The 72,089-nt window shown below is 38.3% G+C and overlaps 1 protein-coding gene across 1 annotated transcript; it reads right to left on the bottom strand.

Annotated features, from left to right (window-relative positions):
* Nucleotides 1-5,564: 5,564 nt before the first annotated feature.
* On the bottom strand, nucleotides 5,565-57,934 carry ANO6 (anoctamin 6). Its single transcript, XM_085310667.1, has 20 exons — nucleotides 57,850-57,934; nucleotides 55,853-55,929; nucleotides 46,609-46,737; nucleotides 35,528-35,593; nucleotides 33,578-33,856; nucleotides 33,099-33,212; nucleotides 31,085-31,200; nucleotides 30,515-30,649; nucleotides 29,086-29,191; nucleotides 27,784-27,844; nucleotides 24,243-24,388; nucleotides 22,812-22,889; nucleotides 21,101-21,326; nucleotides 20,049-20,218; nucleotides 19,353-19,450; nucleotides 17,640-17,770; nucleotides 16,567-16,772; nucleotides 11,018-11,217; nucleotides 10,435-10,540; nucleotides 5,565-9,481 (listed from the first exon to the last, which is right to left on the bottom strand). The coding sequence occupies exons 1-20, from the start codon at nucleotides 57,932-57,934 to the stop codon at nucleotides 9,266-9,268; spliced, it is 2,745 nt and encodes a 914-aa protein (XP_085166793.1). The 3' UTR covers nucleotides 5,565-9,265.
* Nucleotides 57,935-72,089: the final 14,155 nt, after the last annotated feature.

Here is a 72,089-nt window from a genome sequence, read left to right on the forward strand (position 1 = left end):
TGCTTTGGCTTCCACGTGCATCGAGATACGCATCAGTCTTGAAGAGAAATTTGTTTTCCCAGACATTAGTTTAAGACATTTAGTACCATAATTTTTACAATAAAAGTTAAAAAAAAAGTGTACTGCATATTTCTGCGTTGCTTTAGAGAGAAGGTCCTTAATGACCAAAGGCCAAGGCATACAACTGTTCACCGGTCACCAGGTCATTGGTGTGTTTTGTTGTGAAACAACTGTTTTTCTTTAGTTATGATTAGTTTAGAAATGCATGTAAATGGTGCTTTGTTTATATTTTTAAGATATCCTCAGACTATTAATAATTGTGATTATTTTCTTTGTTTAAAAGGGTTGAGTGCACTTTTTCTTTCATGAAAATAAAAATCCATGCCAATGTCCTGTTCCACCACAGCTTAATAGAGCTGCTAGCTTTTGACCTAGAGGGCAGCACAGCCCTGCATTCTTCACGTCCCTCGAATTCAAAACCATCCACGGCATTAACTGGCACTTGGAGAAGATGGAAGCAAAGATAGCTTTTTGGCTGCTCTGCAAAATATATTTCCAGAGTCTCTTGGAGAACTTTGCTCTTCATGGAAATGACCAGTTGATTAGGAAGATGGAAATGGAGAGTGCCAGAAACTGCAGTGTTTCTGCTAGAAAAAAGGTGTGTGGGGGTTCATGACACTTGGCTGCACTGAACATGAGMTATCCTCTTTGGAAAGCAGTTTGTCTGCATCAAGAAAGCAGTGATGTACCTTAGGCTGCTGCAGYTGGTCTTGTTGAATAGATTTGATTAGTCTTATCTTGTCTTTAACAGTTTTACAAACTGACCAAATATAATGTTTCCACTGGAAAATCAGGTAAATGGCTCAGGATAAATTATTAGGCAACTTGGTTTTAAGGAGTCCTATGAACTGAATGCTTGAGATTCTTGAGAAGTAAATTTCTTCTTCAAACTATGTAGTTGCAGCTTTCTAACCCTTCCAGTACTGGATAATCAAAAAAWTTTATGTACAGGACACCCTGACCTTGCAAGTCAAAATCCTGTTTAAGGTCAGACAACAGTAATAAGTGAAAAAAAGTGCATTGAATGATGCCTCAATTTGTGGGATTTTGTACTTGTTGAACTATGAGATTAATTTGTGAAATGAAAGCAAGCTAATGGTGGTTAATTATGGATGGACCAAATGAGGATGTTTGTATTTAGAGAGCTGAAATTCCTGTCACAGTGGAAAGATAAAGCAAACAAGGGTCATGAGATAAAAAGCAGTGTGTGTCTAGGCTTACGGTTAGGGCTGATGCGGGCCAGATTTGGGACTTAGATTTGATGGTGCAGGATTTTTACGTGTGCTGCTGCTGCTTTGGGATGTCCAGCTCGTGCGAGCCCATCAGCGTGGGCCAGARGAGTAGAGCTGCCCTCGTGCTGTTACGACTCTCAACTGCAAGCTGCAAATGCAGGTGGCCTCTTCCTTTGCAAGACCCAGTGAAAACTAGAAACACCGGGAGCAAGTAAATACTTAGGAATTGTTGCCATTCTGGGATTTAGAAGTGRGTGAAATATGTGGTCCTGATTTTTTTAAAAAAACAGGCAAAATAAAATATGTTTATTAGGTCATGTGCACAACCCTGAATCTGAAGAGGGGGAAAAAAAATCCACTTTAGGGTCAAAGTGAGCTTTCGGTTGTGCTTATCCAGCTTTCCTGGGTGGAGACGATGGATGCAGGAGAGCCCATCGCCTGTCGTGCTGACGKCTCTCTCTCGTCTGGGTCCACACACCATCCCTTGCCCTCCGGCACAGGAATCATCCTTTAGGAGCAGCCGCTGACCTCCATGGCTGGGAACTACCGTAACAAAAACGGAAAGAGAACCACGGGGAATGCCCTGCCTAGTTATTGCAAGATTTTCTTTCTTTACTAAAAAAAGTCTATTTAAATTTTTAGYGAACTTGTCTCTTCTGGAGAATTTAGCTCGGACTGTAAAGGGAAACCTGAAAAAAGGGAGCGCTGTGCCTGGGCTGGCTGCTTGCAGGGGGGAAGGAGGACAACCTTGTGAGCACTGCTAACGTGGCTCGGCTCCAGCTCTCGCTCAACGATAAACGTAGTGTTTAATCTAAGCTCCATTAAATCCAATACTGATAAATTGACCGCTTTAATAATTTCACAGGCAAAGCAGGGGCCACGCGGGGGGTCCCGYGGGAGGGTGGCGATGGCTCGGCCGGGCCCCCACCACACTGTGCTGCAGAGGGAACGGCCTGGCCGGTGAGGAGCCGGCTGGGCTCAGTGATCCTGGATAAAACTGAGGAGGTTAAAAAAAGCGCGTGGTTTCCCGCTTGCTTCCCGCCGGGCCTGATGGAGGGGGTGCGCGGGGGCTCAGCTCGCTTTAAACTCTGGGCTGCAGCTCTACGGCACGTCTGCGCCTGCGTCGCCCCCGTTGCTTGGAAGAATTTGAGAGGTGGGTTGCACTTTACGTGCCACTGATTTTCAGCTGCGCAACATCCTAAACGTACAGCAGTGTGAAGTCTGGTATCTGGTTTGCTGCGRTATCGCCTTATCCAATAATTTGGCAATTCGTTTAAGGCTGAAACGGGACGTAAGGGTGATCCTSCAGCGAGCGGCGCGCAGCTTCGGTGGCTCTGGGGCTGCTGAGGGCCGTCGCGGAGCCAGCTCAGCCCTTGTCCTCCGCTCGGGAGCAAAACCTGTTTCCATTGCTTGGTCTCAAGCCCCAAGGAGAGCCCAAGTCCTGCAGCACTGAGGGTCTTCGACAAGGTGTTTGCTCTGCTGGGCCGTCATTGCTTTGGCTGCGCGGTAAGAAAGGATTTCTGAATGGCTCTTCTTGGGGGGGCTGCAAAACCTTTTTCCTCTTGTAGACCACTGGGGAAAAAATATGGGAGCAGACCGGCATGGAAGGAGATCTGTTCAGGTTCTTTTTTAGATTTATGCCCCCCGGTTAAAGCTTTAATTTAATTAAATTTATTTATTTATTTGTGGTGGCGTGTGGAAGCAGYGGTACGTTATGCAACGTGCTTCACCGCGTGCCCGCGCCGAGGGGTCGCTAAAGGAGAACTGCTGCGAGCTGCAACAGGTGGACYGGCCGGCGCGGAAGAAGCCCCGCGCCCCGCGAGGGGCGAAGCGGCGGTCGCCTCGCCCAGCCCTCCGTGAGTCGATGCTAATTAACAGCAGACGCGGTAGGAAGGTTTCAGCGCCATTACGCGAAGGGAGCCGCTGTCCCCTGGCTTGTCCCTGGCTTTCCAGCTTCTGGTGGAGAAYGGGGTAAAAGCAAACAAAGATCTTGCAGTGTCTTGGTTGTGGGCGCTTAAGAGTAATTCTGTTCGCTCGGAGCAGCCGGACTGGTTTCAAAAACGACTGTGTGAAGGAGCAGACGGCGGCTGTAACAGGAGCTGAACCGGGCGCCGGAGAACGGGGAGGCAGCGTGGGAGTCGGGGGTGGCCAAGGCAGCAGTGGCGCCTGTTCGCGGTGGCCGCGTCCACCCAGGAGCCACGAAGCGAGAGGCTTACAAGGGTGCTGACTGGGCACGCTGAAAATAAAATACTGTATTCACAGTTATCACAGCTGATTGCAAGTTCCTTCAGCTTGTACAGTTTAGGAATCTGAGTTTGGTTTCCTTTTCAGTATTTTTTTTTCCTCTGAACTCTCGCTTTTCTGGCGGCCTGGYCCACGCTTGCTGCACTGTGGACTCGGGGAGATACTGTCCAGGGTCTGCGTGTTGTTTGCTTTYTCTTGCATTTAGGAGATTCCCATATCCTGTCTTTATATAGAGAAATGCATCTTGATACAACTGGATGGAAGACTTTCTTCTTTACTGGAAAAGAGCAYCTTGCGTTGTGAGACGCGCGTGTGTGTGTGCATGTGCTTTTRAAGGATGGTAACGATATGTGTTCACCCATACGCTTGTGTAACCCTATATTGTTACAGAGCTAGGACTGCTTGGAATAATWAGAAAATTAATGAATAGGTTCAAAAAACAAGATAAGTGATTTAATTTCTTTGCATCATTGCYGACTGATAAAATTCAATGTTAATAYTGGAGATCAGCATTGCTTTTAAAGGATAATTGTGTCAGATAATGTAATAAATGTTGCAGAAAAACTTTAAAAGACTCTTGTTGTGATACACTTCCAGCTTGTAAATAAAATCCTATTTCTTCAACTTTCCTGGAAAGACCGCAGTACAATTAGCAGGCTATTAAGATATATTATTTTCTCATGAGTCAAATATTGCCCCTAAGCATGTGGAAGTTAAGGTTATCTGGGACTGACTGCATACCTATCTTTTCAATGCTTTGTATACCTGTTACTTATCCATGGTTGAGGTCCATACAAATGCAAATAAAAGTAAAGCTTGCAGCCCCCAGCCCTGCTTCCCTGTGTTGGAAATGCCAGCTTATTTACTGGATTGGAACCAATACCTGGGCAGAGAAAAAGCCAGACCTGGGATAAATGGTGAAACTCTCTTAGGGGACACCTTTGCTGAACAAGCAGAGTGAAATGAATGGGTAGGATGTACCAGAGGCAACACAATATAGCTTGTTTGATGTGGCACATAAAGAAGAGCAATTCTTCCACTTTGGCAGAAAGAATAAAAAATAAGCAGGCAACAACAAAATAAGAAATATGCTACTTTGGTTATTTGTATATTAAGTAGCAAAATATTAAAACTTGTTCTATGAGAGGTTTTAGAGATATCAGTAGGGATTTAAAACTACACCCTTCTTGATGGAGATATGGCCTGTGATAGTACTATATCCTCCTACTTGGATGGGAGGAAAACAGCTCCCATCATCATCATGAAGTTGCAGTTGTCCTCACTCCAGCTAAAGCCAAATCAATGYGTGTGTGCCACTGTGGGAAGTGCCTCTGCAAAAGCAGTAGTATAGATTAGATATGGGCACTTTTATGACACATAGACCTAGGTCAGCGGAAAACATCATAGAGGAAGTGGTAACATTATCTGTCTTCTGGTAAAACTACCAGAGTTACGCTTAAAACAAGTCTTGGGAATCCCAAAGGAATAAAGCCAACACAAAGAAGGCCTCTGTTTAAAATTGCTTTCAAACCTCACTGTTCTCTAAGCCTTGGAAAGGGGATTCCTCAAAGTAGAAAGGAAGAGTGAGAGTAAGAGTAGGAGAGAATTGATGACTGGATGGATGGATAATAGGACAAGACAGACAGAGTGATTTGAAAATAAGATTTAGTTGCATTCTGCCAGTCACTTCTGTTAAGTCAAAGTGAAGCTCTTAACCTCCCCAGTGGGGGACAAGCATACTGTGCTGCAATACGTGCTTGCTGCTTGGGCTGCATCCCTTGAGAAAGAACACAAAAGCTGGACTGCCAGGAGGTGGGAGTATCTTTCAGACTGGATCCAGATGAAGAAACAGATCACAACTGAAACATAATGCATGCCTTATCACGATAGGTGTGGAAGGGTATAAAAAACTAAACTGTTTATTTGTAGGAGAAYGTAATGGTCCCTCCTGCCTTTGTCATTAATTTGATGTTGAAAGGAATGACTTCCATCTAGAGGATGCAGAAAAAAAACAGAAGAGGAGATAAATTGAGTAGCAATAATACAGTTTAATGGCAAAAAATTGAAAAAGAATATGGAAATTAGTACTGATGTTACAAGAATTTAAATGTGGCATTTGGCAGCAGCAGTATTGTTCATCTAAAAACAAACAATGCTAATCAACATCAAATGTATTATTATTTTAAAATAAACTTTATTTAATGGCAATAAATATAAAAAATTTAATTTGAAATTAATAGCAAACATTCTTAGAAGAAAATACGAACTATACATTCTTACACTCTGATTTTTATCAACATACATAGAATTTAAAACAGGGGCAATGTTGTGCAATTTACGTTGCTCTTATTTTACTCTAAGGCAGTGAAACAGTCACTAGCTKACTTCAACAGACAAATACACATACATGTTTGGCCCACATGTAAAGTCTAAAACATGTAAAACTGACTCATAGTTTCAAGCAAATGTTAATTTTCCCTTCAGGCAGATCTTCAAATTTTCTTAAAGTGACCYAGTTTCCAAAAAAAGTTACAAATACTCTTATGCTGGCTTCTGCCCCAAAGCATTTTATCGTGATGAACCTGAGGAGAACTCACTGTGTACAGGCAGCTCACATCTTAGCAGCTGGAGGTAGAGCTACATAAATTGCACAGCTTAAGACATCAAACCGCTAAAATTGCAGTCACTAGGCACTCTGGTAGTTTTGCTCTTTTCTCTYTCATTCAGAACCGTGCTGTGTGATATAATGCTTTCTGAAATTAAAGGTTACAGCTACATTAGCAAGTAGCATTGCACATTAGAATCAAATCACTAGAGCAAGAAGTCGATGGAGCTGATGCCCACCCAGTACTCACTGCTCTCTTCAGACTAGCTCTGGTTTAGACCTGTGGACTAAATGCCTGTTGGCTGTTGAAGACAATTACGTGCACATCTAAAATATAGCTTCTGGTTTAGTTTCAGCTAAAACGAATGTGTTTTTGTGCTCTGAGACCAGGCTGTGATAGTGGAAGACTATTTTAAAAACACACTCTCGATCTGAACAAAAATGCTAATGTAGACATAAACCTAAAGGTGATTGGGATTTTATTACAGGAGGATCCCAGTTCAGACAAATTCATGCTTTAGTGATGTAATGATTTTTTTTAAAAAACAATCTTTTAAAGCTAAGAATATGTTTTCTGATGACCAACACCCTCTTCAGGACATGCTGTCAACTGACATAGAAAGAGACAGAGAGGCTGCAGGAACCAAAAAGGTACAGAAAATCAGACACTCCTTAAAATCAGTCTTAAGCTTTGTTACTGTTCACAGMGTGACCCCAAGCAAGGCACTTAATTCCTTTGTTTCCCAGTCTCTTTATTTGCCAAAGAGGGCACTTAGTCTTTCTTTAAGACCAAAGAATTACCTGAGATGGTCCATTCCGTGCTGTTGCTGGTTTTGGTGGGTTTTTTTTGCCTTTATCACAATACACCTCCTTGCCTGCCCCAGCCTTTTAACACTGCACCTGAAAGGATGTGTAAGGCACTTTGGCATTGTGATCACTGATAGGAAAATGAAATCTCCTAGCTGAGTACTACTGCAACAGGAGAAGTGGCAGTACAATGCTAAAATCAAAAGCCCCAAGTTTGCATGGAGCTGATTGGAGTTTCTAATAGAACTCATTTTGCACAAGAAAATCTTGACTACTTAAATTAATTGTTCCATGAGATGGTCTTTTGGACAAGATTTTGTTTTAAAAAGAAGTTTGGTATTTTGTTCTGAAAAGGTCAAGTCAGTACTGAGGTGATATATTTGATAAGAAATTATGTCTTGTTTAGAAAGCTAGGAGTGTTTGTCTAACTATCTGCCAAATTTATATTTGATTCTTGGGAATTTTAAAGACTTGTTATGATTCTGACTGGAAACCGAAACAAATGGCAGAGAGTAGAATTTCCTGTGAAAAGAAGTGCTGGTTCTGGCACTGCTCTAGTTGACAATCACTTATAGTTACAGTCTATCCCGCTTTTCATTCTGTCTCTAATGCAAGTGTTCTCCTGAGCCTTTGAGTCTCCTTTTTTTTTCCATCTTCCAGCTTTAGCTTCATTTTTGTACCTCTCATGTTATTCCATGTAATCATTTTGTGAAGTTTTGCTGAATGAAAGCTGGTGTATCATGAATACAAAGAGAACTCATGCCATATGCTACCTATTCAGGCTTGAACGTCATTTCAAAGGACAGGCTTGTGGTACACAGCATTATTTTGAACTTTTTTAAAAAAGTCAAATGTTTGATTCTTTCTGATTACTAATGGAAAAAAAGTACATCTTATCAATGCTACTTAGTTTCTACAAACTTCATAATACGTAAATAGCTGCATGAATAATCTGCCTAACAATTCTGTATATGAATTAAGAGTACAAAATTACAAAACCAACAGTAATCACCAGGTTTACAGAATACAGACATACTTTTGCTTTTTTTAACACGATTTTTGTTTTCAGGATTTGTAGGAATTGGTCCATTATAACCATTGAAAGACAAAGCAAGTTAATAATCTGGAAGATCATTGATGCAGACTCAAAGTAGAGCTCTACATACATACTCACTTTGTAATGAACAAAATCATCAAGGAGATGACTGATGGCTCTAGTAAATTTATCCACGTCTCTAACATCCTCTCAGTTATTTACAGTTTCATGACACAGTTAAGGCATGTTAAGTAATTTGTTTATTCCAATCTGAAGTTTCAATAGATTTGTGGTCATGCCCAAATTCAATTCAGCGTACACCACTGTATCACAACAGGTCCAGCTGCACATTCTTTGCACATTGAAAATCTACCTGGGAAGTGAACAGTGCTTCTGGTGTGGGAGAAATGCAAAAGAGAGCCCTCTACAAATATTGATTTAGTACATGGAAAGAATTTTAACACTTACCACTGTTACAGATCAGAGACCTTCAAGACTACATTCGTTCGGAACAGAATGGTCACGTGAACTAATGAAAGTACATTGACTAGGGAAAGACAAAATACTTGATTTTCTGCTTGCTCAGAGTGCTATGAAGTCAGTTTGTATGYATTGATTTCAGAGGCAATTCTCCTGTTTATATAGAGATTGATGAACAGGATGGGCTTCCAGTCTTGCTGCTTCTTAGGATCCAAGTCCATGATTAATTGAAATATCTTATTTAAGTTCCAGTCTGCATATCTAATTCAGTGCAGCACACAACAGCGCTTAGCATATCAATTGTAATAGCTTAGCAACATGGTTTTGAGTTGTATTTTCCTTCATATTATGGCTTTTCCTCTTCATTTTATACTTGAGGTGTTTGCTTTATCGTGTGATCAAAACTCCTTCACAGGAAGTGATGTTAGTCTTACAGAAAACGATTCTGGTTCTTAAAGTTTTAGTCAAGTTCTACAACAGATCAAATGGCCAATCCTTAATTGACGTGGAAAGTACTCTATGTGTATCAGAATTAATCTGCATCTTCTCAAGATGATAAATAATATTTATCCTCACATGTTAGAAAAGGATGTCATATTAAAGCTGTTTTTTCAAAAAAAGAAAATTCTTCACTGAGTCTCAGTGGCTGCATTTGCCAATGGAAATAGGGAAATGTGCAGGGGATAGTTGCAAGAAATAGTGTTTAGTAATGGATATTAATCCAAAGTGTTTGATTAGCTGTTGGTAATGTGTGGATAGGTATAAGCTGGCTAAATACTGTTATTTCATATAAAAAAGTACTTATTCAGCTTTAGGTCGGAAAGGGCTATCTATTTGAAATTTTCCTTTGAAAATTTTGTCAGCTATTTTCCCCATGGTTTTTTTCACAACTTTGAGATCATTTTCATGCAAGAGTTTCTGCGTTAGGTATTTCTCTCGTTTGACCTTGCTCTTGGTCTTTTGTGATATATCCGGTATTGCATATGAAATTATAAACTTCACAAAGTATATGACATGCTGGGGAAGGTGAAAATGAAAAAATGTCAGTCAGGCTGAATAGTCCATTATTATTATTATTATCATTATAGATGAAATGTCACATTATCTCTTAAGACTCTAAGTCCAGTACCAGTATCTAGCTACTAAAAAGCAGAAATGACTAATGAATAGAAAAATCACAAGAATTAATAGTGCAGAATAGACCAATATGCAAAAATTTCTGATTTTCTAATCCTGATTTTAACATTGTTTTCTCTGCTTGCTTTGGGGGAACCCTAGTACTCAGTGTTTTCCTTTTCCCTCATATTATGGAAATACATGACGACAGCTTCTTTTAAAACCTTTTCAGGTTTGTTCAAATGACTCTGGGACTATAAGCATTCTTTACTATCAGAATTCTGCTCTAAAAATTTACGTGTTTCTGATGACTTTGGTAGCCTCTGGAYAAGGCCCTGAATATATTTTATAATTCAGTATTTTACCTAGTATTCTTTTCCCTTGATCTTGAACTGACTCCCATCTTTCTATAAGCTCAGATTCCAGCTGCACAGAAGGGAGCAATTGCTTTTTAACCAGAGCTGGCTCATCTAAAGACTCACCTCTCTTGGTGACTGTCTTTACACAGTTCACTCTGTCATTGCACATGCATTATGTATGTGTATTCATGAGCATGTGCAAAAACTTCCTCTAAGAATATATAAAAATATTTTTGGTACTCAAAATCATTTTACAGTTCTTGAGAAAAAAATTGCAAATGTGAGGCAACCCTCAGCTGATGTCATGACTTTACATAGACTTCTTTTTTTTTTCTAATAATGTTACACTTAACTTACACCTCCTAAGATCCTATCTATGCTAGCTGATATTGCCAACTAAAAGCTCTGATAGGTCTCCTGGACAGAATGTCTTTGAAGGAGTTTCTGAATGAAGAGGAATCTAATTAACTAAAGCTGAAAACTCCATGCACTTACCTCCATGACAATGATGAAAGCCAGCTTGGCTGCAATGACATGCCAGTAATATATGTTATGCTCATACTGATGCTGGTGACCAGGAGGGTAGCGGAAATCACGGTAYCTGAAGACAATGTAGGAAAGTCAGGAACTACTTTTGGGAATCTCTGCAGTAATGCACTATGACCAGAGGATGGAGCAAGATATGTCCCTGCTTAACGCATCTTGGAACACTTAGCTGCATATAACTACAGCTAAAGGGTAAGGGTAAGGTAAGGGTAAACTTTCTATCTGCAGAATGAGCTATATTTGGCTGAAATGCCTTTTATTGCCACTGTGTTAATAATGGATTAAATCACTTTTAGAGAGTTTTTTTGAAAACTGTATCAATTACAGTGAAAATAAAATGACATAAATATTTTCTGACTAACATAGATTTATGGTACAGACTGCTATTCAATTCTACTATTCAAATTATTCTGCCTTTTACTGTGTTTTAACATTTCTTAMCGGATATTTTAACAGAATTGGGTTATTTAGATAGTACTGAATGGTATTTACCGCTCTTGTCATTGGAAAAGAATGGTTATTTGACACTTGCCTGCATGTTGTTTGGTTCCCCAACCAAGGAGGAGATGGCTTGCTTTCATTTTTGAAGTCTGATATATTGAAGACAGAGAGTGTATTGTTTATATAGCCTTTCATTGTGTAAGTGCTGTGATTCCCATAAGGAGGGACTGAAAAGGACCAGTAATAAACCAGACGAGGAATCATGTCAGATGTAAAAGCAATTATCATGGCCTGCATTTCAGAAAAAGAAGACAAAAGCAGAGTAGCATTTAAGAGGTAAGCCTTAATATGCATAGCTTTWCCACGTTTAATATTTCAAAATTAGCCACACTGAGCTAAAAAAAGAAAATACATGCTTTTCTAGTCAGTGAATCTGTCTGTAAATGAGCATGCAGTCACAGGCATAAAACAATCTTTTTGAAATGTGCACTTTGTATAGTTTTTAAATTACACTAGCTATACTGCATGCTTTAAAAAGTTCTACTATAATACACTTTTTTCCTCATGAACATTCCATGCAGGTCAGTAACCAACTCACCTGACACTCCTGTAAGGTAACCTTCAGCAAACATGTTGCCTATTAGATGTGCTGTGGTATACTTAGGGAAATCCTGTCTGATGAATCTTACAGAAAATGACAGAAGAGTAATAGTGAACTAAATCTTACCCAGAATCCTAAAGTTTGAGCAAATGAATAAGATAAATTATTTAAATAGTTGATCCATCTCTGACCCTAGAAACATCTCACTCTTTCTGAAGTGATAGCCAGCCCAAATTTGTCTTAGCAGGTGCTGCCTCATAAGTTTCCGTATCAGTATATGTAGAAACTGTTCTTGATGCCAATAAAAATTTTCTATCTCAGTAATAGGTGCATAGTCCTGTTTTACATATGACATGACCACTTGTTATTATCTTGCTCCCAAGAGAGTCCCTGTCCTATTCAGTCTGCCTGTCACAAACTAGTTGGGAAATCTGGTCTGTGAGTTTACCCTAAGAACTCTTTTTTAAACTCATGAACTGCCCAAAACATCCTATTCTAGAAGACAGGTTAATTATGTTTAATCCAATACACTCCTTAACCAAGGCAGAGAAATGGAAGAGTGTGAAGTTGGAAGCTAATGGGATTACAGGGAAGAAAGCAGAAGCCATAGGAAAGGTGTGTGACAGAGGAAGAGGCAAAGTTAAGAATCAGTAATCAKCAACGGGAATTAGAAGAACTTAAGAGCTCGTGTGTATCTGTATTTTATTCCCATTCATGCCAGTCTGCACTTGCTGCAGGCTATATTTCTCTATTTTTACGGGATGAGGCAAAAATCATTCACATTGGTGCAGGATTTCTAGAAGGAAAGCCCCAACTTGAAGAGGTATTTGTAATGGCTATAAAAAAGGGGAGAGAAGGCAGGATAAAGGGGGAAGAAATCTGCAGACATCTCTTGATTGTTCCCCAAAAAACACTTTGGTGGCAGTGCCAGCTTAAACAGCCACCATCCCTCCTGTCTTCTTCCCCTAGTAGAACACTTATGCCCCGTGCTGGCTCAAGTGTTCAGGTAGCTGTGTAGGGGATCAGATCACAGCACTGATCTGGCTGGGAAACTCAGCTGGATCCCTCTCCTGTCTGGTTCACCACGTGCTTGTAAAAGCGCTTGTGCCAGTACAGACCAAGAGACAGCAGCAAGGAGAAAAGGGGAAGAGATGGAAGATGTTGAAAAGGGGGCAAGACCTATTCCACCTCAAGTAGCACTGCTACCAAATGTTGAACAAYGTCTTACCTTTCAAGCTGGCTTACTTTGAACACCTGACAAGCAAAACTCTAGTTAACATAAGACAGAAGTTGCAGAAACACTACTGAAGCATGCGATTGTGGTCTAAAATCTGCCTTTGGCTCCCCAGAAGACTGTTAGGTTTCAGTTCAGTTGAGAGAACATTAATTTCGCTAGTGAGAAAGAAAAGGGAGGCAGTCTAAGACTACAATAAACTTGCTTAAAATTTTCATGGGTAAGTAAGTACATAAAAAAGGATTTTTTTGTTGTGTACTCCGTATTAAATCAAATGTAGGTGGCATGCACTTTTAAAAACTGTTTTTAAGCATTACACACTAGTGTGCAATGAAGTCAAAAGTATGTGTTGCTTATATTTACATGTGGAGTAGGTGGTTTTGGCTGACAAGAAATATATGATATTACTGTGTCTTGTAGTTGCAGGGAAAATATGTCACACCTAAATTACTCTATTTTTAACTTAAGTAAAAGAAAAAAAGTTTTAGTTAAGTATAATTTCCTACTGTTCATTAGCCCATAAGGTTTGCATCCAGGCAGATCACAGATGACCTAATAGCAACTAAACAGTAAGGCAAAAAAAAAAAAAAAAATCATTGGTCTCCCTTCAGACCAAATGAATTTGCCTCTTTTTCTATGTATCATTTTTAAAAAGACATTGGAATACAGTATTTACACAACTTATTGGTTGTTCTTACTGAATTTTTTGCAAGGCCCCAGGTCTCTCATAATCATAAATCTGAACTCTGTCTCCTTCTCTCCCTCTTTCGGAATGATCTCCAGATGTTTCCCAAAGAGCTACAAGGGCAGAAATAAGAAAGCTGATTCTACAGCATCCGCTCAAAAGAAAAGCTTTTTTTCCTCCTGAATTGTGGGCTGAATTTTAGAATATTGCACTGGAAAAGTGCAAACAAATAAAGAGTATTCTCTCCTTCCTAACCTACACTTAGCAYAGTTTTCCATTTATACTCTAATAAATTAAAATCAGTCTTCAAGTCAACAACAGATATCTGATATACTGGTATCATGCAATAGCAGGTCCAGTGCCTAAGCAGCAAGTCTCAGAACTGATAGCTTTATGCAAAAGTTACTAGCAACCTAGTAGGTGTTCAAAGATAATATATGAAGGTGAAGAGGATACAGTATACAAAAGTGTAATTGCTAATCAGCTGTAACAGTCACATAGAAAAGAAYAGACACAGTTTCTGAGTACTAAGAAAAAAATCAATCATCAAGTCTAAGGCATTTATACTAAGATTAACTCTACTTAGTATGCGAGCTCTCCAAACAGGGCTACACTAGAAGAAACATGCCTGCTCTTAACAGTCATAAAAACATGGAGAAGCAGTTCCTGTCAAGGAGGACAAGGAGAGAGTAAAACCAAGATGTAAATCTACTTTTCCACATCATGGACTCCATGTGTTCAGCAATGTCACTTGAGGGGTGTAAGTACGTAATTACATAGGGAGGAATATGAATTTGGAGTCAATTAAGCTTCTTAAAGTTGTAAATCTCTGATTAGYCTCAACTGGGCTGTCAACTGATAGTGACAGATATCTGAAACTACTGTTGGGTCATTTTTCTGTAGAATTGAAAGCAGAGACACAAATACCTTCCACCTGAGACACAAATTCCCTCCCACAATACTGTGAATTTGCTCTATCTGCTAATTTGCAGGGACAGTTATCATCAACAATTTTTTATGCACGCACTAAAACAAAAAAGCCAAAGAATATGTCTGTTGTCATCTGATATTTCTAACAATCTGAAGATGTGTTACCAAAATTGCATCATTTTATTTCAAAGTTTAACACCAGATTTACTAGTAGGCCTTGGCTTTTCCACATGCTCGTGAAACAGCTGAATTTATGACCGATTTGCCTCAGCAGAGCAGTGCAAAAACAGCTAGAGCACATGCTCTAGGTTGTTGTCTGCCTCCCAGATTCTCTTGCATAATTTCATTCCCCAAGTTCCCTTTTTTCTTTTGACATTTCTCCCTCYGCTTACTTCTCTGCCTTTATGTTCGCCCAAATCCCCTCTTTACAGGCCATCCATATTTACCATAGCTATTGAACAGATATAATGTGAAATAAAATTCTGAAAAAGAATAATGGCCATTTCGGGAGGCCACCGAATACCTGAAAACATATCGATAGCAGAGACTAACATATAAACTATTCTTCTTCAATGAAATCCACTCTGGACTCATTTCAATATGGTCACCAGCCCAACCTCAATAGTAACAAAATCAAGCCACTGAGAAGACGGCAGCTCAACAGCCAGTCAGGTCATGGAATCTCATCATTCTGTTCTTTGAAAGTATTCCTACCCTTCCAAAGGCAAAACAAAGACTTTTCAGAACAGAAAATAAAAGAGAGAGCAATATGCAGGAAAACTCATCTGGGTGTGGGGRAAAAAAGGGTATACGTATCTGTTTCATTACTTCTGAAAATCAGAAATACTGTAGTTGAGACTCCAGACCAGCCAAGCATTTAGTGATTATAGAAGGTATCTGAGATACAGGAATGTAAGCTCATGTCCTGGTTTGAATTTGAATGGCTCCTTTACTTGAAATAAGTCTCCTAACTAGCAGGTTATTAACTGTAGTTGAATGCTCAGTTCTGTCTCTTAGCCAATTCCATCATTCTCAAAACRGCCAGATTCCTGTGAAAATTTAGGCTAAGATGAACCCCATCTTCTGACTTAACTGGTTTCACCAGGAACTCCTAAGTGAGCACAATATGGTACTGCTACTGCAAGGAGTAGCTTTTGGAAGAAGTGACTATCTTTTACTGTGTCAAAATGAGTTCCTAAACTCAGTGATAACAGCAAAAATGGTGACAGTGTTGAAAAGGGCACATTAAGTATGGGCAGGCTTTACTGTTACTGCAGAGGAGAACAGCGGTCACTGCTCTTTTAAGAAAGGGAAGCAGTGGAAACTCTTGAAAGATAATATATATTAGCTGCTACATAAGAATAAGCAATCAAGAAATTTACAGTAGTAAAATCCAATAGTACTATTTCCCCCCAAAATGCAACCTCTGTGTTAGATTTTGGYGACTTAATTATATGGGAAATTTGAAATGTCTGAATTTCACTACGACTATATCCATGAGAAAAAAAGGTTTTCTAAATATTTTAAATAATTCATTTTAAAATTAAGTTTAGCACCAACTAAATAATGGATTCATTTGAAAATTCTCAGAAAAAAATTCATTCTGTTCCACCTACCAAAAGGTAGGTGCTGTAATTTTRAGTATATATTATATTTTTTAATATAAAGGAAAGAAATTGAACTGCTACTTTAAATGCAAAATTGCTTAAAGCCAAACTTAACTAAGAAGACATGACCATAATAATTGTAAGAATTAGAAACAACCATCCTTAACAATTTAATTACAACATTTTTTTWAAAAAAAATCATGCATTTACTTGTAGACTCTCCAAAAATATCTCTGTATTATGCTCTATAATTTTAGGAAAGATKCTCYTTAGTCTTCATTTGTAACATAGATTTTTCTGAAAACTCTAGTAACTCTAAACAGCATTTCTTCTAATTAGATGTAATATTTTAGACAGTAACTATGTTCTGTTTCCAAAACATCGGAGAAGTAATGAAGAGCTTAATTCACAGGGGCTAAAGTCTTATGGGACTGAAGCTCATAATTTATTAAGGATAGTTTTAGTGCTTCACCTGTAGTCACCTTGGCATGATATGCGTTGATACACACGGCATTCCCACATTTGGATGTAATACTTGCAGTGGAGGCATTTTACYTTTCAGAATTGTTGACACAATACTTACATTAGTAACTACAGCCAAAATGGCTATTCCTTGCATGATCGGCTGCCATGCTCCTATGTCTTGTGCCTTCTGTGGAACTATGCGTCTGAACTGGGTTGTCATCTTCCAAGCATCCAGTCGGATTTCCAACATATTGTTAATAAGAGCCARAAGAGGAGCCAGTGGGAATGATGCCACAAACAGAGTGACAAATCCGAACTGTATAACTGTCAAAGGGAGAGGTTACATACATTGATGAGGTTTTAATTTACCTGAGATAAGCATATATGGGAATACATATATATTGAACTATGCGAAAGGGCAACAAAGATGAGTGGTTAAGTTCCTAGCAAATCTTACCTTCAGACCATTTATGTTGTGAAGACTTATGAGCAGCATAATACAATAATATTTGGAAAGACAGTGAAAAGTATTGAGAAAGAAAAGACTGAAAAAAACTGCCAGATGGAGGGAAGAGGAAAATGTTAAAAGCCAGAACTCATCAAAGGGAACTCTTCTGAGTATTTAAACATCCATTTCTTTCTTATGTTTTTTCATCATTTAGATTTGGAAATTTAATGATTATCTCAGTGCTACATTCGAAAGCCTGAATCATGTTATTGTTTTCAGGCGCTGSAACAAGTGTGCTTACAATTCTATTACAGAATGGCTAGTGGCGACAAAACTGAGTTTTGYCAGCCCTCAAGAAAACAGCAACAAGTAAGTAATTGTAAATCTCCACTAGCCTGATACAGAAATCTGCTGTTGCATTAGAGAAGATGGTAGTGTTCTGGCTTCTGGATACATTTTTCAAAAGATGGGGTAAAACAAGCAAGAATGCACCTCCTTGTACAATCRCTTGCTGTGTCTTTTAATTATAAATTGAATTGAAGCTTTGTTGCTTAATACAAGCTAGTAAAACTAACTAGCAAAGCTCTYTATAATGGCTTTTCAAAACTTGCTTTACATTGCTAAAACATTCATGTCTCCTCTGTCTATAAGCTTATTAAGCATTGCTTGTATGAACATTTTCTTCAAAGCATACTTGCATCTAGCACAGGTTCTAGACTAAGCAGAACTAAACTGCTACTTACCCATTTCAAGGTACTCATAAAACAATCCAAGTTTTCCAATGGGCTGCAGGTGGTAGTCATGTTCCCAACGTGGAACAATTTTTTCTGATCTAGCAGCTGCACAATATCTTCCAATTAGATTCTTAATCCAACTATCAGCCAGGGAGAAAAAGACCATTAGCATTGGTAAAATAACCTCAAAAGTTCAGTAAATGGAAAAATTTGCGTTTTGTGCCGTTATAGTTTTGAACAGTGACTTCCGAATTCCTAATTACTGAAAAAGTCCTTCAAACATGAGTATGATTTTCTGTTGCTTTATCCTGAATGCAGTTATTTTTAACCATAAATAAGAGTGTAAAAGGACAGCATATTGGAATGGCAGTAATTTATTCTCATGTTGTGCAGATGAATAACCACATAAAAAGTTCAAGCAAATCAAATCAAATGGAGGCCTGTGGTTAGAAAGATTAATTCCTCCTGATCTGAAAGGCTTGAACGAGAATTTAAGAAAAYTGAAAATGAATTTTAAGAAAATTGATGAATTGGGTGTAGCTACTTTGAGCAATCAAAGGACCACTTTCAAATAGAAAAAAAAAAGAGTCAAAGGGGAGAAATGTCCATCAAGAGGGACAAAACCAAATACTTCTACTTGTAGTTGCAGATATGCAGAATGACAGATCAGTCAAAAACCAGATCTGGAAGTGATATTTCGCATTTCAGCACCTAAATGTTATTTGCCATCTCAAGAAGGGAATTCAGAATGCCAGTTAGATGACCATATTTCTTGTACACAGAATGGGAGAAGTCAGTTGTCTATGGCTGACGAAAGCATGCCAAGTCTTGGGAAGCCTTCCCCASCTTATGGATGTTGAAAAGAAGGATGGCTTCACAGTTCTCTCCTGTAACTAGCTGCAGATACAGAGTATTTGGGGGTGGAGGAACCCGTRTCTCAGCCAAGCACTCTATAGCCTCAAGGTTGTACAGTATTTGGGTCACACCTTGAAGTGGCATCACCATGCAGCAAAGGGCACAATTCTTGGGCTCAGAAGAACCACAGCTGAGGGAATGTGATGCTATGGCATCCAGCAGGGGTGAGCAACTGTGAGTTTCCAACTCCAAGTGATAACTAGTCACTGATTATCATAAAATAAAGAACAAGTCACCAGAGACCAGAGYAGGCACACACAGTACTGGCTAGCATCTTCATCTAAGTTACATGGAGGGCATTCATTGTTAATACTTTCCTTACTGTTTACATTAAAACATGATCTTCCAGAGATCTGCATCACTAAAAAGGAATATATAGGAACTATGAATATCAATATGATTGTAAAATGAGTTAAATAAGTAAATAATGCATGATTTTAAAAAGCCCAATGTATAACAAGTCATTCAAGTCAATATCAAGCAACAGTATTTAGTTTAACATTTTCAGACTTTTTATTGTCTCATGTTTTAAGTATCCAGCCTGAAACACATTGAACTTGATTTGTAGAGGAGGGAAACACTTCCATTTAGAATTAAAATCAACGGAATGACAGAGACACGAGCTCAGAATTACCAGATTAAGGATACCCAAATTGTCTAAAAAGGCCCTGAAAAACTATTCTTATTCTTTTGGAATGCAATATGCTGCTATCAGAATTAATGACCTAATACCTGCATATAGCAAGTAAAAGCAGCATCTCACCCTTTAAATATGAAAAGGTAGAACACTTAATAATATGAACTTACGGAAGAAGTACTTCTTGGATGTTATTCCAGATTGCTTTACCTCCTACAATGATGGCAAGCTGAGTTGTGAGTTCAAGGAGACATCCACCTGGATCACACTAAAGGTTGGGAGAATATGAAAATTGGAAGTTGGAAAACTTTTCAGGCAYGACTGAAGCATTTAAAATAATGAATTCCTGATGTATTATGATAACATTTCTTTAAGCAATACAAGAAGACTATTTATAGTCTTTTTCATAAATTAGATGAGAGCCAATTCCAGACCATATATGATTGCTGTTCAAGTTGACAGGACACCACTGAAGGAATGAAACAGTAGGCAAAGTCATGCAGCTTTGTACTGTGCTGTTATCATGCAAGGAATAACCAGCAGAACACAGAGGCTTTGCAAGACCAGAGCTGTTGTCAATGATGCTCTCCCATTCCTCTCTAGCTACTTAGAGATGGCTGGGACATAGGAAAGTAAGATTGTCTGGGTCTACAAAACACATTTCTTAATCCAACTGGTCTTGTATAAATCCCATTTATATTAGGGACTCCTATAAGATGCATGTGGCCTGGGGGGRGCAGTCACTTTTTGAACCCTTACATGAAATACGTAGCACTATGTTACACATTCTTATTATACCCTCGTTACTACAGAAGAAGACATGGACTCATGCCTCCTGATGCTTAAACACTTGGATACATTCTTACCTCCTCATTGCGATACTTTCCCAACCAATAAACTGGATTTCCAGGGTAACCTACAAATTTACCCTTAAAGAAGGCTATGTAGAAGCACGACGAATAGTAGTTGACAAACTGGAATAAGAACATCTTTGTAGTCAGACTGTTTTCGTAATCAGTCTGTGTCCTTGGAAGCTCTGTAGTTAATAAAAAAATTTTTTTTTGTAAAACTGCAACCTACAAGTAGGTTACTACCTATAAGCTGCTTTGGAATCTCAGTCAGAAAAGTATGTGTATGCCTTGTATTCCTTAATATGATTGAGAGCATTATAAATTAGATTGCACACAATCTCCATGTATACTGTAGCCATTATGCTAATTCTAAAATTCTGGGTTATAAAAAGGAAAGAATTGGTTCTTTGACACTAAAGTAAAATAGCAAGCAGAAATTCTGATAACTCAGGGAAAAAAATCTTCCAAATCCAGCACACTCAAGAAAGATGCAAATGTAACACTTTGAACTGATGAAAATGAAACAATAGTAAAACACCACACTACTTTACCCATCTGAAGTAAAATAGCTACTATAATGTTGATGGCCTGGATCTAAAGAATAATAATATTTGTGAGTGTTTATTTATTTAATAACGAGAGGATGGTATCTAGCTTTGGAACAATGACGTTATTTCATTTATTTACAAGAAAATAGCTATTCTCCCTATAAACAAAAACTAATGTAATTGAATCTGTTATGCGTTACTGATCATAAAGCTCGGTTATTACAGTAATTCTCTTTGCTTTGTCTGCTTCACAAGCACAAAATTGTAAACAATTGATCTTTCATGCTGGCTATACAAGGAGTTTTCAGGCAAAAAGCTGAATATCATATTTCTTCGGTACTGAGAAAATGGATATTTGAAAAGTTCTAGATGGCAGTGCATGATTTGGTGGGAAAATTCTGAAGTATGTGGTACAGCTATTCATTTATTGGAGTTCTTATTATACTATATACTATACTAAATACTATTTTTCTCATTATTTTAGATAAAGTTTCTATTTGAGGTACAACAGAGGCATACCGAAGTCAGTAATCATGATTGCCACTTTCTCATAGATGATATTCAGAATCATAATGATTATAAAGCTGATGACTGAAGCAGTTACTGAAGTAGCTGTTTGTGGAGTCAGGTACTTGCGGATTGCTTGCGTTCCAGTAATGTGCTGTGACAATGTTGCAGAAAACACCAGGAAAACTGAGAGTCTGTAGACAATGACTCCAATGACTGAAGCAATAATCAAAAGAATCTGCCAAAAGAATATAAGAAATGTGTTAATGTTGAACCACTGGGAAAGACAGCAAGTTTGAAATACATTTCACAATAGGCAAAAGCAAACAGATAATGTGCCTTTTATTCTATCRCATGAGTGCAGGAGGATCCTCTAATAAGATAGAATCCATAAAAGTACTTTTTGTGCAGCATAGTCAATCCRTAGGAAAGAAAAGAGATAGTCTGTTTTATGACTAATATCAAGGTTTGCAGCTATGCTAKCTAAAATGAGAAAGGTAATCAAGTGTTATGCCTCAAGGCATGTGATGTTCCAGGGGTTAGGAAGGAATCTCCCTCCTTCGACACTGGGCAATTGGCAGGATGGCAAATGCACTAGCAGGTCTGCAGTGATGACAGGGGCTGTCTTCTCTTTCAAATGATAATATCACGGACTATGGGCCCCTTAGTGAAGCATGCAAATTTTAAGCCAAATCATGTGATCTGCAAGAGCTGTAATCATGTTCCATGCATCGCATATTGCTTATCATCTCTGCTTCTGTTTTTATTTCTTGCTAGTGTCTAGCTGTTATTCAGATTAAATTCCTCAAAACCAAGATTCTTTTTTTTACTATCTCCCAACTGTCCTGACTCCACCACCCTCCACCCTCCACACCCTATGCACAGTAAGAGAGTACAGTAACATAAATGGTAAAACCAGACCCAATCTCTTTCCTTTAGCCTGAAGTTCTGCTTATTTAAGTCCAGCAGCCAAACAGTATTATTTTTGTTGTGCTTCGGATGCGTTAACTGTGTGAACCCCCTCCTGGGCTCATTTCTGTCATCATCTCCTATTATCTAGGATGAGTTCTTTTCCAGCTCCTATTTGTGCTACAGAGTAGGAGAACATGCCGCATAGTAAAATGCAGAGCTTTTCAAGGCAGCCTCTTTGGGCCTGCTCACCATGTTACATATTGTTTCATGGATGACTGGACTTCCTTCAGTTTTAGTTTTAAATTAAAACAGCAACACTGGAAGGTTAAAGAGCTCCCAGCTTTTGCTCTTTTAAGTGAAACAAAAAACCTGAAAGACTATCAGTAGTGTGAGACATGATTTTGAACCAAACAGCTCGAACAAGTAGGACAGAAACTGGCAGTGAGAAGACTGTGTAAAACAAAGGCTGTTCCCTACTCCCCCCACAACCAAAGGCATTTATCTTAAAATAATGAGGGAGAAGCCAATGGACCACATTTTCAAGCATCACTCACTAGCTGCAGCTACAGAATATTTTGTTACATATTTTCTATTGACTAGGGTTTCTCTTGCATATCCTAATGAGTATCTGGTGACTACAACTACCTTGTCCATGTGGGTGCCTATTTTACGGGCTTGGATTAAGCATCAGATTGAAATCTAGCTAAACCTATTCCTTTGTTATCTYTGGTAAAGTTTAGGAGGAACGTTTTTTTAGACATTTCCTAAAGAACTGAATTAATGACACGAAAGATTAAGAGAAGAACTTTACCCAGAATAAGACTGCACTTGTACAGAAAGTCATACGAATGCATTTTCCACAGGCAGTGTATGGCACGTGTTCTTCTTGCTGCAAAAGATTTTGAAAGAGATTAAGCCTACATTCAACCTTTTTTTTCATATTTTTTGTGTGCTCCAAGTAACATTTTATGAGACTGAGAGCAGCCCCCTACTTCTGTTTCCTTTCCTGCTTTGTCACCCTGAAACTCACACTGACCCATGATTTCAAAAAAAGTCTTTCCTGATTCAGTGCGTCAGTTCTGCTGCCCATTCTAAGACAAAAATTCTTCCAGAGAGGCTGAGCATCCTCATCTCTTACTGACTTCAGCTATGATAGGGTGCATTGTCCTTTTGAATGGRCCCATTCTTCTTGGCCAATCACGGGATGCAAGATCCTTGGCTTTCAAACCTCCTCAGCRAAAATGAGCAGGCATTGAAATTTTGGGACCTGGCCTCTGCATTTCTCAGTTTATCCCCTTGGGACATATCTCTCAGGAAAAATGCCTTCCTCAATACGGTGTTGTAAAATATCACTGAATTTTATCTCTGAAGAGCAAAGCCTTCACATTTTAGCACATTCTTCATTATTTGAACTGTCTGAAAGGAACCTTCTAGCTTTGACTTTACATATTAAAAGTAGCACAGCTTCATAAGCTTTTAAATAGAACCAGGATTTCTATAGTACAAGATACAGGATAGTTTCAGCTATGCCAGTTAATTCTGAAACTTTTCAAAAGCCCTCTAACAAACATTAGTATCATGTGGACGGAATATGGATACAATGCAAATGATCAGATAAATGCTAGAGTGACACATTAACATAGAATAATAAAAAAGTTAAGCTGAGCTGGAGTGAGCCACAGAAGCTAAAGCTACATAAAAATGTATAATAAATAGAAATCTAAACAAAGATCCTCATAAATTTGAATCTTATTTCATTGAAATGAGGATTATCTTTGTACCTGTGAGTTTGCTGTTATTAATTGTAATTGCATCCACACGCACGCAYGCACATGGCAACAATACCTATTTATACATCTTTCAAACAGAAATAGCCCCGGTTAAAAAAAAAGTCTCAACATTATGTATAATGTAACATCTTTTCCTCCATTCCACCTTGTTTTTCTGATGTATTCTTAGACAAAGGCAGCACATGCTCTGTGATCCTGGCCTCTGGAAGTAACACAGCATCAYTACTTGGGGGATTCAGTAAGGTAGAGCTAGTCTCCTGGGTCAGTTACAATGCCAACTTCTGCTCATTTATGCYAGAGGAGCCTCAAGGAGTTCAGCATTTTCAGGCCAGCTGATCAGCTCTCTTTGAAGCACTGTTGATTTAAACAGCTCCAGATTCACCATTTTCATAGCATCCTTTCAAAACATGTCTATTACAGTAGCTATGACCAGTTATCAAAATATTCCTTACCTGTGTGATTTCATTCATTACAACATGAGTGCATTGTGCTTCATATTCTGGGCGAACTTGTTCTTCCTGCTCTAAGTACTCAACTGTGTCCCATTCATACTCCAGTTCTGCCTGCCTTCGCTTCCAAAACTCCAAAAACAAGGTAACTATCCAAAAGATAAACAAAGTCAGCAATATCATCTGAGCACTCGGACATTGCTTGACCCCCTGGGCTATAACATGTGACTTATCAGTTTTCTATATAGTTCCCACCAACATGGAATAAAACCCTTTTTGGCTTGTGGGATGGTGCCAAGTGTTTATGGRGGAGAAAATAACTGGATGTACTTGTTTACCTAATTATTGCTTTGGATATAGTACATGCTTTAATGRGAGAAATCTGGGGATAAATGATTTTGTAGACATATGCTAAAAAATACRTAAAAGATTAATTCTCTGGATAAGGCCAGAACATGAACAGTTTAGATTTTACATTATAGACTGTTTTTTGAAAAAGTTCATCATAGGATGCATAAGAAAGCAGTTTGTTGGGTGAAGACAAAATGCTGGAGAGTGCAGAACATCTAGGAAAGAGAAACTCAGTATGTTGAGAATTACCACAGGAGAAACTCACGTTCATTCAACCTGAATTTTTTGTGGACAAATTATCAGTTTCAAGACTATTAGAGCAAAAGATGCTAGCTCAGGTGGAGCTCCTTAAACATAGCTGTTCTTCCTCCTCTGGTAGCATAAATCTGAAGGGACTGTCTCTTTTTCCATGATGAGGTGCAGGGGCTAAGAAACCCTGGTTTCTGGGCTGGGCCAGCAGTTTCCCTGAGCTGTGTTCCTAGAACTGAGAGCAAGAGGGAACCACATACACGAATGCCTGAGTGATGTTGGATAGATATCAATTCAGTCAAACTCAGTAGCTTGGCCTGAGACATGACACAGGTAGATCCGGCAGCAGAGGCAATMGAAGACCCACCTGAGAAAGTTGAAAGGAGCTGAGGATCATGGTGTCAGTATTACATTCCCCAGTCCACTAGGATGCTTTACTGCTGGAGACAGTGCCCCTGTAGATTGAGTGGTGTGACTCTGCAGCATTGCCTCCAGGAGGAGTAAGTATCTCTTCACTGCACTCCCATCATMTGGGAGTAATTGACCCTAAAAGTGACTCTTTTTTTTATTAATTCAGCCCCTCATCCTGAATGATGGAACATCGATGGCATGCASTTACAAGTCCAAATACTAAAGGTTATTTCCAGAATCAGGTGTGGTCAATAAATCCCAAACCAAAGCATTTAAAAACCAGAAAACTCTGTGGACTGGGCTGTGAGGTGACCTTGGCATCTGCATACAGGCAAAACCTCAGGAAATCCTCCTCCCCTGGTTCTTCCAGAGTCTCTTTCACAGGCATTTCTCTGCTGCTTCATGCTGGGAAGCACAAAGACCATTCTAAGGAGCAGGCCAAAGGATCACATCTGCCTCTGCTTGCAGAGCAAGGAGATTAAGCTCTTCCATGAATCTCTAACTGCTAGTTGGGGCCTCTGCCCAAATCACAGGAAACAGTATTATAATGATCTGTTCCAGCTGCAAAATGCTTTGGAGAGTCCTAAAGCGCAGGGCATCCTTCTGTGATAGCTTCTGTGCTAACAGCAGAAGGGCACATAATGTAAGGGCAGCTCTCACATCAGAAAATCTCTCCTGATAGCTAAAACAACCTTGCAGCTGTATTGCATCTTTCAGAGTAGAGAAGGAGATGCTGTTGCATTTAACATTCTCCTTTTATTTGAAACATTTCTTTTAGCAGTGGAAACAAATGATGTTCCAGAATCAGGAGATTCAAGTGCTAATTCCATCTCACATAGGAATCTGCATTGCTCCCTTCAGCACATCACTCAACGCTGCCCCTGAGATATGGCCTAGGTAGCTCCGCCTCTTAAGCTGTATCATCAAAGACAGCAAAATAAATGCCTCTGCTAGATAACATTTCTTTGTTTAATTGATCTTGTCTGGGGAGGGGATCCAGTGATGGCAGCAAATGAAGTGGAAGCTACCTCTTGTTCAGGAGCTTTGCCAATTTAGCCATGCCATTAAGGTAGAACTGGCAGAGGCTCTGATCTATGTACAGGGTTATATTCAGGGTTAATTCCTGAGAACASATTCACTGATGTTTTATAATGCTTTGAGATTTCTGAAGGGAATATTGTACAAAATCTACAATTATTAAAAAGTTTATTGATGATAAGGATGTGATAAACTATCCAAAAGTCTAACAGTCCTTAAATTATTTTGGACGAGTAGGTCTACAAAAGTATTAGAGCTGGATGAAAATTACAGTTGAAATTGCACCAGGACCATGGGTCATTTGGATTCAGTACAATTTCGACTGAATTAGTGTAATACAATTCACCTCTTTATATAGTGGACTTATGATGAGAATACTAATAGACCTTGCAGCCATCGCTATAATCATGCAGCTTAACTTTGTAATTACTGCTCTTGGAACTGTTCTTCAAAACAGGAAACACAATTTTTAATTAAAAAGCAAATTACAAATAAATTAACTATTCAGATGACAGAAGAAGATTACATTATAAGTATACATTACAAGCTGTTCTATTTTTTTTAGAGAGTTTCCTGCTGGCTTGTTGATTTTAGTACATATTTTGAAAGAAGCTTTTAAAAATGAAAAATTTCAACTAATAATTCCTTATAGTTACTTTAAAGCACACTAAGGTATTACAGGAAGATCAAAATACCATGTGTTTTACAAAAAACAAAAGCAATTTAAATATTTTTAGCCTACATACAATTCAAAATGTTGTATCAGTTATTTTCTCTATACCCTATATACAGACCTAACATACAACTTATTTTTGGTGATTTTTGGATAAGACAGTGCAGTGAAAGCCAGTTATCATAGTTCCTAGTATGAACAAACGAAACTTTTTCTGCAAAAATTAAACTTTGCATAATCCCTTGAATCCAGTACTAAGTGGTTTCACTCAGAGGAAACATCCTGGTTTCATACACATTTTCTCTGCTACAAGATATCTCTAGTGCTTATAATTACTGCATTTTTACCAGATCAGTTTCCTAAATGAAGACAGGAGGAAAAAATTACTGGAAAATATAATAAATGACTGTATTTTTCCACTGCCTTGCACAGTCACACAGCTGTTAGTAGGCACAAACAGCTCCAAGACTCTTTGGAGCAAAACAGCTCCTTTGCCAAGTGATATTTAAGCATGTGGATCCTGCTGGAAGAATATGAGGAAGCTCTAATCGCTTCTCTCCTACTTTTCTCCAAGTCAGATGAAATAAAATAAACACTGAGGAGCAACGTTCTCACCTAGTCCTTTAAGTTCTAATTTTTGTTGCTTTCTTATGATCCTAAAAAGAGTTATTGTGAATGTGTAYGTCTTCTACTGAATTAACTGTTGGTGAATTGCTGATTAGTAGAAAATGAAGTAGTTGTGAATTTTCTATGTTTTCTTGGCCGATGTTTTAGGCTTGGACAAAATTAGATGACAAACCACAGTTGTTGAAAATTACTTACCCCATATTCCCATAAATACTGCAAACACCAGTGTTCCAAAGCTATCAAATATACAGAGTTTCTGTAAAAAAATGAAAAGAAAAAAAGTCTTAAAATGTAATGGCCCAGTGTTTTCTTCTACATTGACCAAGAACAGAAGWTCCTTATTGAAAATCATGGGTTCTAGCTCTCTTCTAGTTTAATAAACAATCTTTACTGACAGTGTTTCCTCACTTTCACTCAATGTACAAGACACTTCAGCAAATTATAGAAATTAAGTGTAAAAAATAGCATTAAATGTATATGCCAAATAGCAGAAAGAGGATAGTAAAATGGTATATTATCAAACTTCTTTCCATCTGTTGCATAGGAAAAGGAAAAATTAGTGCTTCCTAGTCTGGGAGCTCAGTCCTTGGTTAGGTATTTTTAATACAGCCACAAAAAGGCAGTGAACACATCTGGTGTCTGACATGAGTCAGACGACAACAAATCAAGCTATTTAGTAAAAACATATCTTGATGGATACCTCTGTTATCACAATTTGCTTTTTCTTTCCATCATACCATTTTTTCTATATTCTTGGTTTTTTCTACCCTTTATCTTAAGTGGGCTGAAGGAACATGATTCATTAAAGCTAGGCAAAATATTTTTCATCGGTAGCTGAAAAATTGCAGTTTTGGAGTGATTGAGTTTATGGAAAGGAATGACCAAAGGCTAACACTAGCCTACTGAGATAAATTAATGGAGAAAGAAAGACAGATTCTGCTAGACAGAAATTCTGAGCAGGAGCCTGGCATGCCTTCTGTCATGGCTAACATCAGTCTCKCCATCTCCTTCTTGACAACTCAGATGAAATTCAAGGCACAGATTCAGTTAATTTGTTTGGGGAGGGAGGCATGAAAATTTAGTTGTGTCAAAACGTTTTTTAAACAAAATTTCTAAGCAAAATTGTTTAAGTCTAAATCCAGATTTTAATAATTGAACTTTTTTTCCAAAAGGAAGGAAATACCCCAAAATGAAGCCAGAATGTTTCATTTTGTATCAAACAAAATTTATGTTTCACCCAGTATCAAATATTTGGGGGCTATTTGAAAAAAAAATCCTCTTTTTCTTTTAATTTTAGATTAAACTGAAGCAATTATTATTATTGTTGTTCTTACTTTTCAAATTTCAGTCCCTGCACCAAAAAGCCCAACTATTTGGACAATTTTACTAATCATGCAGGACACTAGTGGAGAAACAACAATGTTTTTGGTGTGGTAGGTACTAGAGAAAGTGCAACTGAAGTTCAATAACATGTCTATAAGCTGTGTATGTAGTTACCTTGGACGATTCACAAGTGATGGTGAGGTTCCAGTAGGTACATACTTTATCACATTGAGGGCACATTATGATATTACCTCCTATGTTAGGATCACATACTTCTTGGCTAAAAAGAAAACTAGTCAGTTACTCACCAATGCTAACCTTTGAAGTCCTTTTTCACATGTGAAGTTAGTGCACTAATCTCAGGGAACTGAGAAATAACTTAGTAGTGATCTGCTCTCAAGAATTTCCCCCCCTCCCTCCACACCCCCTATTTCCAGTCTTAGCCCTCATCTCAAAAATGGATGGTATTGAGGGAAATAATTTCCACCCCATACACTTGGTGGTAATTCTTAAAACTGTTTGTACTAAAAATAAAACAGCTCTTCAAAGATCTTAGATCATCTCACATTCCTCAATAGGAAACCCACACCTGCATGCTGTTACCAGCTATAAYAGCAGGTCTGATGGGAATGGAGAGGAACACTGCCTACCAGAACATAGAACAGCAACAGACATAAAACAGCTACCTCGTCTCTCTGTGGTCTTCTAAAGAGGATCAAAATGGACAGGRAGGAGTGGCAGGGTGATTAGGGGAATGGCAAAACCGTCTCCTAAGAGATGGCAAAACAGCTTGGCTTGGCAYAACTAGGTTATGTAATCTAGCACAGTAGAGGTTGTACGGTGATGTGCTTGTTCTCTACATCAGCTAGGTAAACACCAGGTAGACAGATGAACTATTTGTCTAAATGATAATACTGAAATAAGACTAAGTAGGTATAAATTAGTCATGAATCAGTTTGGCTCCAGTCAACACAGGAGTGGAGCTCTAGAAGAGCCCTTCATCATGTTTAATAAGGAGAAACACCCTTCTTGAGGGGGGCTGTAAGATGTGATAGCCTGTAGAGAACATTGCTCAGTGACCTAGGTGTTTTTTCTTTGAAATCTGTCATGCTCTAAAAAGGGAATCCGCGTTATGACTATGCCAGTCTCTCTTCCCAGTGTATCCTGGGCAGCTGAAGCCCGCTGTGCTGTTGTTCTTCACGTTCACTTCTCTCAAACTATGGAAAAGCAATTTTGGAGTTTCTATCAGGGTCTCTGGATACATTCCTTAAGGATTACTACTGAAAAGGATATGTTACAGCAATTTGTACTGATCACTGATTTTCACTCTTTTCTTTGTAATTCTATGCCAGGTGTAGTGAACCTAGTACRAAGTATGAAGACAATGATGAAATAGCAAACTCTCAAATGCCTATCATTGTAATGATTCCTGGACATTACTCTTTTATGCCTTTACCTTCAAATCCATGACTGTTGTCAGAATGGAAAGAGCTCAGGCTCTTTCATTTTGCATATGACTTTATTATGCAATGTCTTGCAAACTCCGTACAGTAGGGGACTGACCAAAATTATGTGCAATATTAACACAGGCTTGATTAGATACCTCCATGTGCAGTTGTCCTTTGTCAGGCATCCATACAGAAAACAGCCAACTCCTACAACTGCAGCCACGATCAGCATATTAGTGTAAAAGCCCAGCCAAGCAAAATAGATTCCAATTTTCTCTCCATAATATTTCCTGTGGAAGGGAAAGGTTTCTTCTGAAATGCAAGTAAATTCACATTTCTGTTTCAAATAGCTCTTCATTTCAAACTTTTTGTGCCAGCTCTCATTGTCATATTCCTCTGGTTTGAGCTTTAGGATTGCAGAAGTGTTATAGCTGGTAATTTCTAGGTATTTCTATTGCCACTTTTATGCTTATACAAGAGGACAACAAGGGGAAAAAAAGGAGAGAGAAAGATGATTCTTTGCAATGTAAAATTTTAACTGGTTGCTTTTTCATGAACTGCTTTGTCATAAAATCAAGCTCAAAGTATGCTCCCATGCATGGCCTGCTACGGGTGTAGGTATCTGTCCTTGGAACTGMGATGCATCTTCTTGACATCACCAAAACTAGATCTGTCATGCAAGCTCCTAGGTCCTTCTGCATTAGACTAGTCCTAGTCACACCAACCTGATAAAATCCAGGGGCTGCAGTTTGAAAACGTTTTTAGGGTGAGCCCATTCTTTGTAGAGAAGATACCGTTCACTTGGACAGTCAGGATCAGTAGACGGGTGCCTGAAACTAGACTGCAAAATAGAAAGAGTATAGGAAGAAAATACATTTTAACCTAACCAGCATGGATCAATTGTCATCTCTCCAAACCCTATGTTATGAGGGTCTGGAATAGCCTTTTTGCCCAGTCTCAGTGCAAGACCGAGAAAGGAGCAGGAGGGCAGCTCTGCGAGCATGTCAGAATTCAAGACAGAAGGTTGTCAGAAAGGCAACGAAGAGGCAAGCATTTATCTTTACATACGAAAGCCAAAAATAATAGACACTAATCATGAACTTAAATCTAAGCAYGTGTAAGTGCCTTGACACTGAGGAACAGAAATAGAAAAGGATACATTCTAACTAAATTAAAATGGATTTTAAGTAGCTCTAACACGCAAAAATGCTTTGCTTCAGGACAATATTGTATTGGAACRAAGACTGGAAAGTCTGGAGGATAAATCCAGGGATTCTAGCCTCTGTTTTAAATTTAAAAGAGAATCCACATGCAGATAATGCATGTGTTTTTTACTAGGTTACTTGAAAACCTATTTCAAGAAAACCTATTTTATCTGATGGAATTTTCCATTCTCAATCTGTGGTGCAACAAGAAAAGTGACATTTGTAGAAATCTATTGGCTACTTTTGGTTTTTAGAGAAGCTGCAATACATTTTTTTTAATTGTGTGAAAAGACAATCATTAATTATCAGGCACACTGAGCTCATATTCCCCATGCTGTGACAGAAATAGCCAGCAAGGCAGGTTTTAAATCTTTAAAAAAACCCATAGTAACAGATACTCATGAATTTTATTTATTCTGTCCTATAAAGTTTTGGGTTACTCACAAGAAGCATGATTTATCTTAATTTTGACTTAAATCTTTTCTTGAAGTCTTTGGAGGCCCCCTGAATATTTTATGTTGAGTCCAAGTATCTCCAGTAGTTACCATTCCTGATCTCCCATTTTCTTAATCTCTTTTCAACAGAACACACTTTAGATTCAAAACAGTGSTTCTGATGGGGGAGGAGATGTGTGAGTGCAAAGATAAAAAATCAGATCTAAGTCTGTGCTTAATGTGTCTCATTTGCACCCTCACACTGAGCTTTCCCTTAGTCAAATACTCTGAAATCTGTTTTTTTTCTTCCTTATTTGCTTTTTCTGTGTTATTACTAGCCTTTATATGGAAAACGATTTTAATATAGTTTGGTTCCTTAAATGATATACCTTAAAAATAGAAAGGTTATCTCAGGAATGTAGCTACAAAAGCTGGATTTCTTTTTGTTTCAAGGATAAATTCACATCTCTTAAGWATATCTCCATGACTCTGACATCATCTACTGAAGTGCTGTACTGGTCCCACAGAGCCTTCCTGCAAAAGAGTGAGTTTTACTGCAGATGGGTGCCAATGTTTGGAAACTGTGAAAATGTACCTCATTCTGTAAGACTGTAACATAGTCTAAAATGAGATTTGTATTCTAAATCTCTCACATTTGATAGGAATTTTAATACTGAAAATTTGAATACTAATAAAAGGAACTATGTTAAAACTCTGATTTAGAAATTATGACATAGTGTGTCATGGGAACTATCGCTCAGGTACCCTGTTTCCTCTATTGATCAGGCGCTTTACTGAACTACATCTTCCAGAGAATAGAAGATTAACGTCTCCTAAATGAAATACTTTGTTTTTCGGTTATGGAACATCTTTTTTTAGASAAAGATCTACACATTTTCTTGAAAAAATGAATGTGTTTTGGGAAAAAATCTCTTTAGCCGAACTATGTACCATTCTATTACGTGGCTATAAGAATCAGTTAAAAAGTAGGGCAATATCAAAGGTGCTCGTATCTTCTGCTATAAAAYAAAAAACAAATATTCTCTCAAGCTCCATATGTCTATTTCTAACTATATAACTATTACAAGCACTGGACTTACATCATGAAGGGGAAATGCCGCTTTGTAGATTCCAGCATCCAGTAATTTGTTAATGCCAAACTTTTTTACATTGTTTTTTGTTGCATATTCCACACGGGACAGGATAAAATGAACCTGAAACATACAAAATGCTTGGTGTCTCTTGCAACCTGYAAGTAATTATACAAAATGATATCCRCTTCAATATATAATTGAGTTAGAAAAGGGCTAACAGCGTAGACAAAATTAATTGTAGAAGGCATATGAACCATTCAAATCTTTCTTTTAAATCTTAGCTCATATTCAGGTGGAATGAAATGAAAAAGTTATGGAATGCCTTCCTTCTAGATTGTCCAGCTTGTTCCATAAATGACACAGAACTATTGCCTCCCACATATTTCTAGTACTTCAGGATGCTTTCAAAAASGTAATTGCACTGATCTAATTATAATAATCTTTTATTTTCAAGATTAAAGGTTAGAAATACCCTATGTACTTACAATTCGACTTCTAGTTGCAGGATTGAAAAATGTGTCTTTGTCTTGAATAWAAAAGTTGGACAAATGTTCCTTTTCAAAAGGTGCAGTGAAAAACTCTTGCTCAGGTTTGATGATATTTTCATCTACTCTGAACAGTCTACTAAACCAGTTGAAAGCTGAATCTCGGGTTTTTAGGTCATCAGGCTGCAGAGGCAATTTGATGTGCATAACCTCAGCGTACGTGCACAGCACTTCCCAAGGTGCATGCACTTTTACAAAAATAAGTTTTTCATCCAAAATCTAAAATGAAAGAATATTAAAAATATATGTGTATAAGAAAATGAAAGTAAGGAATTTTTCATACCACCTTTAAAACTACTCAGATTTTTCTGCCTCTTTAAAGCTCACAGGTGACCCATTAAAGGCTGCATTCTTTGTCCATCTTAGCGAGTATATCATTAGTTTCTGTAAAGACACTGACATAAGGTGAAAATATTCAGGAGAGAACAGCATGAAAAAAAAAAAGACTGCTAAATGTTCCTTTAATGCTAACATCTCTRCAAACTACTTTACAAAGCAATTTAAGTTTAACAAAGCTTACCCTTTATGGATTAATTAGGAGTGTTTATACACCTGGACTGGCTGGCCAAGCTTTGGCTTTGGAGCTGTAAGTGACTCTCCCCAGCAGTTCAACTGCAACTCCAGGGTTATGTTATTGATGGAAAAAGGCTTTGCTGCAGTGGGTGATTCTGGAATTTTGCATGGAGAAYGGGGAAAGGGAAGCGAAGACTTCTGAGAAAGACTGCACTGGGCACATTTGTTCCCAGCTGTGTGCCCAACCTAGCAGCAGCCTGCAGTGGGAACTCTGGGAGTCGCTACTGGCTCCGGTCTGCACAGCACTTGTAGATCTCCTGCTCCCATTGACTCCCTGAATCTTTGAGTCTCAGTCACAAGAAATTACATTATGCAGTTCATTGGCTCAGGAATGTCTGTCAGATTATCTCTGATCTAGACTGAAGAAATTTCCAGTTTCCAAAGCTTTACAGTCATAACTGTTGCAGAATTACTGAAAAATGCAAAATACAAGCATAGCAACAGATCCATGTTAGCCTTTCAGCTTTGTTATGAATCTGAAGAGCCAGACCGCATCCTTGGATGTACAACAACAGCTCTCACTACAGAAATCTAATAAGTACCATGAGGTCATGGATTTCAAGTCCAATCTGGGAGAAAGGGKCAAAATGACTCCTGTTCCAGAGCCCATTAACTTGTCAAATAATAACAAATACACACTAGAACAGATTTTCTTGTACATCTCCCAGGAGACTCAGCCCTAAAGCTGCAGTCTTGCAGGAAAGGAAGGAAAAGTCGCTTTATGCCATTTTTGTTCTATCTGAATTCTGAACTACTGTGGGGGCTGAGTAACCCTCAGGGCAACAGTTGGCAATTCCAGCAGCGATTGTACACTATAAAAGCTCTCTTGAACTGCCTGCAGCCTACATTGTAGCCCCAAATATATCAAGCATGATGGTTACAACTACTTGGACTGTGCCAGGCCTCATGAGGAGCTGGGTCACTTACAGGGGCCTTGTAGTGCTTTTTTGGTAGGGAAATTGYACCCTCAACACCCACTGGCTTATTTACACTTCCTATATAGCAAGATGTAAGGGGAAAAACTGTCCTTAGAATGTAGCTAGTAATTTTTTATCTTCCAAGTGCTGAGTAAACATGAACTATAYAATCTTCACACTCCACATGTTTCATTTTGTAAAGGAAGAAAGAGGCACAAAGTTTAAARGATCTCACATGAGACCACGGAGACATTTATTGACAGAAAAAGGGTGAGCCTTTCCTGTTACTCTATACTGAGAGGAGAAAAAAGTTACAGTAAATTCATACATCCCGTTTCCTTATTCGTTTGAGCCAGCTACTCTCAGACACAGCCACCCACACAAAGAGAACGGTACTCACTGATCTTGTGGCTTCAAGCTGCAAGCCATTGTTTATCAGATTGGATTCATAAACTTGTCTCTTCCTCTGTTAAAAGGGATTGAAAATTATAAAATGTCTTTTCCAACATGCATTTCACAAACATGTATGCACAGAAGAACAGAATTGCTTCCCAAAATTAAAAATCATTAAGTCATTATCTGTAAAGCCCACTTGGCAGCTGCTGTGGCAATGCATACATTCCTAACTAATAATCTAGATCAATTTTTGTTTCTGTCCAATAAGCAGTAATGTCCTCAAATGCCACTGCAGAAGAGACTTCACTCTCTTGGATTACAATTACAAGATGGGGGAGACTCACAGCTAGTTCAGTTTATGGCACATTACAGAGGTAAAGGCGAGCTCCAAATTTTGGCTTTGTGACAATTATACTTGAAACTTGAGATCTTCTTCTCCTTTAGCCACTAACCGAACCTCTGAGGGCAGCCTCCCTCTTCCCATTAATTTGCCCTTTAGAAAATACTCTTCATCTCAAGGACTTTCCAGGAAAATCAATATCCACTTTCCTCCCAGCAGCTTGCAACTGTATTCTTCTTTCAGAGTACTCACACAAGCCTACACAATGATTCAAACTGCAGTATCCCCCTACATTTTAGTACATGGATGGGCAACCCCAAAGGAAAACGCTGACAGCTGTAACACTTTTAAGATCAATGATGCTGTTCTAGGAGCAYTCAGTGTCCCCAGAAGAGCATAACAAGTTTCCCTCAAGAAAGATGTAATTCATAAATCATTCTAATTTCACTTCATGGTGCCAGACAGCACTAGGTGGTTAGTCAGTCACAAAAAATCTGAAATGTCTTTGTGATCCTGAATTTCCTTCTCTTTTACAATCTCCACTCACACAACTCTCCCCTCCSCAAAAAGAGCCCCTCTCCTACAAAATACCAAGTATAGAACATTTTTAAGAAATTTTGAAAATTGATGTGGAGTAATCCAACTTAAAAGTTAGTTGCAGTCAGGTAGTTACCCACTGAGCTATTTGTTCATCTAAGTCAAGGGTGGCCAGCCCTCCCTAGCCACAAGATTGTATATCAGAATATTAATATGGGAAAGAGGGGGCACCTGTAGGCAGCCRAGGCAGAGGAGAGGCTTCTGTGAGTAGTTTGCCAGGAGCAAATAGCAACTCAGGGGGACTCACTGCTTTATCATTAAACCCAGCTAGGTTCKATTGAGCACTGTTCTCACAGAGACTTGGTTATCACTATTTCCTTATTGTCAGACTGTTCTCAGCCACTGGAAAATTTTTCTAGTTTATATTTTCCTCTACCTAAAGGATTCTGAGCGGACCACTAAAGGAACTTTGATTTTTTCAAATAAGAGTGTGCCAGTGGTTTCTGTAGCCTGGTTGTCTGCAGTCAGAAAAACCTCTGTGCTTAAGATCCAGTCCTGTTGTTACTGTGAAGGACCATAAAATCAYAGAATCAGTAAGGTAATCAATAAGTAAGGATTGGGAGGAATCTCTGGAGGTCATCTAGTCCAACCTCCCTGCTCAGCAGCGTCACCTACAGCATGTTAGACAGGGTTGCATCCAGGTGGGCCTTGAGTATCTCCAGAGGAGGAGACTCCACAACCTCTCTGGGCAACCTGTGCCAGTGCTCCATCACTCTAACAGCGAAGAAATTCCCCTTCACGGTCAGGTGGAACTTCCTGTGGTTCGATTTCTGCCCATTGCCTCTTGTCCTGTCACAACTGAAAAGAGTTTGTCCCTGTCCCCTTGACACCCTCCCTTCAGGTACTTTTACACATTGATAAGATCCCCCCTCCGTCTTCTCTTCCCCAGGCTGAAGAGGCCCAGCTCTTGCAGCCGTTCCTCATAGGGCAGGTGCTCCAGCCCTCTGGTCATCCTCGTAGCCCTACACTGGACTCTCTCCAGTAGCTCCATGTCTCTCTGGTACTGGGGAACCCAGAACTGGACACAGCATTCGAGATGAGGCCTCCCCAGGGCTGAGTAGAGGGGCAGAATCACCTCCCTCAACCTGCAACAGTCTTCCTAATGCAGCCCAGGATACCAGTGGATTTCTTGGCACAAGGGCACATTGCTGGTTCATGGTCAACTTGTCATCCACCAGCATTCCCAGGTCCTTCTCTGCAGAGCTGCTCTCCAAAAGGTCAGCCCCCAGCTTGTCCCAGTGCCTAGCGTTATTTTTCCCTAGGTGCAGGACTCTGCACCTGCCCTTGTTGAACCTCATGAGGTTCCTCTCCGCCCAGCTCTCCAGCCTGTCCAGGTCTCTCTGAATGGCAGCACAGCCCTCAGGTGTCTCAGCCACTCCTCCCAGCTTGGTATCATCTGCAAACTTGCTGAGGAGGCACTCTGTCCCCTCATTGAGGTCATTGATGAAGAAGTTGAACAGGATGGGACCCAGTACTGAGCCCTGGGGGACGCCACTAGCCACAGGCCTCCAACTAGACTCTGCACCACTGACAACAACCCTCTGAGCTCTGCCTTTCAGCCAGTTCTCAATCCACCTCACTGTCCACTCATCTAACCCACACTTCCTGAGCTTTTCTAGGAGGATGTTATGGGAGACAGTGTCAAAAGCCTTGCTGAAGTCAAGGTACACAATGTCCACTGCTCTTCCCTCATCTACCCAGCCAGTCATTCCATCACAGAAGGCTATCAGACTGGTTAAGCAGGATTTCCCCTTGGTGAATCCAGGCTGGTTACCCTTGATCACCTTCTTTTCCTCCATATGCCTGGGGATGACATCCAGGATGAGCTGTTCCATCACCTTTCCAGGGATGGAGGTGAGGCTGACCGGTCTATAATTGCCTGGGTCCTCCTTCTTGCCCTTCCTGAAGACTGGAGTGACATTGGCTTTCTTCCAGTCCTCAGGCACCTTTCCAGTTCTGCAGGACCTTTCAAAGATGATGGAGGGTGGCCTGGCAACAACATCCGCCAGCTCCCTCAGTACCCGTGGGTGCATCCCATCCAGGCCCAGAGATTTGTGGATGTCTAGCCTGCCCAGAAGGTCTCTAATCCTATCCTCCTCAACCAAAGAAAAGTCTTCCCCAAACTCAATATCTTTGGTAGAAATTCGACTAATGACTCTTTAGGTAAAGTCTTAGAAACTTTGATACAGACACAAAAACCGGCCTGCAGAATCAGACCAAGGTCCACCCACTGACTAGCCTGTCTCTAGGGGGGCACAAATATCAGAGACTTCAGCAAAAGGATCAAAAATGTTTAGAATTTTGTCTCCACATAAGTTTCATCCAGATCTTTAATGTTGATAGAAGCCCCTGAAGCAGGAAAAAATATATTCTAAAACTCTGTTGGAATTAATTATGATACTGAATAATCATATGAAGATTCCATCCCTTTTATACTGTTCTCAACAGTTGCATCTGTATATAGTAATGGTCTAAATGGACTAATCTCATATTTTGTTAAAAGGTATTTCTTTTATCTGTTTTGCATTTCCTACCTTTTTATTACAGTGTCTTCCTTATCCTGAGAATGCTAACTTAGAATGAATGAGATTCTTCCTTGCAACAATGTATTTCCTTGCATTTGTCAGCATTTCATAGCTAATTGTGCTCTTCATTCCCTCTCAAAGCTAAAGCTTTAGAGTCATCTTGGCTCTTGGGTAACCTACATAACTATTTCCTCTGCAATTTTTATAACATCGTAACTCACTCCCCTTACCACATCATTAATAAAGGCACTAAACAACACAGGTGGTTTTTTTTTTCTCTCCACTATTACCTCTTTTGCCATGCTGAAAATTATTAATTTAACCCTACCTTTTTGCACCTTTCGTGTTCATGTTGTTCTTTGAAAGATGAACAATACTGACTCATGATCTGGAGTCCTGCTGTGTTTCAGGAAATAAAAAAGGCATAGGGCCAAATAACCATTTTATTTCTTCCTAAATACCGCAAAGATAGATAGAGGGTGATTCTGAGTTATATGTATGCTTAATTTCTTTAAAAAAATATATTACCATTCAGATTGCTTCAATAATTCATTATGCCAAGGAGCTCACCAAATTAACTTTGCCCTCAAAATTTTATAGGAGTGTTGACAATATAAAGTTTCCAATAATGCATTAATGCAAGCAGTGAGAAACAAAGCCCATGGGAACTTTTGCTAATTAGAGGTTTTCCTATTTTATATAAATGATTGAATTATGTGTAAGACGATCTTGGAGCAGCTAGACTTTTACCCAGAGGAATCTATAGTGGTTTTGTGTTGACTAGGGAATACAGCATAATAATATGATAGCTTATTAGGTCTGAATATGGAAATTGTTCCAAGCTTATTTCAGTGTCCGGCATTTTGCTAGGCTACCTGCAAAGCTAAGTTGTAGTAGTAAGGTAAACACGGTAAAGTTTGGATGTAAAGCTGACATAGATTTTGATGACTGAATGGCTAGCCAATAAAATAATATACTATGAGATACATAATCACATACAGTCTTAAGAAAGTGAAAGTAGAGTATAGATAAATATGAAATATTAAAGGCATGTAAAAGGGCTAAYTCTTGGGAGCTGCTTCTCCCCCTTAATGCTTTCAATATCTGATCATTCTCTTGCCAGGCTGAACAGGCTAACAAGATTGTGAGCCTGGAAATAGGAAACAGATCACTATGAGGTTTTTCTCCATGTTTTGTAAATGGCAGRGAGAACTTGCTTTGATTACAGTGATAGAAGAACGTTAACTCATATCTTCACTTGGTTTCTTTGGGCAAAGAGAAAAGTTCCCCACAAAAATTTCAGTGTGGCTTCAGGGGGAACAATCYGAACAAGGAGAAGAGTGTTTGAATAGCCCTGCCTGATTGGTTGATCTGAGAATCAACAGATAAATCACAGATGGTCAGAGAGAGAACACTGGACTCAAAGAAACCCCCACAGCAATCAGTTAAAAGAAGTAGAGAGGACCACTATCAATACTGGTTGTCAACTCTGAGTTTCTTTGGTGGCACTGGAGGCTCCTCCGGAAGCCCAAGCTGTCTGCATCAAGAAGTTGATCGACTGAGAGGCTCTGCTGCTATTGTTATGTTTTTAATGTAAACTTCTTTCCTTTATGTTTGGAGATATCATAAAAATGCGAAGCAAAATATGCTAGGAAGACTCTGAAATAAAAGAGTAAGTGCAAAGACCTCCAAATATATATATTTTGAGATACCTTCTGATTTTACACCACCATAGTGTTTTTTTGAAACCTGATTCATGACCACACAAAATTGGCAATACTGCAGTCTAACTCTACTCTCAATAGTGGCTTTTAATCACTGTGTTTGGAAAGACCCATTTTGGGCCACATGAATGCATGCCCTAAATTTAGATAACTCTGTCCTTCCATCTGTCCTTCCATCCTTCCTTCCTTCCATCTGTTGGCAAACATGGAGCACGGTTTGGGGTTACCTCAGGAACAGAGATTTTATTYTAGTGTTTTCCTGCTTCAAAACTAACCTGTCCTGCAGAGCTCAGAGCAGGTGTGGTCACCCTCCTCCCAGTTTCAAAGGTCTTGTTCACCTTTGTTATCAAACTTCCTGGGTAGGTCAGCTGGGCACACCACTAGTATATAGAGCCTGTCATCCTTTATTGTGTCAAATTACAGCATAAAATGGCACTGAGATATCATTTTTTCTATAAACACAAATATTGTTCTTTCTCCACAAGTGTGACACATTCTAAACAATGGAAGAAGTACAGCCAGTTTGTTAAAAGTTGTTGAAGCTTTTCGTTTGTTGGCTATCTAAATTAAACAAGTCTAGTAGTAAGAACTGCTCGTTGTTTGCTTGTGAAGGTAACTTCTCTGGCCTTGCTAAGGTTCTCTGTAAAATGGTACTTTAAAAAATTAATGAGTATGTAGAATTTTCTGAGAACTCTAGTTTTTTAATTTTTAAAACTGTATTTCTGCAAAGTACTTTACTTAATGGCTAGCAATGAAGGTTCTGCTCGAACTCCTACTTAAATAATTGACAATCTTTCAGTTTATTTCTGATGTGCAGAGGCAGATGGACTAGAATGACATTCTGCATTGATTTGTGTTGAATTTATCTTTCTGTTTTTTCTGGTGACCCTTTAGCTTTCAAGAATGAGGCACTTGAGAATTCCAACAGATAAAACTGGCATTTTGGAGCATTTTATGAAAGACTGGTGATATTTAATTTCTATCCTGACAGTAATCTATCCTGATAAATGGGTTACGTAAGTTATGAGGTTTAAAAGCATGCTTTGGGCAAGAACTTGAATTTCAGACAACAGCTGCACCCCTGTTTTGGAATTTGTTTGCAAGTGCTGCACATGACAATTTCTGGAATCTGCTTCTGACAGAGTTTTGTTTTTTGTTAGTGCTTGCAAAATTGATTGTGTAACAACTTTAAAAGTTTTGAAGTTCTACTTGAGTTTTGTACATGAACCTTATCTGCTAAATTTTGAGTCTGTAAATTACGTAAGACACTTGCATGAGGATGTGATTTCAGTCCTTTGGCTTTGGCTTCTTTAAAGCAGATTTAGAAAGTACATGAAAATGAGGGTAGCAAAACAGCAATGAAAACTTCCAAGCGCTTCAGAAACCTAGATTTTTGTTCCTTTTTCTGAATCAACCACATATTTCTAGATATTTTATTTCATTCTTTCCTCTGAGCCATTTTCTCAAGAATGCTACTAATTAATACAAGCTAACATTGGGCCAGTTTCTCAGTTACATTCATACAATTCTACTGAACAAGGACAGAAAGTCATTCAAATTAAATACAACAATACTCTAGGCCTGGATAGTTCTCTTATTGCAGGAGAATATATGGTTCTGTGCCCCATTTTTCTGAATCCAATAAATTGGATACCTACCTTGAGGTCTGATTTGCAAATCATTCCCATTAATCTGGGGGCTCCTCCATTCTCATTATATCATACAAAAGGACTGCCAAGTGAAGCACCCCGAAGTTTTTACTTCTGATGCCTACTAACAATTTAAATTCTGCCCTAACCTACATGCCATGCAATCAGGTGGAGTAGAGTGTAAGTCAGATGGAATTTGCTCCAGTGACTACATTTCAGGGTCCCTACATCTCACAGAGCTGTGAAATTGCTCTTGGCCAATTTGAAATCAGTGGAAACATTGCTGTTGACCTCAGTGAGGTGAAGATTTCACCCTAAGAGAACAGATTTCACTGGATCTGTTACCTTTTAATAAGATGGAGTTTGAAAGTTCTGTGAACAATAAACCTTTGGATAACAGCTCTATAAAACTGGTCATGAGAGTCAAAGAAAGAATAGTATGAGCAAGGCACATTTTCAGCCTTCAGCTTGAATTACACAAGATACTGTTTATGAAATTTAGCATTTTCAGTTCATCATTGATCAGGGACAGACAATGAACTGTTCGGTACTTAAAGCTGATTGTAAATGACAGTATTCCTCACACTGGTACCTTGTATGTCATCACAAGAGTAGAAGTCCATTTGTACCAAAAGAAAATAAAACCAAATAAACAATAATGTCAGTAAATACAAGGCACCAATAAGATATTATGCCAGTACTAGTATTCTTTATGAATCTTGGGCAGCAGCACCTCCACACCTTTCTGAGAATTTTGATAGGCCAAAACATTAATTCTATCACTGTACCTTCTATTTGTATTCTTCTATATATACAGTATACCTTCTATTAGTATTTTCCAGGCTGAAAAACTGCACCATAAACGTGATATTCCTTTCTACTTCAGACATACAGTATATGTGTTTTGTTTCTTCTCTTCAAATATTCCATTTGCATTTATATTTTGTTTCYTCTCAGTCTTTCTCCCTTCACTTCTACTGCAAGTGTTAGGCAGGTCCCAAGGGAGAATCCTGCATCTTGCTTTGAAGGAAGTTCAGGAAGAAAGATGTTAGCAATGCTGTCAATGTCTGTGCAGCATTTACTTAGGGTATGAAGATATGCAGCACACATGGTTTCTTTTAGCTGCAACCACTATTGATCTCAGTGAGACTAACGCTCTCTGTTTTTAAGGTTACTAAAGTACCTGTGTGCTTAGAGCTGACCTGCACCTATCCCATCCTAGAAAGGTAGAAGACTGTTTATATTCAAGTCTTTAGAGGGTTGTTTCTTGACTAACAGATAAAGAAAATGCATTTCTAAATTGATGACATCTCTGTGTGAAGTATTAGGAAGAGAAAGTCAGTATTTCTGAACTGTAGACCAGATGACTTACTTCAGCTCATGTCACTGCACAAAAGACTCATTGAGTAAAATCCTTTCTTCATTGCTCTCTTCTTCCTTCCTTCATCTTTCAGTGTCCTCTAGCACCTTCCCTTCCATTTCTGCAATATTTTGTCTGTTTCATGAACAACTTTGGATTTTTTCATTASTTCTCCAGTTCAGTGTCATCACTCTTGTATTCACTGTTCTTGTCCTGGAAGATTCTCCATAACTCTGCAACTTCTTTATCCTAGTTTCTATGCTTTCTACTGCTTTTTCAGCATTATAAGTCAAAATTCTTGCCCGTACCTTCCACAGGACTCCTAAGGCTTCAGATTCTCCTTGTTCATGGAAATCCTGGCTCTGAAAACTGCTATTAGTCTCTGTAACTAGCTTTCTTCTGATATAACTATGTTATCCCTTAGGATCTCAAAGACTGGTAATGGCAGAATTGCTAGGCAACTGAAAACAGTCTTCGGTTTTACAGAAAGATAACACATATAGACAAAAAAAAACTCATACRGAAAGACTCAGTCATAAAAAGACTAACCATCACCTTGGATATGTCTGCTGCACCTCAGGCTCATAGGATCACACGATAATTCAGGCTGGAAGGGACTTCAGGAGGTAGGTCTCTAGCCCAACCTCCTGCTCAAAGCAGGGTCAGACCAAGCTGCTCAGGGCTTCAAGATCCAGTCAGGTCTTGAAAACGTTCAATGATGAAGACTGCAAAACATTTCTGGGCAAACTGTTCCAATGTCTGACTGTCCTTATGGGGAAAACGTTTGTCCTTATATCCAGTCTGAACCTCTTGTTTCAGTTTATGCCTGTTGTGTTTTGTATTTCTGCCACACACCTGGGTTCCTCTTCCTGATTACCTCCTTCTTATCTGGGGAACTGCTGTCAGGTTACACCCTAATCCTTCTCTTCTCCAGGCTGAACAGCCTCACTCAGTTCTCCTCAGAGGGCAAGTGTTTCAGCACTCCAATGATTATAGTGGCCCTCTACTGAATGTGCTCTAGTTTATTAACAACTTTCTTGCTTTAGGGGGGSCCAAAACTGGGGACAGCATTCTAGATGCTGTCTAATGAGTGCTGAGTAAAGGGGAATAATCACTTCCCTTGATCTACTGGCAGTGCCCCTGTTCCTGCAGGCCACAGAATCACAGAATGGGTAAGGTTGAAAGGGACCTCTGGAGATCATCTAGTCCAACTTCCCTGCTCAAGCAGGTTCACCTGCAGCATGTTAGAGAGGGTTGCATCCAGGCAAGTTTTGAATATCTGCAGAGAAGGAGACTCCAAAATCTCTCTGGGCAACCTGTTCCAGTGCTCTGTCACTCAGAGAATGCTGTGGACCTTCCTTATGGCCAAGTCTGGCAACTGGGATAGCCAGGATCCCATCAGGGCCTTTTCTGCAGAGCTGCTTCCCAGCCAGTCTTCACCTTATCTGATCATTAGTCCAATATACGATGTTACATATGTTAGTCTATATGATAGTCTAATACACCTCATTCTCATGTTTGTTACATGTAGATAGACTATTTCCTCTTCTTCAGTACCCCAGTAGACTCAATTTGGCTGAGAATCTTTGGAGGACTGAAGCCTTGGAAAGTAACCTCCTCTTTTGAAAGCACATAGCAGAATACACAGAATCTGCTGGTATAATCATTTATGGTTTAGTTCTGGCTAATGTGCTAACACTTTTAATTAATTTAATTAATTAATTWAATTAATTAATATGCTGCACTAAAAATACTAATGCATTGCTCACATTTAATTTCCATCACTATTTGGAAAAGACACTTGTTATATTTTTAAATACATTTGGGCAAAAGCTAAATAATACAAACGTAAATGTAAAATGGTAATAGAAAAAAACAATTGTTTCCAAAGGGGCAGCTTTTTGTTTCTAATCACCTCTTGATTCATTGTTATTGCTGATCCTATGATCATGTGTAACGTAACATCCACCCACTGCAGGACTCTCTTAAACTTTACGAATAATGTTCCTTATGGCTGCCCTGACAATGCCAACGACAACACTGTGTAAYGAGTATCAACGAATTTTGCAGGCTTTTTTACTCCTACTCTTCCCTTCCTAATGGCAAATCATTATTTGTATATCAGCTGCTTTCAATGATATCTCCATCTTTGTTTATCTCCACCAGAGGCTGCTGGAACATGAGAACTGCTGAATCACAGGAAGGAAGTGGGTGGGAGAGCCCAGATTCCAAGAGGACTACAATCCAGCCAACATCTCTCACGCAGTTCATGATTAAAACAGTTCGATGACAGGTCTGAGCTTGTTCTCCTGGCTCTAGTAGCCATTATAGATGAAACCCACTGTGAGACCTACTTAAATAATTCAAAAATAATCTCTGATTGTTGCTGTTCATCATGTTCAAGAAGCACCAAGTAGTCACTGGCTTGAGTCAGAAATTTCCGCAAGGTTGCTAGGGAGGACCAAGCTGTTAAAGTGGCAAGGGAAAAAGTGGTACTTGGAGAAGTTCTGGTGGCAGAACAACACAAAGTTACATCTCCCATGAAGTACTTAAGGCATATTAGTGGGCAGAATGTCAGTGGCTATATCCAGAACTGTCACCTGGAGCACTGCCTCCTTTCATAAGCTCTCCAAATACCCTTATTTCTAAAGTCCAGTAGGGGCCTAATTTAATTACTATATTCATTAAAAAAATGCCCTAATCTGAAGGAGCTGGTGGTTAATTCTTACTGGGATCTTGAAATAAGCATTTTTTGGCTTACATTTCCTGAAGGGTTCCCTCCTACAAGCATGTTCTAAGGACACCTGATGTACACCAACAGACAGTGCTCATTCTGCCCACTGCTCTAACATAAAACAAATGATTCAGAATTGTATTACCAACAACTTACCTTTTGCTTTTTACGGTCACTCCTCTTGTGAGTCATTTTTTTGCTTTCATCTTCATACACCAAAACAAAGTCAATTCTTCGCTGCCCATCACTGAAGAACAAGGAGTCAGGCTTATTATCAAAATCAGCCTGGAAGGCAGGTAGAACAGGTTAATATGAAGAAATTTACTAGCTAGTTCCTCACTTGCTTCCTGTAACACAGTGTTTCAATAATAGAGAAATTCAATACCTATGGACATATATAACAAGAAGTCCAAAGTGACAACAAAATTAGCACTAAACTTGTGTTCTATGACCGGAAAAAAATGTATTTAGAGAAGCTTGGCAGGTCTCTGTATGACATAAGGACAACAGAACTTTGACCTGATTTTATTTTTTTAAAATGGCATATTAGCTTTTAGCAATGGGAGGAGCATTAGGATATAGTACTGTTACTGAATAAGGCATCTGTCAAGTAATTTGCATGCTGTTATGGATACAGTGTTAGATATTCTGTCTATAAGATATTTTATCTCCTGATGGGAGCTTCAGAATTTGTGCCTTCCCATCTGTCCCATTACCTGCCAGAAGTTTAAGCATCTCAACAATTAAAAAGAAAAAAAGCAGTAGTTTTATGCACAACAATTTTGAAAAACATCAGTGCCTGGAGAATTAAGAACACAGCAGGCTACAGATGAACTCTTAAAATGGAACACATCCTATGTGGATTTATTTCTCCTTTTATTAGCAAAATCTCAGCAACCAAAGAACATTGCTATATGTCATGCATCTATCATGTTATAATAGATGCCAAAATCAAAAAGATTAATATATCCATAAGCCATTATCTAGTCCCTGGATGAAAGCAGGATAGATTGTCATATCCACTAATAACATCTTAATGTGTTATTTCATATGAGTGACAATATAGACATATTGATGATAGGGTAATCTGAATGCTTGAGTAATGATTTTGTAGTTTCTAGGAATATTCTGTGGGCACTATCACATGTAACAACTCCTCCTTTTATTTAGTATTTAAATTGTAATGTTATCAGGATTGTCATGTTATGTAACAGCACTAGTACCAACCTCTAAGGCAGTGGCCAGATCCATATGTATTGTTAATGAGGGTACTGCCACTGAAACTGGTAGATCAAAAGTAACTGAAAGAGGACTCAGCATTGMATTAGACAACATAAGTTCTCAAAAGATAGTAAGACTAGCACACAGAAATGTATCGCACCCTGACTTCCAGATGGCTAGACATGCAAAATGGCCTAGGATGGTCTAGGATTCAGAAACTGTACCTAAGCAGAGTTACCAAATCAACATATGACTGCACACTATAAAGTTTTAGGGAAAATGCTTTAAACTTTTAGATGTCACCACCAGAGCACAACAATGACATTGAGTATTTCTGTCACCCAAAGGCAACCACAGATATGAATTCCTAAATTCATAAGAACTAAAGCTGGAAGAGTCCCACTAAGTCATCAAACTTGACCTTGACAAGATTTCTTCCCGCTGAGGACTAGCCAGTTTAAAATGCAGCCCCTGCTACTACCGTTTACAGTCTCAATTCAAACACAGTTAAGACAATTTCACATAGRCTTGCTTCTGTGTGGGAGGAAAGTGTCAAACTGCTAGGTCTGGCTTTGTTTTGAAATAGTTTTTGTTTTCCCACTGAAGTAAACTCAGCCAGTATTTTGAAACTTTCTTTACATTTACTGGAACTCATAAAAAGATTATAGTAATGCTCAGTGTAATAYGCACAGCCCTGTCAGAATGGATTTCTATCTTGAAAATTCCACTAGTATTTCTATTTTAAAATCCTCAAGAAATGATAAACTGATTAACGGAGTAACCAGTATTTACAGATTATTCAGACTAACAGGATAATTAACACTTAGCTCCCAAGTRGATACCTGTACATGTCTTCATCTGGGAACTGAGTCCCACTCGGTTATCTGAGTGTGAGCATTATGTCCCATGCTTAGGAGGCACAGTCAGGGAAAGTGTGATTTCCAGAAAACCCTGTTCAGCCCAAAGCCACTACTTTGTGCCCTGACTGTAGCAGAGAGCTGATGCCTCTGCCTAGCTCCAGGGCTGCATTCAGGGCTGGTCAGTGGGTGAATCATCTGTGTTTGTAAAACAGATACTTGTGTCTCAGGAAAACTTGTGGCACTGCATCAGGATTGCACTAAGTTTGGGCATCACTGTGGTGGAACGTGATATGAACCAGGTCGATGACAGAAGTCTGATATAAACTGGTAAAAAACTCACCATTTTCCTCCTCCGACTTAYGTTTCGCAAGCACAGTGGCACATAATGGCCATAATGACAGACTAGAAAGAGATTTAATGCTGAGGCCTCACCACCAACAACCAGCAGCAGCCACTGTCTGGAGACTGCCTGGAAGGTGCTGGGGTAGCAGCAAAAGAGAGTGAGGAGAGAGCTGAACAGAGAGCACAACCCCCACAGCCACTGCTCTTCTCTGGGATCCCAGCAATCTCTGATCTTGGCTAAAATTGCTCTGTGTTGCAATGTTGGAAACCCAGAGACCAAACCTTGTGATCATGAATAACGAGAAGTGTTACCACTGCATAAACCAGACAAGAGTCTAAAGAGAGATACTTTAGTTATGAAACTCAAGCGCTTGAAAGTCTGAAATTTGTAATAGCTTTAAGGATTTTTCCGTACAGTTTTTAGCTATTTTGTCTACAGGACCTTTGCACAGGAGAGAAAGGAAATAAATGACAATCAGACAAGAAACCTAAGATTAAACTTTTCCCATCCACAATTATATGACTTCACTATCTAAATAATTTTCCTTTAAAGACAGTCTCCTTTAAGCTTAAAAAACAGTGTGTACCTTTGTGATAATTGGCATTAATGAATAGCCAATAAGCAAGCACGCAGACTCTGTCCATTAATCAGCATTCTGATTCATGAATTTATGTGTGGTGTTTACACACAAGTGTATGCATATTGCCATATTCATATACTTTTACTGTGAAACTATGCATATATATAATAATGTATTGCTGAAAGATTACTCAATTTTACTGAACTGTATGACTCCAGCTATGCAGAAGCTCACACTTATGAAGCCAATTTCCTAAATGTAATCTCTATTGTTTTTAATTACTAAGGCAATGTCCAACTGACTTGTCAGTAGATGTTTTATAGATCAATAAAACAATAAAAAATTGACTCATTAACTGTGAATACTTAAGACATCAACATCAAGATCCACATAAATCAATTCTAATGTAACATTAAGTGTTGCTCAATTAGAATGTGAGAAGTAAAAGATAAAGGGAATGAAATAGTTAAGTTTCCAACAGCCACAATAACTTAGATGTGTCGTGTATCTTAAAATCCCTATTGGATAGTTTGTAATACAAAATCATATATTATTCAACATAATTAGCAGGAGAGAACAGAACTGGACACCCTCCCCCCCAATTATTAACTGGAGTTAATAATTCCTTTGAGACAAGGGTTTTTCTTTAAAGTATGTAATACTATTTGACAATGTTACAAACATTATCATAGAAATGCACACATATATATATACACACAGAATTTTATATGGCTGAAACTCCAATACCTAATTTTGCTTAAATATGGGTGGCACATTATAACCCAAGATAATGAACAAATCCATTGATACCTTTTCATTTTGGAAGAAACAAACATAGGCTCTACTTACTGCACTTTCTAATTTTCTGAGCCTCAGCATAATCACATTTTAAGTACTGATACATATAACCGGTTGTGATTTCTAATGTTATAATAACACCCTAATGAATAGCAGGTTAATATTGATTATCGTAATTAATAAATACAAAAAATACATTAGCTGTAGAATTTTAATTGTATTTAGTACATACCCTGTRGTGATACTGAACTTTTGAATGCTTTAAAATCAACTGCTTGCCGACCACTGTAAGGTAGGGAACTATTAGCTGCATTATTAACAGAAGGAATCTGAAAGAATGGAGGGCCAGACTGTGGATAAAATTTTCTGAAATTTAACACTTAGCGTACATCTATACGAGCTAGCCTGGAGGCAGCACAGCCATGTGCATTTTAATTCAGACCACGGTACATTTTTGAAGTGAACCTCTCTAATGTCTCCAGTGCTTTGGTTTGCACTGCAGAATGGTCTCAGTCCATAAGCTGCACTCTTCTTGGGCGAAACTTAACTGGAAGATGCTCTCCAGAACTACATCCATTGCAGTCTGGCCTCAAATGGACACTCATTCCAATGAACGAGATTGGAGGTAGTCTGCTGTAACAAAAYGCCCAGGAACATGTATGATGCAGACATCAGGTTCTCAGCACTAACTGTATTGTTTTACAGACCCATGCCTTTGGTCCTTACGACTGGCTAATGTAGACATAGTGGGACTCTATCAGATYTGAGAAGCAAGGGTGGCAAGTATTGCATTGACGCAATTACACTGCTTCTGATACTTGAGCTCACTGAAGGTCTCTGTACAGTCCTGAACAGATCTCTGCCATGCGCACAAACCTCTGCTCAACTATCTTCTCTTAATCCTACCTAACTCTGTCCCACAGTGGTCAATTTGGCCACTGTGATAAATTAATAAGGAGCTTCCTGTGTTCTTTTCTAATCTGGCACAAGTAGTGATCAGCAAATAGCATCTGCTCTCCCAACACCCTGGATGGAATGGGAATTTGATCAGGGACAAGTGGGAAATGAGGATGAGCCTATCCCTCTAAATAGTGGTGTAAAGGCTGAGGTAACTGGTTTGGCAGTAAAACAGTACTAAAAACAGTAGTAGTACTGACACTCAGCCCCATGACCTCAGAGCTTCTCAGGAAGGAGACTACTGTGTATTCTTTTGCAGGTATATCTTATAATGAGGTATCTCAGTATCTAAGGGGAGTAGCTGTGTCTTACCCCTGGGCCAGTTCCTGTAGTCATGGCTACATGTAATCTCTGCARGAGAAACTGAAAGGAGACTACTCTAACCAAAAACTCCCTTCAGCAACAGTGATGTCCTMTTCTAGGAAAGAAAAATGGTTGTAACTGTAACTTGGGTTACAAAGAAACCTGTCTTCACTTACCCAGGTTTCTCAGGGCATTATAATGTTAAAATACACTGGGGATAACAGTGGAAAAGGCAACACAGAGACAAGAATGAAGAAAAATGTGTGCAAAGGAATTGCAGTTCTTTATTGTTTACTATACCATGAACAAACACAGTATTGTAAGATGACTTTTTTAAATAAAGAGAGCTTCTGCAAGAAATTCTTATCTATCTCTATCTCTATCTAAGATGACTCATCTACCTGGAAGGACAGAAGTATTTTACTTTGTCCATATGAGCTTTTGGTGTGATTGTCAATAGTGCCAAATGTAATCATTACTGGAGGGATAAACCTCCTGTGTGTAACCTCATACAGTTTTCAGCTTCCTGCAGCATGCCCAGAGATCAAATCAGGACCAGGAAACAAGAGCGCAGACAACTACTGATGTAGCATTCCCTCTGCTGACAGCACCTGCAAAAAAGCCTCAAATCAGCACTGAGAAGATCTTGGGCAGGGGGACTCCCATTTCCTATAGGAAATGTTCTGTGCAGATGAATCCAGAGCAGATGTTTAGGAGCATAATTATTTCTTGCTACAGGTCTTCTCTTCAAATCCAGTAATTTAAAAATTAATAAATGATATTACAAGGATATCATGAAATATAATTATTTGCAAAGTGCTTTGAGATCATCTGGTGAAAACACTAACAAAATGTAAAGTTTTTATTATTATCACAGATATATAAAAAGAACCTTTATTACTTTGTATTCTGAGTGACCAATATACTCTACAACTTTTCTGACATTAAAACCAACAAAGCATTTACTTCTGGAAGATGTAAACTTATCTGCATACTATGAGAAGCTAATGTTGGTGTTTAAAGGGCAATAAAACTGTTACRCATTTAACATTTCCCCTTATGACTCATATTTGCTAATAACAACACAGGACTGTTTTAGTTCTGTTTTTAGCAACAATGAGATTATTAGCAAACATGAATCAAAAGAATTTTTTTTCAATACCTCAACACGCAAAGAGAGAAATATTTGATATTTAGTAAATGGAAATAAATYGAGACTAAAGTTTTTTTTACAAAGTAGAAAAATACAGGGCGTCATTACAGTCATATTTTTCTGTCAGCACAAAACAGTTGGTAACTGGTCAGACATTGGGATGCCTTGTCCCCTGTGCTAACTTTAGATTAGACACCCACTTGACTTCCTGTTTTAGTTTGTGTGTAACTGTTGGTTGCACAAGGAATTCCAGTTACTCTTGATTAGAGACAGACCAAACATACTTACTTTTAAATAARGGTGGATAGCACTCCACTGAAAATCTGCTTTTCAACATCTCTCATCCTTTTTTGGATGCAGAAGCTGGGAAAATCACCCTTTCCAAATTTTCTGAAGCYTTCTCAGTACAGAAATTGCATTTGAGGGGCACCCCTAATACACAAGCTGGAGTTATTGGCAAAGATCTCCCCTACAGATGCTGAATCTCGAAACACTGTTGCACTCAAATCCAAACTATCTACCTATAGAGCAATTTGCAATATAGGATTGCAAAATGCTTACTTGAGAGCTAAAAAATGTTCGAATTAAGATTATATATGCAATTTTGTCTTCCTTATACATACTATTTATGATATAAGATTTAATTGCATAACCATATGCTGTATTTCCACGTTCCTTGTAATAGTTAGGGATTTCTCCTTATTATCTTCTTCATTCGTTGTATTTTCCCATTATACTTGATCTAAATAGCCCAATCCCCTAAAATACTGATTTTCTTTTGACAATTTCCACCAGTGGTCACATGAGGCATCTATAGATAAATACCAAGTACTCTTGAGCGTCTCCCAAATTTGGTGTTCTAGACTGAGACACCTGGAAACTGTTTTTATTTTCTTCTAGAGTGCTTAGCAATTCTGTCTCTTCAATGAGCATTACACTCACTTTTAGATCTATTTGTAACTATTCTGAGCTAATGCAAACAAGGCCACAGATGCTCCCTTTGACATTCAGGAAATAAATCCTGGACATAAATAACTTAACAAGCYTCTCAGAAATCTTGCAGCAGCAGCAGGGATAAAATCTAATTATCTAGGAGAGCATTCAGTTTTGCCAGTCATAAGACCATTCATTCTTTCCCCATAATTTCCTCTCACATTTACACCTTGCTAAAGTACTACATGCAACATTCTTCCTCACAGAATCTGGATTTTTGTACAGATTAGCATCCAACTCATGTGCTGAACAAGACAGGGATCCTGTGGCAAACATAGCATGTGATCCTGTAATTGGAAACAGCATCATAATAAGGATGGGGCAATTTTTATTAGTCAATAGTTTATTCACAATTCTGGCTACTCCAAGAAAACTTGCAAAATCAAATCAAATTCACAGAGTATTTTCAGCTGGCAAGCACAATCTGGAAAGCATAAGTTTAGATAACAGGCATAGTACTTCCCTACTCATTTTCAATTTCTAGCTACACCTGAACGGATTTGCTCTTACGCTATCCTTTTCACAGACAGACTTAGTAGAACTCAGTTTTATTCAATCTTTCTGGCTCCTCAGACTCACTGAAACTGTCCAGCAATAGATATCGACGGGAAGAAGGACTTGGCATGGAGAGAGTAGTACAGAAAAGAGGCAGTTAAAACTAAGCAGAAATTACAACTGCTGGTAAAAACCAGTAACTCCCCAAAAAATTGATTTTGAAGGTTAATTTTCAACAGAAACAAAAATAATTCTATAAGACTGCTCAGAGAAGAATGCTCTAATCACAATATATATGATATTCTAGCTGTTTRGACACTATTCCACCTCATATAAATACATTAAAAAAAATTCAATGAACCACGAAGAGAGTCTAAGGTTTTTATAACATCCTAGTCATGGCACTCAGTTGGTAAATAGAAGGTCTTGATTCCAGTTAATGCTCCAAAAATGTTTAAATATTTTTCAGGAAACTGAAGTAGCATCGAATGGAGAACACCATGTCAAAACATTCTAAGGCATGCTCAGATAAGGCTGGGGTATTCAGCTCCCAGAAAAAAAAATCTCTTCCTGGTAGCTAGGATATTTGTTTCCTGCAACAAAGGAGGAACTAAACCTACATGAAAAGTACTACCTACGAAAAGTACTTTGCCAGCTAAGCTACTAGAGCAATTCCCATAAGGTTTTGGTGTACAGCTTTGGTGTAGTTAAAATGTAATTTACCTCTTTATTCCTACTGGTTTTGAAACAACATGTTTTCCATACCATTACAGAAATTCTTTGGCCTTTTCTTTAACGATTCTGTTTCTAATTTCAGTTTAATATGAATTAAAATAGCTTTCAGTTTGGAGACCAASCCAAGAAATAAATTACTTACATAGCTCTAGTCATAATATCTATATACAGGACAGGACAGGCTTAATTCAGACTCTGAAATTGAATGCTTCATTTGCATCTTTTAATTTTTTAGCTCTTTTCTTGTATGATATGCTCTCCTAGATATATGAATAAAACAATAAATTTCCATATACACAGAAAAATCCACAGAACCTAGACCTCCACARTCACAACATAGATCTCCCTTATGCAAGCCAAAGGGCATCCAGTATCTAGTAGATAGAAATGACAGAAACACCTGCTTAGTGTGTTTCAGCTATTTGTTAACAGGTGATAGTTTAAATTTTGATATTTTGGACAAAGCTGACTAGCAACCTACTCCAACTCTCATTCCTTGGCGGCAACATTACTGCAATTTCTTCAATAGATTCCGGTGTTTGAAAACCATCAAGAAGCTCTTTAGCGCTCAAAATTTATTGCTCCAAAAAGCAATGTCTGACACTGTTGAATCACCTTCTTTAAGCTTTGTCCTCCTGTAAGACCGACCTGCTTATAGAGGTCATGTAGCCTAACACCATATCTAGAAGTTCAATGTGTATTGGCATCCCAGTGACTTCTCAACTATATCCCCAGAGGGATTCCCACCAAAGTGTGTCAGCCTACACGTTCACATCCGAGTCAATGATTTCAAGTACCTTTAGGAATGTAAAGATACAGCAGTTCACACTTAATAACATAAATGAACTGCACACATTTCAAATACAAAGAGAAYGATGTTCTTTTGGAATAGTTATCTATTGTTGCACACCTGTATTAGGAACAATTCTAGGTAGTCATAGGTAAAGTAAAGAAATACCCACCCATTCTGGAGTATGAAGGTTTTGCTGATCTGGCACAGTTCCGTAAGTGGGAATTATCACCTGGTTCAACTCCAAGACTAAAAATAAACATACAAAATTAAAACATTTTAATATTTTGTCTGGTAAGATTTTTAATTAATTGTTTGGAGCTATGCCATTTTATTGTACTCGTTCAGTGTTTCAGAAAAAGCGTATTTGTGTCAGACTTCAGTTATAGTCAACAGATGGTAAGAGAAGAAAGCACACATTTCACCAGGGTGACAACCTTGGAAATCATACAGACAAAGCTACAGTGATTCAAAACATCCCATTGTGTTGTTCAGCACTTCAGAAAACTTCATCTGCAGTCTAGTGGTAGTTAGTATTAGTTTTCAATAAATAAGGGTACCAGAACTGGCTCCACCTGCACAAATAACCCTAGCTCATGCTGACTGAACCTGTCAAGCAACAACAGTACCAGGAAATCCTCGAATGGGTGTGATATAGATAGTGACGCTATAACAGCCACTACATAATACGAATGATTTGCATGTAACCTAATATCACATCTGGAAGTTCAATGTGTTCACTGTGTCCCAGTGACTTCTCACACATTTCCCCAGAGTGATTCCCACTAAAAAAAACAAAAGTAATCTTGTGAGGCTGGCTACTCTGATACCATTACCTACTACAGCTGTCTAACAGCTTCCTACGTATTGGGAAAACTGGCCATCAGATCAAGCACTGGATAACATATAAATTCATACTTACAGCCACTTAACAAATCTTTTTGAGTCTTAAGAAAAGGACAGACAATATCCTGAGGCTGAAGACAAGTGGCTGAAGAGAGAAGACTGCTTTCTGCCACGCAGGGTAGGTAGATAGACTCCAGATGTTATTTTTAGACCCTTAAAATAGAAAGGAGTTTCAGGTAAGTCTGTCCTGCATCAAGAAAAGGGTCATGGATATAAAGGGTGCATGTATGCCAGTGCTGCTTGGAAAGGAGAGCTCAATTTATCAAAAATACTCTTTAATCAAATAGATAGTACTCTTAGAAGGATAGTTAGATGCCTGTTAAACACATTAGTAGGACCAACATCACTGATGTTCCAAAACTTTTTTCTGGCTTAAAAACTCCACTGATATGTGGCCAGATTCTCAAGAATTACAAAAAGACCTTGTTTCATTGATGATGCTTACTTMTGCCAGTTGAAGATCTGTCAAAACACTTGAAGACAGAACACAACAAAATTTCTCCCTACAAACCAGCATAATCTGCTCATGATTTCTAATCTGCTAAATTCCCTTGTTTAAATACTATGTAATACACTTTGGTAGGAACTTTAGTCCATATGCTGAGCTGTCAGTTTCCAGATCTCTATTGTGGTGATGGTGTATACTCCAGGGAAGAGGCAAAAGCAATGCCATGAATTTTTCCATCAACATAGCTTCAGAAACATCTAAATCATAACCTACATGTTGTTCCAGCTGGATAATCAAAATCAGTGAGATCTCAAAACATTAAAATCTTTTAGAAACATTTGCCAGCATTCAAAAGAAAGAGCAGGAAAGTGTGTAGTAGTGCAGCACACAAACATTACATGCTGAATCCATAATATGCAGACTCAGAAAACATGGGTATATATCAGCAGCTATCATTAGATTGTCCTATCTGGAGATCATTATATTTTAATGGGCTCAATTCAGACAAGTGTGAGAAGGACAAACATAAATTCCTGACGTCAGTGCAATGGACCCGACCTTACACTCCCTAGGGCATTCTTTATTCTCTGTCTGGATACAGATTGCTTCTGAAAACCTACAGAGGAGGGAATGTTACTGCCCACATATAAYGGACAGGGTGAAGCTCTGAAATGCAAACTTCTGCTCTGAAACCCTGCATGTCATTATAGGGAGCAAACAGATGTGGAGAGTAGAAGCTCCAGACAATAAGACTTATGTCAGCCACTGAAGAACAAGAATCATGYGTTAAAATGGCCTCTTCGTTAAGTACTCACTATATGTAATCACACAGCACTCAATAGTGCTGCTGAGAAATCCCTTCAGCCAGAACTGAGGAGATGGGGAAAGCACGGCATTCATAGTAGGAATTTCTRTTCTCCCAAATCTTGATGATCTGAGGCTAGCCAGGAATAGCCTCTGTAAAAATACATATATAAGAGTAGAACTTGCCTCTGCCTCGGTGTCTCTCGCCAGCATGTCTTCCCCACAACGTGTCATAAATATTTTATCATTTCACCAATATTTATTCTCTTAAAGCCCTTTTACTTTAAATATTGCCCAATACAATCCCAGAACTTTTATTACAATTAAAGAACTCGTGCAAAAGGAAGCTGCAACTCTTATTCTGGGAAATTAGCCCAGAACTTCTCTCTTCAAACTAAATACAATGCCTTGACACTACCTGAATGTACTCTTAAGTCAGATTTGTTCTAGTAGTGCTTTGCTAGGATAACTATGCCAATTTGCACAGTTGTGCTTTTAGCTGGAAGAAATAATTCCAGTCTTGTGGAGATAGAAATGGTACCTGCAACAACTCAGCTTTGACAAAATAAGCTGCACACAAGGCTTTTTCCTATCCCCAAATTCATCTTATTTATTTCTCCCACCTCCCATCCAGCATTATAGTAAGATCAGTTTGAAATAGAGAGGGCAAGAAAGAAAATTGCAGCACRGAAGTTTTGTGTTGGACATTAGAAACAACTTTCTAATATTAAGACAGACTATCTGGGGAGGCTGTGAGGTCTTCAGTACCAGTGTTTCTTCAGGACAGATTGAAGAAACATGATGAAACAACCTACACCAAGTTGAACCCGGCAAGCCTTTAGAGACATGGCCTAGACAAGCTCTTGAGGTCTGTTCCAGACCCAGTTTCCTCTGAGTGTAAGCCTGGCTATAGCATTCTCCCAGTTGCACTGAGACTTTATTTTAAAATAATATTTTTCCTCATCTTTTCTTCTTCAGAAGCATTATCAATTCTGTTAATGTTTGGGTCAGAGCACATCAAATGTAGATGCCTATGTTTTAATAACTCAGTCAAGTAAGCCAAAGAAAGTATAAGCGAGCAAAGGAATCTACTAGAATTGTGCTGGCATGTTCTGATTTTAATTGACATCAAGTTCTATCTTAAAGCAATCCTAGTAACATATGCTTTCGTCAGAACATTCAATCCAATTTCCTTGAATTGTATTAATATATTTTAAGTTCTTGCTTCGTGATAGCAGCAGGTTTTTGTCTAGTCCTTACAAAAATATGCTGTTTGTTGTATAAACTGTTAATGCTAAATCTCTGCACACTACTTTACAAGGATATCTCAGTGGGATCTGAACTCCACCAGAAGCTAGAAGCATTCTCAGGAGAATTTAGGCTAGGCTCAGATTTTACACATYCCATGCTTCTCCTTTACAAACTGTGTACCTCTTGTCTCTTTGGCCAGGCCAAGAGACTTGAATCTTGCTGTTGACTCTACCAGTGGTTTGCTTTATGACCCTAGGAAAGGTTTAGTTTTCTCACAGATTGGCCAACATTTCTGGCTAGATTGAGTAAAGCTCCTAAAATTCCTTGAGCACCCAAGTAAATTGTCTAGTCTTTGCATTAGTTAATTGATGTTGACTGTGAGTGGTTTTGGCTGTTCAATGATCTTTCCATTGAATAATTCAATTTTATAGGCTTTCAGGAACATTATTACTAGTAATTTCTACCTATTGCTATGGCAGAGGTGAAAGAAAATTGCACAATGATAGACACAAAAGCTGCTCTCCCTTTGGAATAAATATCCAGGAGAATTAATCTTTCCTTGGCGCTTGAATAAAAAAATAATAGGAGCAACTGCCTAAAGCAAAGGCAATGGGAATGAAGCAGTTCTTCTGAGACTGTTCAATTAAAAAGGCTTAGAATGGGGAAAAGGTCGTAAAAAAATGGAAAGAAAGATGCTGTCCAAAAAACTATTAATGAGAAGAAAATCACAAAGATATTGGATAAGCTGATATTTGAAAAGGCCACTGGACTTGGCTCTATAAGCAAAGTCACTGCCAAATATGCTTGAAGATGCCAAACTTATTGTGCCAAAGACCTATCATCGAATTTCCTCTAATGGAAATAACCAAAGGTGAAAAAGGGCAGCAGCATTCTTTAAGCTTGYAAATCACATAAATAAGTCAAACTAACAGGCACAGAATTATTCTGAGAAGTAAAAAAGGTTTTTACAACACCAAATAGTACTTTGGTACTTCATTTCCCTCAACAACCCTGTGAGCCATTGTAAAGGACAAGATCTCAGCCCTGGCAGTGAATTCCTTGTGAGTAATCATGAATGTAAAACCAAGAGATGATGTCTAGAATCCCCCAGAGTCCTCAGGCATTGCTGCCTTGTTATAAATGTCACATCACCTCTCACTTTCCTCAGAGTATCTGGTAAGTGAGAGTATCAACAGGCTGTCACAGAAGTTTTAAAAGTATAAATCCTAAATCCTTTTCTTACAGGGGAAAAATAAATTACAACGGAACATTGTGCTCTCTTAAGCACAATACTGATGTGCCCAAGAATATCTGTCTAGCCTCTTGGTGGGATGCACATGCTGCTTACAGTCTGTCCTCTTTATGCAGAAAAGTTTAGCGTGTGGTTACAAGAAACAAGTTGTTGCAATGTAAGCTGGAATGCAGTGCTAGGGCAYGTCATCAACTAATCTGCACTAACTGGATCATACAGGATCATACCAGGTTTTCCACCAAGAGATTCAGACTGTTGGGTTGAGTTAGGTTCTCCCTGTCTGCTGGGATAAACAGTAACATTCAAAAGCTGCAGGCTTTGCCATGATACTGCTTACTTAGAGCCGATCCAGCATCATACAGCTCCTTAGGAAACAGATAAACATTATGGTAGTGTCTCCTCAGCACTCAGCAGACATGACAGCCACAGATTGGTTTTATGATACTGTCACTTCTATGCAGGCATCTGAGAGGCAAACAAGCAAAACCCCACCTCCCACTTTCTGAGACCTACTGTCTCAGAAGCCACAAGAAGGGATGAAGTAAAATATTTGGATATGAACTGGGTCCTGAAAGGAACAAAAACTACTCTGAACCCCATCATCTAATCAGGTCAAATTACTCTGTATTTCATCAAAATGAAGACTACGACTGTTTGGGATAGGACTAACATTTAAGAGACATTCATCTTCTCAAAAAGGATGATTATTGATAAATCTAAGACAGGGTACCACATGAGGAAAAGGCAACTACTGACTGTATCAAAACAGTAGAAATRCTAATGATGAGGGGAGAGTACCATTAATACGTGGGTAAATCTGAAGAGCTGGAGTAGGCCCTGACAATCAATCGTCRCAGGAAGTAAAGCCACTATTCCAAGAGGGGCTTTATGTAGGCGTCAGTTTTCTCAAGAAGTTCAGGCCTCTGTCTCTTGGTTCAAAAATTCTCTCCTGACTTTTGGGGGGGAGAAGAGGGTGACAGATTTACGATATCTTGTTTTAAGTACCCTGGAAGATCAGAAGGGTGGAGAACTGACACTACAAAGGAGCTTCTGCACTGAAGAAAGAGTTTGCTTTGCCAAATCTTTACATTTGCCTAGAAGGGTGAAAGTATCATTATAAACATTACAATGAGTTCTGTGGCTATGAACAAATATTTGAATACACACTAGTTAGAGTAGAAAACRACTGCTTCTTCTATTTACGTCAGATTTAAATATTTTTTTTCTAAATTTATCTATTATTAAACTGTCAGAATTGATCACAACCTATTTTAATGGCTAATCTTACCACAAATTATTTTAATTATTTCAATTAAATGTAATAATATTCAAGCCACACACTTCCTGAAATTTTAAGTGAAGTAAAACCACTGCAAAAGCAAATTTTTTCTGGAAATAGAAACTGTTGACCCAATATGCAGATTCTTGATGGCTATAACTTCTTTTGCTAGTGCAGAATATTTCTTTATTGTAGTTTATTCCATATGTTCAGCTGAATTTATGGGAGTTCTCTCAGATCTAGATATTAATTGGGAGTTTAAAAAGCAGGAATGTATATTTTACCTTTCAAAATTTATGAATCAAACAAGGAAAGAGACAATGAGATCCATAGGTCTAAACAAAATTAATCAAGGCAACTTCTTCTATGTACTTCCCTTGTTAAATACATCAGCTTTAAATATAAAACATTCTTGATGGACTTGATTCTTACATATCAGGTCAAACATAAAATAACTTCACTAAATCACAAAAATAATCTTAACCAAAAAAAAAAATCAAATTCTCCTTAGCTAGGAAGATGTTCAAATCTAATTTCTGTCTCCTCTCAGAGTAAATAAATAAGCAGAAACAGTAAAGAAAAGAATGCCTTGGGTTATCCTTTCAAAATTTAAGTGTGATCTTTCTACTTTACTCCTTGCTAAGTATCAATATTATTATCAAGATTTTTTCCATTGTTAAGGCTCTGTCTGGGTTGAAGAGACTTTCGCAGACTAGTCGTTCTCCAAGCTACAGTCATTTTTGCATTTACACATAAGGCCAGCCATTACAATCACAGATTATATTTCACCTCATTCCACCAAAAAACAATAAGCTTGTACTTAATAGTTTCATTCCTTTAAGTTTAGTGGTTTTATTGAAATGTGTTTAAATTATTTGCTCTATTTTGTATCTGTAGATCTTATTTGAAGAACATAAGCTACTGAAACCTATGTTCTTCACTTTGTGAACAAGTTATGTATTTAAAGTGAAAYTGAATTACTTTTATAACAAACGATATTTTATGACCTATTACTTATAGTTTATAAAAGATCTATATAGCTGCTTTCAGTGTGAAAATCTTGTTTTCTTCTTAGGGTCCCCTAAAGTCTTACAGTACAAGAGGAAACAGATGACTACTAGCAATGCCAAAATGGCTTTTCAAGCTGTCAATAAATCATGGTCTTTGTGCAGCCACACAGAGCAGATCTGCAGGTATTCTCAAACCCAAACCTAATCTATGCCACATAATAAGAAAAGCATTGATTTTAATTTCATACATACAAGCATATCCAATATGAAGCTATACAGACACTACTGAATCACAAAGGAAGTGAAATGGCTGTCTTGGAAGAYGATTCTTTTCTGTTTGAAAGACATGTTCTTTCCATTAAGTTATCTTTTCTTACAGCTGTGCAAACAAAGTATTGGGAACATGTGGTATGGCATTCAAAAATAAATATTCTTTCATAACTAACTCTAAACAGAAGGAATGTTCAATTGGTAATACAATACAAAGAATATTGCTAATCTAAAATCCCATTTCCTGAAACAGCTAGCTCAGTGTCAAAGTAGCTCTCAAGAAAAAGAATATGCAATTAAAAGACAATTAAAAAATAACAAATTAGACTTAGGGGAAATTATTCTGTTGATAGTGCTGTCTAAACACTTAAGAGGCATTGAGTCAGAAGGTTTACAGGCTCAGTAACCAAACTGTCACATAGTACTTACACGTCCAGAGTTCAAACAGACAAAAGATCACTTTCCACTGAAAGTGGGACACTTGCCAAAACTTATGGCAAAAATCCTAATAATTTCAATTAGACCTGTTTTTGCCCCAACTTCAGTTTATGAAACAGTCACTGGGCCTGTTTAGCTAAAATTCTATGGATTGAGAGGAATCCACTGAAATGCAAATGYTAGCTCCTGGACTTCACTGGTGTAATGAACACCAGAACCTAACTGTCTGGTGTTCTTCTCTCATTTGTACACAAAACATCTGTTGACTGCATATCAGTGCAGAAATTCAGCTGCTATTTAGACTATTCTGAAAGTTTTTTATGAGGCTAAACAGTTTACCCACCTTCACCTGAAAAGGGTGTCAAATATGCATTATGTCAGCTTTCATTTATCAAAAGGCCGTATCATATAATGATACAGAAAAAGATGTGTTTTTAGAATGCGTTGACTAACATACCTAGCCTGTCATAAACATCATTTTTTAATTTTCTGTTTGTATACTGAATGTATACGTGTAAATATCTGGCTTTATCAGAGTATGAAATACTCTGAATATGGAATATTCCAAAATGTAATAAATATTCCAAAAATGGAATAAACTGACAAATTCAAAAGGCTTCAGATTGATCCAGGCTCATATTCCAAGCCAAGATTAATGCACTTTTCTCCATATATATCTTCTTATAATCTACTAAGTAATTTAAATATATTAAAATGATGCAACAAATGGTCCTTTTCAAATTTTTGATTTGAGGGCTGCTTCATTTTAATTATATACAGAATCAGGTAGAAAACTGCTGTAGTATTGTCTATCAAATGAATCTTTCTCAAGGTTAATTCAAACTATGTCAGATTGTTAAATACTGACAAAAGAATCTTTATTTCTTTCAGTTTTTACAGTGGTGCTAACACTGTCATTCATACTGTCCAAACAAATTGTAAGTTTTTTCAGTTTCTAGGATTAAGAAAAACAATTACCTCAATCCCTTTTAGAATATAAGACAGAAGAGATCAGCTGAGTCACTGAGTTCAGCACCTACTTATAGACTACCCTGGTCTTTAGTTTTGTTAGCAGGTTCAGGAAAGAAAAAACAAAAAACAAAAAGCTTTTATTTAAAATAATTCTTTTAAGGTTGAGAAAGTGATGAGGAAGAGCAAGTTGATGTTCTRAACATTCCCAGTGTTAAGCAAAATTGTATCAAACAGCAACCAAACACAATGTATAGTCCTTAGTGACCAGAACCAATCTCTCAATGCCATTAACTACAGTTAGTATTTCTCTTGTTTATTATTTTAAATGCAGAATACATTTTATTGATACACTTTCATCGTATGTATACAACATATTTAATGTAATTAATAAACACTTTTGAGTGGTGTTTTTCTCTGTGCTTAACTGAACTCCAGTTACCAACCAGTTACCAATCAAATGCATCTTAAAATAAACTTAGAGTAAACAGTTATTACCTAGTAAATAAGAAATAATCATTCAACAAGAAATTTAAAATCTGAGTACATTAAAAATCAATGTACATTTAACTATGTATCTGCTTAAATGAATGTGTGTCCATGGGATTAAAGAAAGGAGGTAGGCACATAAAACAGGATTTGGGAGTAATCAAAACATTCAGGCCCAAAAGTACAATCCAAAACCATGCCTGTGCAGCTGCTGGTTAACAGGAGCCTCCCTAATTAACTGTAATGCACTGCAGGCATTGCTCCCTGTGAGTCACCAGTGTCCAGGCTCCGTAGAGTCCATACTGTACCCTCTCAGTCTGCAACATCATTATCAAACAGAATGCAATTTTACTGGCTTAGTTGCTACACTAATTAACAAGAAAACCTCTTTCTCATGGAAAATCCTTCTAAATACAAATTCAAAACAAGATTAAAACTGGATACAGATTGCCTACTTGCTATGGACTGATTGAAATTGAACTAATTAAATTACTAACTTTAATAATTCCACTTTGGTTGATACTGCTCTACATTGCAGAATCTGTTTTTCAGGGATTTTTTTAAAAAGAGAAAATTATAGCCAAATGTGTCAACAGATCAATAAGGTTTCGAATTCAAAATCACACACATACAGATACTGCCTGTCATTACTGATGCTTATTTTAAAGGAGACAAAGGAAGGGATTGAGTCCTGATCTTCCCTTTCTAGAAATGGTTCTTACTACACAAAAGGTAAAAGGTGCACAGCAATAGCACTTGATCTAGCACAGGAGATGCTGGTGGATTTTAAAGCAAATGATATAATGTTTCATTATAAAGCCCAGATTATTATTCTCTTTCTTCAGGACCCTACCTCCTTTTGTACACAAGATGAGTCTGCTCTGAGRATGAGTCCAGGTTTGGTCAAGGAGGTGGATTTGCCTGTCTAGACCCTCTAAGAAGACGGACAGGATAGAGTGACTGCAGGAAGACTGAAAGGAAAAAGGATTGTCAAAGGTTGTCAAAGAATTTGAGAATAGCCTTGGAGAAATGGCCTCTGCCCCAGCTTCTGCAGATAACTCCCCTGTGATGCTTGATCAAGCTACTTGAAAAAGTTTGCCTAGCTTGCTAGGGCAAAGTTTTCAAGCTAACTCCCCAGGGTGTTATGACTGGAAAAGCATTTTTATAGTGGGGTAATAGTCACTCAGTTAGCTGGAGAAGTATGGCACAGTACTTGGAACAATAAGATATAGAAATGCTCTTATTTCAGAAGAAATACTGCTAAAGTATTTGTGATTAGTGAGCRCTTTGACAACTTTGCATGAAACAAAGTGTTTATCAGCCATAAAAGCAGGATGGTGTTAATACTTGATTGTACGGAGGTTTTTGAAAATTAATTCATTTTAGGCAGACCTGCAGCAGATACGTGGTATTACTGGTGGTGGTACTGGGGCTCTCAGTTCAGCACCTGGACTTTACATATCCCATTCAGYGCTGTTTTACAGTCTTATCACTTTAGTAGCCTGCAGGCTTATCATTGGAATCTAGATTCCTGAAACTTCATCTCTTTCTAAAAAGGGAAGTTAGGCAACTCAGCATTCACTTCCATTTGGATATAGCATTCAGATATGGTAAGAGTGTAAAAGAAACACAGAGAAAATTAATAAAAACGTATGCTATGCAAGGTTTGGTTAATCTGAGTTAAACAAGACTTGGAGCTATACTCTTAATGAGGAAGATAAAAAGAAATCTTCAGTTACTACCASCTTAATGAACGAGGCAATGGACTTAGGAGAAAAAAAGAACAGTATGACTCTGTAATTAAAACCTAACTTCATGCATGCAAACAAATGGGATGAAAATGGAAGTTGGCTGGGCAACGTTAATTCTGACATTGCCCAACTTCTAAGTGCTTGACTTCACAACCTTAATGTTAACATTTTTTAGAAGTAATATATAATTATCCACAGCCAATTAGGGATGCTATGGCTCCTGTTGGTAACCAGTAATATTTACATTTAAATATGGAGAAAGATTACTGCTGGCTATATGATATTATTTAATTATGCAGTCAGTTTAGAAATGAAATTATATCTGAAGCACTGGAGAGATTCCCTTGAGCAGAAGTGATGGAACAATTATTACTGCAATTTGGCATGAGAAAACCTTGCTGATGGTCTAGAACTTCACCTAATTAGACAATTTGATTAGTGCTTCATGTATAGAAGCACTCTGAACTGTTGATGAGTAATTTGAAAGTATATTGTAAGAAAAGCAATCTTAATAGCTATGGGCACTTTTCCTCAGCAACTTGCATATCAAATTGATTAAGTTTTAAAAATCAGTACAGAATAATCTAATTAATGGAAATTCAGTATCATGATGGAAAAGCGATGTGTGTTTTAGCTTATTGTAATCACTATCAATAAAAAATTCTGGATGCTGTTAACAATTCAATTTTTGACACCCAGCAACTATGGCTAGGTGAGTTCTGACTGTTCATGCTAAACAGCTATGGCTTTGAAGACACCAAGAGATATAAATTATTTTCTGTGGAAAGAGGCATCAACAAGAAGGATGTATGTGTTTACACAGCTTTCTAGGAATGTTAATGTGGGAAKCCTAATAGGAAAACAAGTTCTTATTGCCCGACATTGAAAAGTCCATAGTATAGCAAAAGAAAAATAAACATATGCATACTAAAATACCAACTCAAGAAACACATTTGGAAAATAGGAAGCAATAAGAGCAAACTCCAGAGTGATCATGAACATTTTCCTCAGACTTTGAGAACCTGGAAGTTGAGGAAGCATCACAAGTCATTACAGTCCTTTTATAAAACAAGGACAGAAGAATGCAGTGGATTCCCTTGAAGAGAGAATGCAACAGTGAAGATCCTGGTTGTCTCACTTCAGTCACTGGTAAAGAACCAACAGCTTTAGGTGATATCTGAACRCATAGATCAGACATTGCACCTCTATAGTATAAAGACAGAGCTGAGAACGCTACAAGCTTTCCAAGTTAATGCCACCTTCAGACTGCACCTTTGGCTGCAATTATCTGCGAACTGGCTAGTGAGCCTGATTAGTGCTTTGTCCTATCCAGTAGACGTAAGAAGGGAATTCACCACTTGCCTGTGGTCATTTAGCTGCAGGTCTTAGCACTAGCTCCTGGCTTTTATTCCTGGACAGCCTGTCTCCTCTCAAACCTCATCTTTACACTATAAAGGAGCCTTTGACCTACAACTTGCCTTCTGTCCATGTTCTTGCTCTGCCTTTTGGCTATAAGACTGTTCACTGGTTTTGTACAAGAGCCAAAGAATAAAAAGGGCACATAAGAACACAAGAATGTTTTTATGGGTCATCTCAACGGTCCATCTAGCCAGTMCTTTGTCCCCAAGAGCAAATGGAGCCCTGGGTTCCAGGTGTCAGATGAGGGCAAGGAGAKAGTCAAACATCCACAGTATATGCTCAGAGAGAAGCAGTATTTTTGTATTTTTATTCATTTGATGTCTTTTTAATCCCTGAATTTCTCTCAACACCTTCTGAACCTGCAACTTGTTATGCTTTTTTGGCTGTGGAAACAGCAAGGACCAGTAAGATTTGCTTTCCCTCCACTCCATGAGGTGGGCTGGCACAGTAGAAATAGAGTCTTCTGAAATGTAACGGGCACACATAATACCACACACTCCAAGGCATTTGCCAGAGACACCTAAGGAAAAGCATCAACAGTGCTGCAAATGGGAGCGAGTGCTTTGTGAGTGCTCTAAGTAAAACCAGTGGCCAAGACAGCTTAGAGATAAATGCTACATTCATTTGCTGCTGTTTGCAGTGAAGTTAATAACATCTTGAATATCTAGATATTATGTCACCTAAAGATTTGTGCTTCTAAACAACACATACAGTAGGATCATCCCCTGGAAAATGTTATACTTTAGATTTCAGCATGGTGATCTGCCACTCTTGTGAACAGGTTGTTCRAAGCTGGAACAGTGGAGGCAGCTTTACACTCAGTAAAGTTAGTGTATGACAGTGTGGCATAAAGTGCCATTTGTAGACTTCTCTAACAACTAGTGCACCTTTCYAGAAGAGTAGCCATCTCAGAGTGAGAAAGGTCAAGGTAGGAAGTTGTATGGAAAGAATGCAGGTGAATTTAAAAACACAGATCTCCATTTCATTGGCAGGTACCATACAAATATGGACAATACATATTTTGATGGTTTATTTAAGAAGGAAAGAAGTCAGGAGTACACAGTAACGATGCTGATAAAAATGACTGACTTTGAATCTTAGATACTACCCAGCTATAACAAAGCCAAACAACAGAATAATTAATAGAAAAAAAAGCAAACAGAAATCCTCTTGTTTCCTACTACCTCAGCTAAACCCCAGCAGAATTCTGTAAAATTTAAAAAGCCTCACAAAAGAGGAAATGCAAGTTTTGCTTTGGAATCCATGGAAAGACATTTTACTTTGGTATCTAGAAGCCTCACTAAACTATTTTATAATGTTATGAGCATAATAGATAGCAGTAACATAGAAACAACCATAGGGCTTATATGGGGTTTGCTCATTTCATTCAACATTATGGAGATTTTCATAAAACCGTAACTAATGCTGAGAGGCCCAGTCATAATCCTCTTCACAAAATCAGTTCTATTGGGATTCTTAAAAAAAATCAGTTTTCATCTGAAAAAAGCAAAGCAGCCTCAATAGAGTTGTTTTCCATTTAAGTTTAGGTAAGACTGCTTGTACATCTCATTGTGGCAGTAGGCAAAAAGCAAGCATGACACACTTAGGAGGCTAGTCATAATTTCCTGACATGGGCTATGCTGAGTCCTGTTTTATTTTTAAGAGGAGTGGTTTTACTGCAGATTCTACTTTTGTGTGTGTGTGGAGGCRAATAAAAATGGCCACCCGAAATGTGTGAATCCATCTCATAGATTCCAAGGCAAGAACATAGTACCAYAAGATCATCCAATTTGACCTCATACAAGCCAGAGGATTTCACCCCCTACTTCTGGTGTCAACTCCAGCTACTTCTGGCTGAAGAAGAACAAACTTCTTTTAGTTCCAAAGATTTCAATGAATTACAGAGCTACAGAAGAGCACGAAGGAGATCTCTTGAAACTGTGAGCAAATTAGGATTCAGTAAATCCATCAAGGAAATCTTCTGTTTATACATTATCCTAAGTACATAATTAACGAATAAAGAGCTTGATGTATGGATATGTTCATTCATGAATCACAGAAAAATTGCACAAGCTTTGAGATMGACACTGCAAACAAACTTATGCAAGCAGAAGAATCCAAAGACAAATTAATATCCATTTACTCCATGCAGGTTTTTTAGGCCTAACTGCATTTATAAAGCAGAACTCATAGTGACATATTTATACCTCTAAGTTTGCAATGCAAACTCCATTTTGGAGGTATTTATCATTCAGCCATTCTACCAMGTTATTAGTTTTCTTGGAAGTCCTTAGAGCAACAGGTTGATGGAGATGTTGCATCATACAAATCAGTCTCATAAATACTCTGCTGTAGCAGTGAAAATGGTAGATACTGCTCTCTCTTCATACTGCAGAAGTATCTGCCTAACCACTATCCAGGAACATGGGAGGCAGAATGGAGGAGSAGGAGAAGAGAACTTGCAGAAGGAGTAAAGTTCCTGGAGAACAATTACTTTTAATCTTTGCCTCAGGAAGAGATGATGACTCATAGCAGACACCAAAAAGAGACAGCAAGTAGGTGACCAGTGTTAGTTGTGCCAGCCACTCTTAAACACAACCATTCAGGAGACTTAGGTCTCCATCAGGCAGAGAGCCTCTGGTGGCCTTAACTCTGAGCCGTGCCTGCAAGGCATAATTTAGCCCTTAATGAAAAATAAAAATTTCACACACTTGAGGAACACTTGAGGAGGSAGTGCTGAATTCCAAGCCACACTTTCACAACTGAAAAGCTAATGTTTATGCTTYGAATGAATAATGCACTGATTTCAACAGCAATGTACATTCTAAAAAGCAGGAATATAAATTTGAGAYTGAAATTTTTAGCTGGGATTTGCCTTGCTTGGCTCTTCTTACTGTCCCATATCAAGGTAACATGTTAGAGAAGGGTTCACAGATACAGGAAAAAAAATGCATTTAAAAATGTATTGCCACTTTCATTTCCTTCATATTATGAAATGAAGTAAACAGATGTTCAGTTAAAAAAGGTGTAAAATTCTCCTCATACACTTTCAGAGGCAAAGAGAAAAAGGGCAAAGCTAATTCCCCAGCCACACATATAATTCCACATTTCAACTTCTCTGAAAGTAAACTTTGCTCATTAGACTGCCAGCAATTTTTTTAATATCAAATACATATTTTCTCACTTTTGTGGACTTTAGTTCCCTATATTAGCACACTAAGAATTAGAAAGCTACCTGAACATGTAAAAGAAAGGCTTTTTAACCTGCCTTATCATCAAGCTATTGTTTCTGGCCTGTATTTTACACAAACAAAACCTTAGAAATTCTAAGCACGTGCCGTACCAGGCCCCGACTGGACTGGGATATGTTCAAGATTTTAAGGACAGAAACAGGAARCAGCACAAGCTGCTTGTCATTTTTGTACAAGCACTCCACCTTCCCTGTCTAGATCAAAGGGGTGCCCAGAACCTGGTCTAATAAACAATCATATTTCCGAACAAGGATTTGCTGAAAGACTGACCTACACTTCAGCGGGGACAGCATAATTAACCCTCCAGTCAAGAGGTGTTTTCTTCACCTGCTCCAGAGCTGAAGTACATCATTCCACAAATGCACCTAGACTTCTGCAAGTCCARCTGTCTTCTTGAATGTGAAGGGGTTTTCCTCACTGCTTAAAATGTTTTTTATCTCAGAGCAACCAACCCAAACCATCTGTTCTTATGCAGGAAATCCAAAGAAGGCAAGGCACTTCTGCTTTTGCCATCATCAGTCCCAAGCATATTGACAAAATTATTACCCTATTACATGGAAACTTAGTGTGCCTTACCTTCAGCGTGTTTTACTGGACGAAAGCCAATGCATAGTAGTTGCCCTGAGCTACAAACACAGCTTTTTAGCAACGAAGATGAGCCCATGGTGTTCATCACCAATGTCAAGCCTCCAGGCAGCTGTGGAACCTTCTCATGGGGATTTGAAACGATCAACAAAATTGTAGTTGCAAATGGTTGTTCACTTAGAYTTTAATGCCCATGGATCAATGAGCTATCTAATACTAGTTGGAAATATGTTCATAAAATTATGCCCATTGCTCCTAAATTTACATGTCTCAAAGGAGATATATTT

The sequence above is a fragment of the Rhea americana genome, unplaced genomic scaffold (assembly GCF_003343005.1).
Source record: "Rhea americana isolate MKP2758 unplaced genomic scaffold, rheAme1 scaffold_322, whole genome shotgun sequence".
NCBI lineage: Eukaryota > Metazoa > Chordata > Aves > Rheiformes > Rheidae > Rhea > Rhea americana.